Source organism: Calliphora vicina, chromosome 1, assembly GCF_958450345.1.
Source record: "Calliphora vicina chromosome 1, idCalVici1.1, whole genome shotgun sequence".
NCBI lineage: Eukaryota > Metazoa > Arthropoda > Insecta > Diptera > Calliphoridae > Calliphora > Calliphora vicina.
In genome coordinates this window covers 29,598,649-29,670,737 of record NC_088780.1, presented here as the reverse complement: position 1 = coordinate 29,670,737, position 72,089 = coordinate 29,598,649, and the positions used below count along the sequence as shown (strand labels likewise).

General features: G+C 28.2%; 1 protein-coding gene across 1 annotated transcript; it reads right to left on the bottom strand.

Annotated features, from left to right (window-relative positions):
• Positions 1 to 29,388: 29,388 nt before the first annotated feature.
• LOC135962855 (protein couch potato-like) lies at positions 29,389 to 66,682 on the bottom strand. Its single transcript, XM_065514775.1, has 3 exons — positions 66,549 to 66,682; positions 29,491 to 30,613; positions 29,389 to 29,442 (listed from the first exon to the last, which is right to left on the bottom strand). Exons 1-3 carry the CDS (start codon positions 66,680 to 66,682, stop codon positions 29,389 to 29,391), a joined length of 1,311 nt encoding a protein of 436 aa, XP_065370847.1.
• Between the last annotated feature and the right edge of the window lie 5,407 nt (positions 66,683 to 72,089).

The following is a 72,089-nucleotide window of genomic DNA, read 5'->3' as shown; positions in this document are numbered from 1 at the left end:
TCTTTGGTGACTCTCACTGAAATTTTCCGACAAATATTTTCGTGGAATATTTGAATCCTTAAATGTCCTTTTTGAAAGGACTTTTTTTTTGATTTTCTCGAAAAAATGGTCAAATTGACCCCTAAAGAGAGGAGCTAGAGCGTTAAGATCTTCCACAAAAATTATCCTCATAAAATTCCACCATAGAACTCTGACAATAAGAATTCTGCCAGACATTAACTTATAACATTTTTTCATTTAGTATCATGCTCCCTTCGACCAAAAAATCAAAATTTTTAACCACTGTAAAAAAAAAAATCAGATCAGCTGGACTATAAGTTTATTCTACAAAAATGATCTACTCAACATAAACTTTCAGAATTATAAAATCGCTGTTCTGTTACAAAAATGCTGTTGGACAGTGTTATTAATATGAACACGTTTTGAAGTTTGTTGGAAAACCAAAGTTTTTAAAAAAAGACATTTATGATTTTCCAATAATCTGCCCACTAATCAGAGCAGTTAATAAGTATGTTAAAACTAGACCGACAAATTTTCAACAATAAAACCAGTGAAGCATTTTAAATGAACACCAATTTGTCTGACAGTTTTATTAGCCAGACTATTATTTACTTATACATATATACATTGTAATTTATTTATATTTTTCCAAAACTACAGCCATTAGCAAGCAATTGATTTCTATCTTCATACAATCACACATACATATTTTGTATATAGTTTTGAATGGTAAAGTATTTTTTTTTTCTCCCAACAAAAATAAATTTATTTTTAAAAATAAAAACGACACGAAACAAAACAAAACAAAACAATGTGTCAATTATATCGTGACACCAAGCATGAAGGTTGTTTCAAAGTTATTATTAGAGAGACATTAAACAAAAAGCAACAACAACAACAAAAAAATAGTTAATTTAATAAATAATGAGTTTTATATTGTTTTGTTTAACACACCCTGTATAATTGCTGTTTCACTAAATTCAAATTAAATAGTACGAGTTGTTAAATTCATTCACTAAAGAATACGAAAAAAACGATACGAAATGACGCAGTTAATGACGCTGGAGCTTTGAAAATTAATAATGGAATTTTTATTAGGTTTGAAATATAGTTTAGATAAAATTAATCTAAAAGAGCTTTCCGACTTTCTTAAATCAGCTTTTTGGTAAGCTATGATTTAAAGCAGCTAAGATCTCCTTACTCTAAAATATTTAATAACCTGTGGCATTTTAAACAATGACATTTTTTTTTTGTTAAAGTGCGTGTCTATTATTTTTTTTATTCTGTATAAATAAAATATTAAATTGTCGGATGTCTATTGTTATTTGGGAAAAAACATGCTATAATATATAATAATATTAATAATTTTTTTAATTTCTCTAGCCACATGCTTATTATTTATTTAACCCAGTTTTTGCTCATTTTAATAATTGTTTATTTAATTGATTTATTAAGTCTACTACTCACTTGTCTGACCTTTACATTAAAATTAAACAAATTGCCAAAACATACCTGTAAAGATAGAAAAAAAGATAAATTGCATTAATATTTTAATATTTAAGAATAATTCAAAATTTAGAAAAAAGAAAATTTAAAAATCAAGTTTGAGGATTATATTCGGCTGTGACGAATCTTGTATACCCAACATCAATATGTGACAATAAAATATATTTCTGATAAAGGTGTTATGACGGTTAATTATGGACCGATCCTCACAAAATTTGTTAGAAAGATGATGTTTATTTAAAGCTTGTTTATGTCCAATTTCATCGTGATACTAATTACACTGTCCAACAAATTGAGACTTTTTTATTGGAACAGAATAGCGACCCTATAATTCTGAAAGGGCATATTGAGTAGATAAACTTATAGTCCAGCTGGTCTGAATTTTTTTTACAGTGGGTCAAAGTTTTAAGTTTTTGATCTTAGGGAGCAGTATACTAACTGAAAAAAATGTTGTAAGTTAATGTCTCAGAGAATTCTTATTCTCAGAGTTATATTACGGAATTTTATGGGGATCATTTTTGTAGAAGATCTTAACCCTCTAGCTCCTCTCCTTAGGGGTCAATTTGACCCTTTTTTCGAGAAAATGAAAAAAAGTCCTTTCAAAAAGGACATTTAAGGATTCAAATATTCGACAAAAATTTTTGCCGGAAAATTTCAGTGGGGGTCAACAAAGATACCTAAGTTGTAGATAAAGCGCTTTACGCTTAATTAGCAAAATTGCACGCCATCTAGGGTCTCACATTTTTTAAAAAAATCGCCAAAAATCTATTTATAATCCGAATGAGCTGATATTTAAAATTTAAATAGCCCTAGAGGAGGTCTACAAAAATATATATACATACATATGTAGATTATCACTTGAAAGTCAAGAGTTATTTAGGTTAATTTATTTACTTTTTTAAATTTTGTTTGATCTTTTTTTAGTTTTTTAGATATTTCGGCCCTACGATGGTTCGAAATTGTCTTTTTAAAATATCACCTATATTCGCGATAAAATTTCGAATGCTATAAAAACAACCTACTAACAGTCATGTCGTCCCTAGAAAAAGTTACAAGTATCCAAAGTTGGTACGTTTTTAAGAAGTGTATGGAAAAATATTCACCCTAACTATTAACGAAATTTTAAAGTTAATTTTTGTTAAAGTCGACTTTATTTTAAAACAGAATTTTTCAGCCTAACCACAAAAGTCTTAAAGTCGATTTTAAGTCTAAAGTTGACTATTATTTTAAATTTCGTACCATAAAACAAATTTCAAATATAATTTAAAATGTTGTTTTATTATTTAAAAAAAAGCTTTTTGTTTTGAACTTTAAATCGACTTCAAGGCTTTTGTAGTTAGGCTGATTACTTTTAAGAAATATTGTAGCGCAAGTATCTATTCAAGTTTTCAAGATTCATAGAATGAGTTTTTCTTTTTTTAATTTGGATAACGTTTACTAATTCACATCTGCTCTTTGATGAAACTTTAGAGAACTATACTGTGATGACTGGAGATTATCTTCTAGTCAAATTTAACAATTTTAGATACTTGTGGTCAAAATAAGCACATTTTTTTAAAACGCTTAAAAGATTCTGAGTTTGACTACAATAAATTTTTAATATTATAGCTTTACACCTTAAGAAATATATATTAAAGATTTCACAAATAACGGCATACAACAGAGAAATACATATAGAGCGGAAAATAGACAAAACAAGTAAGAGATCTATATTCGGCTGTGCCGAATCTTATATACTCTTCACCAAATTATACTTTAAAATACATTTTTTTAAATATTTTTAGGTAAACTAAATTTAATTTTTTTTAATTGTTAACCAAAGGTTGACTACAGCAACACTAATAAAATGATAAATTTGTAATAATAAGAATACACATATATAATAAAAATATTTGAAATTTCGTCTAATTTACAAATAATATAAATATGAATTAGGCTTCCCATATTCTAATTCCTAATAAAAGTAAATTAAATAGATCATATTTACAAATAGACCTTGACAATGAAGATTGTTGATGACGACCTTGGCAGGGTAGAAAATGGATTCCAATTTGCCAATTGTCTAAAATGTTAGTATTCAGTGATATTCTTTGAATTATTACAAATAAATTATAATAAAAATGAACTTAAGCCTAATTAAAAATTTACTTCCAAATTGTAAATTTTTTTTTTTTAAAAAATGTATTTATTTTTTTTTAAAAAAAAAATTTATGACAAAAAAATTTTTTGATGAAAAAAAATTCGGGTTAAAAAATATTTTTCCCGATTTTGACCCATTGTAGGTCCAACTTACTATAGCCTTATCTACATCGTTGCAATGGACTTTGAAATATATATCATTAGATATCCATATTGTCTATATTAATGACTTAGTAATCCATATATAGATCAAAAATAGGTCAAAAATCGAGATTGTCCCGGTTTTTTGCTCATATCTCCGTTATTTATGGACCGATTTTGCTGATTTTAAATAGCAAACTTCTCGAAAGCATGTCTGACAGAATTATTGAAGAATTTTTTGGGGTCTTCAAAAAATTTATTTTAACAGACAGACGGACAGACTGACAGACGGACAGACAGACAGACGGACATGGCTTAGTCGACTCCGCTATCTACAAGGATCCAGAATATATATACTTTATAGGGTCGGAAATGAAAAATGTAGAAATTTCAAACGGAATGACAAACTTATATATACCCCTCCTACGAAGGTGAAGGGTATAAAAACTCAAACCAAAAAAATACGAGTGTTGTATTTTTTTTTACTAATAAATGTTCACCACTTAAGTTTTTGATATCTGAGTTAAGTCTTTGACAGGGGGTTTAAATTCTATATATATTTCTCTATTTCGACATAAGTTAATGCCTTCAATTCGGGGCTCAAAATAAAAGTTTTTGAAAATTTCTGTTTTCTTTTAAAAAAAATTATATTTTTATGAAATTTGTTTAATTTATTTAAAGAAATGTTAATTCAACACTTTTCGTAATGGCATTTCTCTTTATGTTGAGCATGAAATTCATATACATATTTCATTTATTGTTTGTTTGATTTGGGTTTTTAATTTTAATTTATTTTAAACCTATTTACCTCCATTTTAATGTTCCTTGTTCAGTACTTTTTCTAAACTTCACTTGCAAAAAGTAATACTTAAATAATTATAACTGTTAAACAATTTTATGATAATGTCTTTATTGTTTTATAATAAAAGAACAAGCCACGAAAAGCAACCTTTACTTTACTTTACTTATTTTAGTTTTATTTTATTTTTTTTGTAGTAGAAAAAGGTAACTGTGGTAGAGGTGGTAGAAGTAAAGGTGGTTAGTGGTAACAGTGGCATTGGTGGTAGTGTCAGTGCTGAGTTTGGTAATAATGGTGGTTGTTTAATAACCAGAAATCCTGCTTATTAAAAAATAAAATTGTCTTGAAAATATAAAGAATAAAGTGTGGAACAAAAAAAAAAAGTATGAAATGTTTGCTATGGAGTCAGACCTTTTTATTTAGGCGTAAATAGGCGGAAAAGAAAATTATGTTTACCAACAACAAACAAACAAACGAAACAACTTTTTATTCCCATTTACACATATACTCTCTTTTATTGTGTGTTCATCAAGAAAAGAGTCTTCAACCTACAGCTTTATAAAACTTTGTTTACTTCTTTCCTCCCTCCCTCACACTGCTGTATTTGTTGTTGCTGCTGCTGCTGTTTTTTATGCTCCTTGTTCTCTTTTCTTTGGCTATAGAATGAACGGGTTTTTGAGGTTTACAAAAATACAAAATAAACTAAAGGAAAAACATAAATATAAACATGGTTCATTGTTCACTTTGTTGGTGTGTTCATTTCCTCTCTGCTCTCCATTTTGTTTGCTTTATTTTCAGCCGTTATTCATTCATTGTTGGTAAAATTCTTATGTTTGAGAGTGAATGTGTTTGAAATATTTTGATTTAACAATTTGTTAGAGTATGTGTGAATGAGTATGAATACATTTAAAAAAAACAACAACTTGTGGTTTCCTTTTGTGTTGTTTAATTGTATGAGTGTGTGTGTATTTGAGTATTTAAAAATCAGATTCCTCTTGCCATTGTGTGATACACTGAACAAAATAGAAAAGTGTAAACAAAAAACCACAAAAACAGTTGGTTATAGAATAGACTTGAAAACCCAAAGACTAAAGTTTAAGATACTGCAGCCTAAATGTTGTAAACTTAAACATACGTACATACATTCATATCTATGTATGTAAATTTTGATGTAAGTGTGCACAATATTGTTCCGAATTAAGTTGAATATTTGTATGAGTATTAAGTCTTCCTTTCTTTTTTTTTCTTTCTTAAACATATTTGTTGTTGGTTATTAAGGGTTAGGCCTAAATAAACGTACCAGTAAAATAACAAAAAAAAAAAGTTGTACAGGAACCTAAGGTAAATGCTGTGTCTATGATGAACAAAGGAAACAGGATATAGCCATTGCAAAAGCAACATTATATATAAATGAGTTTATAAAATATTAACACACAACTTCATTATTTATGGAGATTTATTTTTCTTTATGCGATTTGGAAAATATTTTATAATAGAGCGAGAGAGAGAGAGCAAGCAGCCTTTTGTTTATGCCTACAATATGTTTAATCACCAGGATTTTAATTAGCAAACCAGGAAATGTTATTTATTATTGTGTTACTTAGGCATATTTTTAATTAAAATTTAATAAAACATCCAAAATATTTACAAGTTGTAGAACAATTGTTAGTTAAAGCTTATAAATTCATTAGATTTGGAAAAGTATTACAAAGGTTCTTAAACAAACTAAGAAGAAAAATCGAAGAATATCGAAAATAAATATAAAAATATAATAATTACACTGTGCTACAAAATAACACTTTTTGCCAGAACTTGAAAGCGACCTAGTGGGGGTTGTAAGCCTGGGTGAAGACATACCAAAACTGTTTTCAATGATTTTGAAACACCCTCAAAATGTTGAGTTATTTTGAAAAAACTCTTTTAGGGTAGGTCTTTTAGTACCTCTAAGTCACACATTTTTATATCGATTTCAAAATTTTAAACAATTATGGGCAAAGAATTGAGCTTTCACAAAATGTATGCATAAAATGCATATTCTAACACATTGTCTAAGTTTTTAAATTTTAATTTTTTAGTAATTTTTCAAATTCAACAATAGATATTTAATTTTTTTGTAAAGATTATTTTGTATAGACAAAAATGTGATATTAATTGTTAAAATCGGTTTATAGTTACAAAAGTTATTTGTAGCCGGTAGCTATTTACTAATGTCAGTTTTTCAAGTTTCTCCAACCTACATACACCTGCCTGTTCTTATTTATTTGCAAATAAAATATCTAAATGTGTACTGCATACTTTAGGGGGCTATTTTATTACAGTTGACTGGAGTCAAAAAAATGTTCCGAGTTTTACCCGGAATTTTTAGATTTTTTTTCTTTACAAACCATCTACTCAAAATTTCGAATCGAATAAAAAAAAGTACTAACATTAGTAAATGCTACCGAGCGAAGCCAGGACGGTCAACTAGTATAATATAAATCCTTATTCAGTACTGGTATCTTTACCTCTGGATTAATTCTATTTATCATAATTTAAATTTTTTTATAACTTTTAACATCTATATTTATTTTCTAAATTAAATTCTCTACTTTGCTAAAATCTCTCTTAGTTGTTGCTAAAAATACTAAAATACTTTTCAAAATAAATACATTTTTGTTGTTTATTAAAATGCTCAGCCTAAGTGTCACTCATTGCTAAAATAGCAAACAAAACCTTTAAAAGAGGACATGCATGTGCATGGTCTGTGTGGGAAATGAAAATAAAATGAAATGGCTTTTTTTTACCCAGAAAACTTATTTCCGTTACGTACTTAGTAATCTTTGCTTTATACTCTAAAATGAATGTGTGTGTGTGTGTTTTTGCAAGTGAGTGGGGGCAAATATAAAAATAACAGAAGAAAAATAAACTAATGACACTTTAGAGTGTATTTCCATGTGTCACTATGTAATGTTTTGTTAACAATGCATAAAATATGCACATGAAGTGAGTAAAACTGGCAGTTTTACTTATTTGTTGCTCTGTAGCACATGACCACCACCAGCACTTACTTGGCCCTTAGTAAATATTTTAAGGCAACCAGGTGGTAAAAAGGAAAGATATTTTAGTTTCTAAAGGGGAACAGCAGAGACCACACACACTTGCCAGTATTTTGAAAGCTTTTATTTGGAAAAAAAAAGTTTATAATTTTATAGTGTCACAGTTTGCAACCAAATGACAAAAGCGGGGAGTAAAATAAACAATACTTTTTCTAAGCACAATTAAACTTTCAACCTTACTTCAAACAAATGACCACTGGACACCTTCTTTTCTCTTTAAATTTTAACTTTATCATTGATTTTAAGGCTAAATGTTACAAGCAGGTAACTAGTAATAGTTTTAACACTTAGTATCTATGTGTGCTTTTATTGTTTACTGGGTTTGAGAGTTATAAACTAAGTTTTTATATGCTTGCCACTAAAATGCAAAAAAAGACCTCGATAAAGTTGCAACTTTTTGTTGCCATATCAAAAAACTAAATGTAGAAAAATATATAATAGAAATAAAATTTTTAAAAGAAAAAAAACTGTAACTTATCTTAGTTAATGCAACAAAACTACTAAAACAAATATTGTTTATGTCAAGCTGTTACTTACAGCATGTGGCATGTTACTTTATTGTTTGTGAAAATTAGATGGTTAGTTTTAATAATTTAGAAACAGTTTTTTTGTTTTAAATTTAGTTTTACAGTGTCGTATACAGAAAAAGTTTATAGAAAATAAAAAAAGAGAAAATATTGTTTAGAGTTTTGTTACAAAGATCCCTATCAATGACAGGTTTAATAGTAAACATTTATTTAAATAAAGGCTCTTACAAATATCAGAGAAATTCAACAGCATTTAAGTCAGTTAGAGACATTTTATAGAAATCATAGATTTTGCTGACCTTTTGTATAAGTTAACTATAATTAAACAAATTTCATTCATCTCATCATTGATACCCTTTCACATATAACAACATCGCAAAGAAATTTATGAAAAAATACAGGAAAATTTAAAAATTACTTATTTTTTTAACAAGAATATTCCGAAATTTATTATATTTGTTTAACGTGTGTGTAAAACACCTACATATATAAAAAACCTATATAAACCAATTTTTGGCAGAATGTTTATTATTATCCTAGACTGTTTTCTATTGAAAATCAATAAACTCGATTTAGTACAAATAAAGTTATGAAGCAAAATCTGTGACAACCTCTAAAAACGTTGGTGTATTAATTGAAGACTTTTCTAAATTGCACGATGAGGCGATGATAGTGTTTTATATTCCTGAATTTTCTCTATATTAGAAATATACACTTTTGCATATTCCTATAAACGCAAGAAAATATATGAAATGGACAGATGAGTGGAAAAATGAAATTTCCTCTGACGAAAAAAAAATTAATTTAGACGGTCCTGACTCATACTCATGCTAATGGCACGATTTGAGATCAAACTATGTTCGGATGTCAAAACGTAATTTCGGTGGTGGCAGTGTTATGGTTTCGGAAGCGTTTTTTGCAGTTGGCAAGTCGAAAATATGTTTTGTTCCGACAAAAATAAATAGTGCGATTTATAACGAACTGTTGGAAGATGCTCTTCTCTCATTTATGGATGAAAAAATGGATGAAGATTACATATTCCAACAAGATAATGCTGCAATCCATGTTTCTATCTATAGCAATCGAAATCTTGGTTTAATGAACATAGCATTCCTCTGTTGGACTGGCCGGCTTTTAGTCCGGACTTAAACCCAATGGAGATCTTGTGGGGATACATTGCCTGTAAAGTTTATGCAAATAATGCCTAGAATGAAAGCATAATGACTGTGACAGAGCTGAAACTAAGAATTAAACAAGTCTGGGAGGAAATTGATTCCAATCTGCTTAAAAAATTAGTGGAATCAATGCCAGACCGTATTTTTGAAACAATCCATAACAAAGGATCATCCACACATTATTAACAATGCTACAGTGTCCCATAAATTAAAGTGCGTTTATAGGAAAATACCCTTAAAAATGGCTGTTAATCTCGAAAATTAAGTAAAAAAAAAAATAAATAAAGTACAAATGAATTTTTTTTGTAAACAATATTTTAAGTGAAGTATTAACTAATATAATAAACAAATTTGTAGCCCCCTAAATATGTTCATGTTTAAATTTTACAATCTTTTTAAAAAAAAGTAGTGTGCATTTATAGGAATATGCACCAGTGTATTAAAACATAAAAACCTCGCGAACAAATTTAAGAAAAACTAGTAAGAAAGTAATAATTGTAATATTAGTAATACCCTACACTGAGTAAATTTTAATAATTTATTTTCGTGAATAATTTTCGGAAGTTGGTCTTATATGGGAGCTATGACTAATTATGGATCAGTCATGAAATTATATAAAGCTTATTTTTGTTGAATTTTCTGTAGATATCAACATCTTTAAAAGATTTATGCTTGTTAAAATGATTTTCGGAATTTCGATATGGGAGCTATGACTAATTATGTACCGATCATCATAAAATTTCGTGACATGACTTCCACTATATATGCGGACTTATTTGGAGAGAAATCTCTGTAGATACCTATATAAATTATAAAGTTATGGCCGATAAAGTCCTATTTTGGGAAGACATTTGTATGGGGGCTAGGTGAAAGAATTGACAGATTTCAGCCAGTTTCGCCGGAATATGCCCTTGGAATGAAGGAAATGTATGTACCAAATTTGAATAAAAAATTTTCAAAATTGTGATCTGTACTTTGCGCATAAGGTTTACATGGACAGCCATCAAGCCAGCCAGACGGACAGAAAGGCGGACATCGTTTAATCGACTCAGAAAGTGATTCGGTATACTTTAAGGAGGGTGCTGGACTAATATTTACCCTATAATATGGTGGTCTAAACACTGGAAAATTTAAAAATTACTATTATTGTTGAAGTCCTGGATTTATTTTAAAATGGTTAGAAAAACAGATTTAAAATGACACATTTGAACACTGGCTTGCAACATTTTAGTATATTATTATTTGTAGCAATAGCCACTAGTTCACTTTATAAAACAGCGTTTAAATTTATTTAATATCTTCTTTCAATAACGAGATACAAGCTTTTAAATTTTATAATTGCAAAATTCAAACAGCGACCGAAATGTATATATTTCTAAACATTGAATGAAATATTTGTATATTTAGGCACTATTGTTTACATTCGGATTGTGTACGTGTAAATTGATGAAAATCTTCGTAACTTGAGCAATATGAATGCCTATCAATGCTTTAAATCTACACACTCATTAAAAACGAGCTAGGCTACAGTAAAAATATTAGTTTTTTGAGATTGTTTCATATTTTGGTGCATAACTTTAATTCCATTAAAAGGATATTGCTGTTTTTTAATACCAAACTGTCTAAAGCAATCATGAATACTCTGGTGGAATTTTAAGAAATTCTGTTTGGTATCTTGGATGTCAGAGTGATTTACACACACTACAGGTGGCTTGTTATTCATGATTTTTCTTTATAATAAATAAAAGGTAAATTTTTAAAGGATTTTACAGTTTTTATGTTTTTTCATTTACTTATAAATTTGATCTCATTTTCAACTTAAATATTTTTAGATTTTGATGGGTCCATTTATGCCAGCTTATTTTAATGCAATTAGTTAATTTTTTTAAGTGATTTGTTTATTTTTTGCATTAAACCTTTACATATAAATGAACCCAATTTAACGAATTATTTTTTTAGATTTTATCTGCCACATTCAACTGCCTTTTGGGGATATAATAACCTAGTGTTGAAAACAACTAATTATGGACTTATATAGATTCAAATGTTATCTTTCCGCTGAAACAAATTTTTTTTCTCAAAATCGCGTTTTTAATGTTTGTATTACCTCCTGGCCCAATTTGAGTTTTCAAAATACAACAACAATAAAAACAACAAATACAACAAAATATTTTCTTAAAAATATTAAACTCGTGCACACATAATAACAACATGCTAAAAAATTAGAACAATAGTTTTTATTAAAAACAATTATTTTTTTTTTTAAGATTGTCTTACATTTTGGTTCATAAAATTGTTTGTATTCAACCATTTTAGCTGATTTTCAATACCAAAGTGACTAAAGTAATTAGGAATATTCTAGGAAAATTTAATGTAGCTCTGTCTTGTATTACGGAAGTGAGCGTGTTTTACACACACATAAAACGGATATAGCTATATTCTTGTATAATAGGTTACAAATTGGTCAAAATTGATAATAAAAAACAATTCATGAAGAACTGCCAAATTAAAGAAACTTTTTTAGAACTGGGCCTATAGAAATTTTTTTTATTTTTCTTTTTATATCTTGAGAAAAACTTGATATTTATTTTCAAAAATTTTATATTATTTAAGGGATTTTGAACTCGTTTCAAGCATACATTTATTTTATCGTTAAACATTTTTCTCCATCAATCGTAAAAGCATAGAATAATAAAATTGTTTTTTTAGTTTATATTCCTTTGCCACCGTTTTTCTGCATTTACATGCAATTTAAACGCACGTTCTCGCCATAGCAGCAGAAAAAGCGGAAATAAACTTTGTATTTTAATTTTTTTACTAGCACTATTCCTAGACAAACAAAGGAATAAATACTCCTAACCCTCTCATGTAAATAGTATAAATCTGTGGTCGGCATATAGAGAATAACATGTTAAGCTCTTTATTTATCTGTTATAAGCAGAACAGTTATTTATTGTGTACAGGTATTGTCTACAGCTAAATAAACGATTATGTTTGGCCCCTGGTGCCTATGAGAGCCGTCCACTGGTATAAATTCATATTCATGGTAATAAATAGTTTAAAACAAACCCTCACATTCTCCATTTCTACCCACACATAAATATTTATAATTTTTATATTTGTTTTTTTGTTTTTAAAACCATAGTTTTTCCTGGCAGTTTATTATTGATGAACAAAATTATTTATGCACATAAAAAGCAGGTTTTTTTCAACTTTTAATAATTATTTTTGTATAACAAAGTGCGTAGTTATGAGTTCAAAATAAAACGGGGCAGGACGAGGCAGTATAGGTGTAAATATTCATAACATTTTTAACTTTATGCAAGTGTTGATGTAAACATATAAATATTTTTTGTATAAAAAATACAATTTATTAAATTTAAGTCAATTTAATTTTATATTCGCCCCTACCTAAAAGGTTAAAATGTGTTTGTGTAGTTTTTTGTTTTATTTGTCATACAGACAAATAAATTATTATTGAAAATTAATGAATATTAAAGGGATTAAGAATCAAATTCCAAAAAAAAAAATCATAATAGCAGCAGAAAAAAAAACATAATTTCAGCTTGCTAATATTAATTAAAGCTGTGACTAATTAGTAATAATCCTTTTTATAATGATATTATGAAAATGTGACAAACAAAGCTGGTGAAATTAACAGAATTAAAAAAGAATATAATTAAAAACAAAAATTGTATAATTAACAGGAATTTTTTCCGAAAATAATAATAATAAATTAGAAGGCTAAATATCTATAGAGTCAACACGAATCTTAAATACCCTGCCCCTTATTCACACATTTGGCTTTTGTTATTTATATTTTTTCTAAAATAATAATCAAAGCATAAACAACATATTTTAAGTCATTGGTAGGCAAATAGAGGCATTTAATTTTGATAAAAAATAAAATATCTGCAACAACATCCAGCAACTGAATGAAATATTTGTATTTTTACACTCTAGTGCTTACATTCGGTTTGTGTACGTGTAAATTGACGAAAATCTTCGTAACCTGAACAATATGAATGCCTACCAATGCTTTAAATCTACACACTCATTAAAAACTAGCTAGGATACAGTAAAAATACCAGTTTTTCGAGATTGTTTCATATTTAGGTGCATAACTTTAATACCATTAAAACGATTTTGCTGATTTTCAATACCAAACTGCCTAAAGCAATCATGAATATTCTGGTGGAATTTTAAGAATTTCTGTTTGGTATCTTGGATGTCAGAGTGATTTACACACACTAATTGGTGCTTGTTTTTCTATAACTGTAAGAAGAAATCAACATAAACGAAAACAACAAAGAAATATTTTATTTTTATTAGCTGTTTTACAATAACGACCTAAACAACAGTAGAATTATCTGTTGTATCATATTAGAGTACATAATATTATTTCTTTTAAAATGATTTTGCTGATTTTCAATACCAAACTACCTAGGACTATCGTGAATATTCTGGTAGAATTTATTTAATTTCTCTTTGATATTTTGTAAGTGAGAGTGATTTACACACACTGAGTAATTGCGAGCTAAGCAATAGTAACAACATTTGATTATTTCGAGGTAGCTTCATATTTCGGTATATAAATTCTTTAATACTAGAAAGATCAATTTCGTTTTGGTATTTTTAACCTGAGAGTGATTTACACAAACTTGAGGATGTTTGTTATTGCTGCACTTTCTAAGAACTGTGAGAAAAAATCAACATTAAAACAACAACAAAAGACTTTATTTGTTTTAGTTATTTGACAATAACGAGCTAACCTACAGTAAAAACATAAGATTTTTCGAGGTTGTCTCATATTTTAGTTTATAACTTTTTTTATACAGACACGATTTTGCTGATTTTCAATACCAAACTACCTAGGACTATCGTGAATATTCTGGTAAAATTTAATTAATTTCTCTTTGATATTTTGTAAGTGAGAGTGATTTACACACACTGAGTAATTGCAAGCTAAGCAATATTAAAAACATTTGATTATTTCGAGGTAGCTTCATATTTCGGTATATACATTTCTTAATACTACAACGATTTAGCTATTTTCCAATACAAAACTACTTAGGACAATCGTGAATAATCTGGTATAGTTTTATCAATTTCGTTTTGGTATTTTAAACCTGAGAGTGATTTACACAAACATTAGGGTATTTGAAATTGCTGCTTTTTTTAACAGTAAGAAAAAGTGAGCGTTAACTCAAACAACAACAAAACACTTTAATTGTTTTAGTTATTTGACAACACCATGCTAAGCTGCAGTGAAAATATAAGTTTTTTCAAGGTGGTCTCATATTTCAGTTCATAATTTTCTTTATACTGAAACGATTTTGTTGATTTTCAATACCAAACTGCCTAGAACAATTATGAATATTTTGAGTAAATCTTGGTAGTTTCGCTAGAGTTTTTTGCACATGAGAGTGATTTACACTAACAGCCAACCCAGTAATTCATAAAACAAGAATATTTCCTAATGTTTTCAGGATTCTTACTGCTAGAGTGATGGTGTATTTTATTAAACTCAGAATTACACCCTGGCTAACTTAGCTAATGGCCTAAAAAGAAAATTGTTTATTACTTTCTGCTAAAGGGAGTTTATTATTTTTTTTTTTTTGGAAATAATTCAACTTGTTGTTAACGTTCAGATTGCATGTCTAAAAAACATTTGTATTAAAATACACCAACTTAATTTATTAAATAAAAAAAAACAACCAAAAAACGTAAAGCAAAAGAATTGGAGCATTAGCACAGGTATTTTTCATATTAAAAGAACAAAAACCCATACAATAATGAAATATTTTATAAAAATTATTATTAACACACAAAAAAAAAAACCCAGGAAAATGAAACCCTTTATGAGGCATTTCCAAAAAGTACACAAAAAAAAGAAAAGAAAACCGTCATGCAATTACAGCTTACAAAAGGTTTAACAAAATGTCCTTCTTTGTACTTTTTTTTGAAAAAAATTCTTTAATATTTATATCCTTTTGGCTAAAAGTAAGCGAATGTTTTTTTCAGTTTCTATAAATAATAAATTTTTGTGTTTTTTTTTCGCTTTTTTTTTTTGTTACTTCTTGTAAATTACTTTTGGTCACGAATTATTGTTTGTTTTTTTGTATGTTTAAGTTGTGGTGTTTTCTTGTACAATTGAACCAACAAATAAAAAATTTAGCAGGTTGAAAATATAAACAGTTATTTTAAGAGGTCATCCTCTGTGTTTAAACAACTTAAACATAAATAAAGAGCAAACTCACTCACCCATACTACTACATAAACAAAGAGCTTTCTCACACACACACCCACAATAAGGACTCTTATAGATCCCATATTTTATATCCTGTCTTCTTGGTATGTATTTATATTTACTTCTTTTCCCAAAAAAGAAAAGACTTTATCCTAAACTTTATTTATGTCACACATTGTGTATCTTCCGGTTGTTCTTTATAAAATTTGTTCTCAGTTTTGCTCTTAGTTTTGTGTAAATGTCATAAGGCTGACATAAATATAAACATTTGGCTGTTTTAGGTTCACAATATTTTACTACATTTGACATTTGGCGTACGTTTTGGATTTCTGCTATGTATCTATGTTGTTTATCACAACTACAATGTGTGAGTGTTTTATTAAATAAATCATATAAAAGTTGTTTCTGTTGTCATACAAACAAGAAGGTAAAACATTATTGATTGTGTAATAAAAATAAAATAAGGCAATAAAAATTGATTTGTTTTGAAGTTGGAAATAAATTTTGGGGGTAACAAAATTGCAGTTTTTTTAACTAATACTAATACAAATACAAATAAATTGTGATTTTTTAAAGTTATATTTTTATTTCGGAATAGAAAGCGGTTAGGAAATGAAAAGCAATTCCCTATATCCTAGAAATTTGGGTATTTAACCAAACCTTTGTTCTTAAGAAGGTGTCCAGCCTCTTGACTTACTTCTACTATAGACTGTTATGTCTATCTGGTTAGCCAAGTTCGGGCAATAAAATAAGAGGAGCTATACCGTTTCCTCCTCTCTTTCCACCACAAATCTTTGGTCTGCCAGGTCTGGACAGTGACAAAACAGGTGCTTTATCGTGTTCTACTCATTTCCATCATGATCCTAACAATTTGTGTCTTTAACCAAACCATTGTTTTTAAAAAAGTGATTAGCCTTCTGACTTACTTCTACGATAGATCGGTCATGTCTGGCCAGGCAAGTTCGAGAAGTAAAAAAAACCGTTTTCTCCTCTCTCTCCGCCTCCAATATCTGGTCAGCCAGGTTCGGAGAGTGACAGAACAGGTGTTTTATCGTTTTCTCCTCCTTTCCTTCATGATCCTACCAATTTGTGTCTTTAACCAAACCATTGTTTTTAAGAAGATGTTCTGCCTTCTTACTCGCTTCTACAAAAGATCTGTCATGATCTATATCAAGAAGACGTCTTTCAATATTTTCAAACTCTGATGAGCCAAGTTCGGACAGTAAAACAAAGGGAGCTTTAGGACAAAACAGGTGCTTTATCCTCATCTCCTCCTTTCCACCATGACAACACTTATAGAAGTCATTACGTGGGAGATTCCATCTCCTAAAATACACAATAAAATAAGAGGAGCTTTACCGCCTTCTCCTCTCTTTCCACCTCCAATCGCTGGTCAGCCAGGTCCGGACAGTAACAGAACAGGTGATTTATCGTCTTCTCCTCCTTTCCATCACAACCCTACCAATTTGTGTCTTTAACCAAACCATTGTTTTTAAGAAGGCTTTCTGCATTCTTACTTATTTCTATGTCACGAAGAAGTCTTCTAATATTTTCAAACTCTGGTCAGCCTAGTTCGAACTGTTAAATAAAAGGGGCTTTACCGTCTTCTCCTCTATTTCCATTGCCAATCTCTGGTCAGACAGGTCCGAACAGTGACAAAATAGATGCTTTATCGTCTTCTCCTCCTTTCCATTATGATCCTACCCATTTGTGTCTTTAACTAAACCATTGTTTTTAAGAAGGTGCCAGCCTTTTACCTACTTCTACGATAGATCTGTCATGTCTGTCTGGTCAGGCAAGTTCGTGCAGTAGAATAAGAGGAGCTTTACCGTCTTCTCTTCTCCATTCATCTCCAATCTTTGCTCAGCCAGATCCGGAAAATGACAAAACAAGTGCTTTGTCATCTCCTCCTTTCCATCATGATAACTCCTATAGATGTCATTATGTGAGAGATGCCATCCTAACACCGTACACCGAGCAGACAATGCCAATACTTCATTGTTCCGGTCTAAAAGACTCATTCTTTCCATTGAACCTCAAATAGGTTCAATTCTTGATCGACTCATTGAAGCCACTGATCGAGAGCCTAATAGATCGTATGGACACAAGCTTATGCTAGCATTGATATCAACATTCCTGTCCACAAGGTCAACAGAAATCCAGTTAAGCATGTCAAATAGTGTTTCAGATAATGTGGTTTTGTAATCATCAGAAGATCCATCAGGCTTGACGGTAGAAGGATCTGCCAGATACCATTTGCTCTTCTACGCAAGTAAATTGCTATATAGGATTTAGAAACCTGCGCCTGAGTGTTGCGATAAATGGGAATCTTCTATTTCCTGAAGAATCAAGATTAGTTTCGCAGGTAGCTCCGATTCCATTCTTTGCGACATAATGTTCAGATATTTTCCAGACACTGCCACGGAGACGTCACCAGCATACATTATAGTCTAATGACGTAGAGAGTCAAGCTCAATGAGTAGTAAATTTATTGCAAGATTAGAAGGGATAATAGAAGGGAGTCCTGCGGTTTGCCTCCCTACAGTAGAGGAAATTACCCTGTGGGACAGAAGACTCTCAACTAAGGCAATGATCAATGACAGTCCCCGTAGAACCGATATTATCGGATATTAGCCCTCTGTTGTCTAAAAGCCACGATAGTCCTTTCAATCTACAAAATTAAACGTCTATATTGAGCCATTTCAATTTTTTTCTTTTGAATCGATCCTAGTCGATATTTTTATATAAAAATTAATATTTTTCTCCAGAATTTTCAAATGGAAAGAGAATAGATTAATAGGTTTGGCTTCGTATGAGATGTCAAAGTTAATGGAAGAAGTAACATCATACAGCTCATTGAATAGTTGCGCCCCCTCAGTGAGGGAGAACAGCCTGGAAAATGGGTGTCAATTAAGACCCCTAGTATATCCTTTCAAAACTTAAATACAAATCTATTGTATGGTCAGAACATTCAAGGTGTATTTTATATTCTTTTTAAAACTATTTTAAAACACTTTTCATATCATAATTGATTAAACATAATTTGTAATCTCTTTTACTATGTAAAAATATAATTTAAGAAGAAATTATAAATGAATAATACTTTTATTATCAAAACCCTTGATTTAATTTTTTGCTTACTTGAAATTAAAATTCGACTGTGTTTATTAAATAACAATCATACGCTATGTTAAACCTTGATAATTAAATACAAGTACTTAATTCATATAAATCATACGCCCCATAGCTTTTCATTAAAATACCCAACAGTTACAGATGATTATTTGCCTCATTTTTCAAACTCAGCTAACACTCTTTCAATCTTCTTTATAAATAAAAAAAGACAAATAAAATAGTTGGGGTTGAAAAAAAAACAAGACACAAGACAGGAAATTATTTATAATTATGTTTAGCACATCATTCATTAAATCATTAGAATTGAAAAAAAAAATGTAAAGCAACACCTACTTACATTGCTCATATCTGTGATTTAGTTCTTTTTTTTTTGGATTAAATACAAACTGACCTAAAAACTATAGCAAAACAAAATGTATAAAAACCATAGCCAAGTATCATAGAAGTAAGAGTTGATAATTTAAAATTATTATGAGTGACTTTATGTTAAAGTTAATAATTCTTAATTATAAACACCGGAAAATTGTGTTTAAAAGGCATGTGCAATATTTTCTTAATCATAAGAAATGGCGTAAAAATGCGGTTTCGGTTTTTTTTTGCTCATTTGCAAATAAGCAAAATATTTTTTAATTTAAATACATTTTTAATAAAGAAATGAAAGCCAGCTATACAACATAAAACATTACTGGCCTTTGGGTATTTTCTTTCTTTCTTTCCCCATATAGAATCATTCTTACTGGAAATTCTGCTATGGCTGTTGTATGGTACGCATCACCTTGCCTGATGAGTCATCAGTTTTAATTTTGTAATATACGCTGGTGGTTAAATGTTTGTTTTCTTATATAAAACACATTAAGGCGCCACCTTTAACTGCCACAAATGTGTGCAGCACACACACCCAGAAAAAAAATATTGTTGTAAATATTCAAAGTTTTTTTTAACAAAATTATAGTCTCAGTAATTAGTTAAGATTCGCAGGATTGTCGTAATCATATATATGATTGTAGTAAATAAATATATGTTTATGACAATCATGTTCATGATGCATCTTTAGGTATGTAATAATATGTTGTTCTTAGATTATGATATCCATAAGCTGACAGCAACATAATATGGTAAATGCTTCATCATTAAAATGGTTGTCACAAACATATACTTATTTACTGTAATATTACTGTGATTCCTATAATCCTGTGATTCGTAACTTGACCTTATTAGGGTTACCGCAGTCCTATACATAATTACAGTGACCATAATATTGTTCAAAATCATTTTGAAATGGTTACAGTAAACATGTACAACTATATTTTTTCTCTGTGTGCATATACATATATGTATACATAACCTATACATTCATGAGTTTGCCAACGTATTTATCTTTATTTTCCCGTTAAAGGTTTTCACCATGATGTGGTAGGTAACGATGTAAGTGTGAGATATGTCAGGTGTATATACATACATATGCAGTTGTAAATACACATTAATACATATATAAGAGTACATACATGTGTTAGTATTATTTTTTACTGCCTTGACCCTAATTTGTTTGTTTCATATAAATATGTATGTCTTTCTTTATACACATGTCTGTATACAGCTACCAACTCATTACACAGATTTAAATTTGTGTGTTTTGTTTTCTTCGTCCTGACTGATATTTTTTTAATGCCAGTATGTATTTGTATTGCATTTTAATGTCATTAAACATCAATATTTTCCGCATTTATTGCAGTTTTTTTTATTTTAATTTTTAATATTATTTTTTTTTTCGCATTTTAAGCATAATTAAGGATTATTATAGCATAACCTATATCTGGTGTTTTAAATCAACCACAATAAAATTTTACAGGAAAGAAATAAGCGTTTTAAATGTGACAAGCAGTCTAATTTTTGCTGTCATACTTAATTATTGATCTGTTTGGTTTAAAGCATTATTTAATTGTTGTATGTTGTGTTTCTTTCTTTTAATAAAAATATTAATTTTTATATAACGAGGATGGGTAAATAAGTCCTCGACTTTTTGAATTTCCCGGCTCTTAACACTGCTCCTGTCAACAGGCATCTGTCTGTAGACTTCTGTCAAAATTTGAACAAAGCTGAGTCATTTAGTTTGAGTTTGGCAGTAATTGATAGCAGACTACCTCTTGACTTGAAGAGAAATTGGAAAAAATAAAAATAAAGGCTAACCTTGATAAATATTTCGGGAACTCTCCTTCAATTTTAATAGAAAAAAAGTGGTTGAGGTGTAGATACCTTAATACGAAACAATTGTAAAATATCACGATATGGTGTTGGCTGATCGGAGATTGAAAGTGCGAGAAATTGTGAAAGCCATAGGCATCACACATGGCTCATATGTTTCAATTTTGAATGATTACTTGGGTATGATAAAGCTATCCGCAAGATGGCTGTGTGCTGTTTCCATGGCAATGGAATAGTCTCCGGTTTTAGCACCGAGTGACTATTTCTGGTTTCTAAACCTAGAAATTCCCTAATATATTTCAGCATTTTCTAATTGTATTACATTTGTATTACAGAATTCTCTATTTGTAATATTGGTGTATAACTTAAAAATGCGGAATTTTTTACAATCTTTAGCTTTTATTTTGAAACATTTGTAGAATAAAAATTTATTCAAAGTATTGACTATGATTATTTTCCATCTTTCTGGTAACATATGTCGAGCCAAAAGAACTACGCATCTTTTGTGGCCAAGAACGAATCAAGCCAATTTCGGATGCTCCGTTCCAAAGTGAAGCGTATCCCAGAAAGAGCGTTCTACATCGATCGAAACATACAGTAGTCGGACGGTCCAAGGTCTGGACTCTAAGTCGGGTGAGGCGAAACTTCACAACCACTTCTTTCTAGATACTTTTTAAGAGATATTTTAACCGAGGGTTGTCATGATGAAATATTACGGTTTCATGTTTAGCCGTATATTCTGGGTGTTTTTCGGGTTGTGCTCCCTACAAGCGAAGCAGTTGCATTCGGTACAGGTTCCATGTGATGGTCTGGTCAAATTTCAGGAGCTCATAATAGATAGGACCCTTTTGCTCCCACCAAATACAGAGTATTACTTTATCGCCATGGATGTTTGGCTTTGATGTCGATTCGGTTGGTTGGCCGGTTTTCACATACGATCTCTTACGATTCAGTTTATCGTATGGGATCCATTTTTCATTGCAAATAATGATTTATTGCTAAAATGATTTTCTTTTATAACGTTCAAACATTATATCTCGGCTTCAATTCGTATGGTACCCAATTTCCCTGCTTTTGAATGAATCCTATTGCTCCCAAACGTTTTTAAATTGCAGACTGAGTAGCCCTCAATGATTTTGCAAGCTTTTGTTGAGTTTGGCAACAATCTTCATGGAGTAATGTCTCCAATTCTGGTCATCAAACTTTTTTGGCTGGCCTAGGCCAGAAAAACCATCTTTCGCACGTTGAAAACGATGAAACTTATTCATCATAAGCTTTGGTGATCAATCGGTTTGCTTTAGCGGTACTTTTGTTCAAATTAAAGAAGTAAAGCAAAACTGTCCGCATATGATGCTTTGTTGGTACTAAATTCGACATTTTCGAAACAAAAAAAAAAAACTTTAAAGGAGAACAAGTAAGAACCCTACCCCGAGCAGGTGATAATAGTTTTCTTTTAAAATTTTTATGGGAGCTGTGACTAATTGTGAACCGATCCTTACAAAATTTGCTGACATGACTTTTGTATATATATAACATATATTTGTATTGAATTTTATTGGAATGCCAACATTTCTTAGAGATTTATGCTAGTTAAAGTGATTTTCAGAAGTGTTTATTATATGGGAGCTATGACTCATTATGGACCGATCGTCACAAAACTTGGTGGTGTGAGTTCGGCTATTATATAAAACTTATTTGTGTTGAATTTGACTTGGATATCTATATAACTTAGATAGTTATGAGAGCTTAACTATTTCCAGATAGGGCAATCGTATGGGGGATAGAAGAAATAATGGTTCAATTCTAACCAAGTTCAATAGGCTTTGTCCTTAGGGCAATATAAAAGCTTGTACTAAATTCTGTCGAATTATCTTTAAAATTGCTGAAGTTTGATTACAGGATTTACACGGATGGACAGACGGAAGGACGGGTATCGCTTAGTCGACTTAGAAAGCAGATTGATATAATTTAAGATGAATGTTGGGATAACATTTTTGTTCGGTACAAATATCAGCAGTAGGGTATAATAAATAATGTTATTATAACCGAAAAACGCATTCAAAATTCTAATTTTTTTCAATCGTATATCGAATATTTGTTTTCCTAATCGCTTGCACAAGCACTAGAAGCTCATTTAGAGTATAATAGAAGTATTAATGAGTCATGGGTAAGCATATCTTCCCTGCTTTCAAATGAATAAAATATTTCGATGATTATTCTATTTAAATTTAAAGTTAGGTAGGATAAATTATTGACCGATTTTACTGAACTTGAACTTTTCGCAAACTAAACAAAAATACAAAGAAAACCCCTGACTGTAGTAAAAACTTCCTTACTCTGTTACATGGGCAAAATTGTTACAAAATAATTGTAAAATCATATGATATTGAAAACAAATTCTAAGAAATTATTCTTTATAAAACAAGCTATTGATATGTTTTTCCCTGTTTTCTACTACTTTTTTCATGCATAAAATATTTGTGTACATTTTACGCATTTATGATTATTCTTAAAGAATTTATCTTGTTTTTATTTCTATATCACAAAAACAACTAAAAAAAAATAAACATTTTTATTTGCAAACCATAATATAATGTTTTATGCATACTTGACATAAAAATCTTAACGCATACATGTCATAACTTAAACTCAGAGATACAGGCATTCATAGTTATAAAAGTGGTTACTTTAAGAAAAAAAATAAAAATAAAAAATAAAAACCAACATGTATTTATAGAAAAGATGAAAAATTATATTTATATATATAATTTTCCAAACAATCTTATAAAATCTTCAAATAGAAATCATGTACATTTTAGTCTTTGAATTTTAAAATCCTTTAAAAAAATCTTATTTCCCACACTCGCATAAACTCTTACTTACATCTAATATGGTTTTATACTCGTTTGTTAATAGAAATACTTGAAGATTTTCTTAGGAAAATTGTATAAATAGAGAGTAAAGCAAATATGTAATATTATGAAAAATATATTATAAAAGGATTACAAGATATTAGAAATATCATAAAGATGTGATGACATCTACTTAATAATGTTGTTTTTTAACAGAAATACATACATATATTACACACTTGAAATGTAATCTTGCACTGTGAATGAGAGTGGATGATGTATGTAATGTAATAATTTCTTATAAAATAAATTTAAGATTTATTAGAATGAAAATAAAGCAGAACACCATTTACAACAGAAATTTAAATATGAAAAATTTTCTTGAAAAAAAACTGTTCTTTCGGTACGACTTCATGAACTAGTTCGTATTTTTGAAACTCTTAAGGTCATTAATACAATTACTATTTCAAATTCTACATTATTGGGGTAAGATCATAACACAGTGCAACACGAAAAATATAACCATATACGGACACCACTACGTGATAAAAGACAAACATAAGGACCCTTTTCTCCATTTTCCCAAAGGCATGCACTTCTTTTATGGCCCCCATAGATTTGGGGCCTCGGTGTAATTTTTGCAAAAAAGTTATCATTTTCTCAGGCTCTTATCTTGAAAACAGTTCGGAATTTTGATTTACTCTCTGAGGCAAAGGTATAGCCCTTGTCATCTTCAAGCTCAAAATAGCAAAAAAATATAAAAAATTCGAAATAATTTTTTTAAAGCTGCCTAAAAGTATGCTTTGGTTTATAATAATTTATGGCCCAAAACACTTGATTACTTTAGTTTTTTCCTACTACTTAAACTGTGTTAAGAATCATTCCTAGGAAGTTCATTTGTTCTAGAAAGTTGTTTATTGAGATCTTAGGTACATTTTTGTAGTTGATTGGTTTCTTGAATTTTGAACGCTTTGCCAGCTATGGACACGAATAGGGGACAAAAATGTAAAAATAATCAAATTTTTTAAAGTTTGATTTTGATCTTGAAGATGAAGATTTTTGATTTTATATGTTCACAATTTTTGTGCTTTATGACAAGGGCTACAAGTTTGCCTTAGAAAGTAAATCAAAATTCCAAACTGCTGCCAAGATATGAGCCTGAGAAAATTATCACTTTTTTGCAAAAATGACACCAAGGCCCCAAATCATTGGGGTCCCATAAAAAAAAGTGTCTTTGGGAAAAACTGGGTGTTTTTTCTTTGTCTTTTATCACGTAGTGATGTCCGTATATGGTTATATTTCCATGACTCTAAAAATTACACACAGTGTAATAAAAAAGAAGTCAACTTTTGAAATTAAGTAACTATTAAACAAACCAATATCAAAAACTTAAGAACTCTAATTGAGTAGTAAAGAGAACCAATTCCTTATTTTATTCAAATCTACAACATTTTAGTTTTACATATCTTTACAATTTACCACATGCTTCAGTTGACATTTACCCCTTGAAGTGTCTCTTGGGTTATATTGTTGCATGCGTGTGTTTTGCAGTATCAGCATCGAATCTTCTATTTTATTGCCATAATTTGAGTATATTTTTATGTATTTTTTTTTAAACATTCATAATATTTTATTTCCATTTTTCATGTGTTTCTCTTGAATATGGTTGTCATTGTTAAAAACCATAATAACTGAAAGCTCACGTATTCTTCCATACATTATGGTATTTTTTTTTTTAATATTTCAACAACAATATTGCATCGATTGACATTTTAAATGTAAAAGTATTTTATGGTTTATTTAAAAAAAAAAAGTTTTTAACATCGTTAATAAATTTTTGCCATAAAATTGTCTTTAAAATAAGTTTTAACATTAACATCAAGATTTTGGGTTTATTTTAACTTTTACAACTTACTTATTTTGTTATAGAAAGCTTTATTTTTAAGTATTTGGTTTATTTTATTAGTGTAATAAACGGTTTAAAATGTGTTAAGAATAATTAATAATAATCATACGCCTTAGTTATCATAACAAGCTAAAAATTGTAAAAATACTTTGAGTATATTTAAATCTTGCAAAATACTGATTGCATTAACATTAATTAAGTATGAAGACATTATAAAGGGCGAGACAAAATTCATCCAAGATTTGAATTTGCCTCCACATGTACTGTAAGGTCTTAGAAGCGAAAAGGAAATATATGTTTTTTTTTAAAGGAAAAATAACGTAGACCTTAAGGACTATTTATATTTTAACTTTCAGCTCATTTGGATCATAAATGGATTTTTGGGAATTTTTTTTTTGAATTTGAGACTCATTGAGGGCCACTTACTGGTCTCCATTAGGGCTAGAAAGCTAAGCAAATGTAAACAGTTTCCTTATGATATAAAACTTATTTGAATACCAACATTTTTAATATATTTATGCTCGATAAAGTGATTTTCGGAAGTAGTCCTTATATGCGAGCTATGACTAATTATGGAACGATTGCCTGTCGTCAGACAAAACTTGATTTAAACTATAAATACCATAGAGAAATACACATAGAGCGGAAACTAGAAAAAAGCTCAAACAAATATACGAGTATTGTTTTTGTTTTCTTATAGTTTTTAGGCAACTGAGTTAGGTTTTTGACAGAAGGGTTTCCGTTCTATGAGTATTTATCTATGATTTTGTATTCTCTTGTCAGATCTATCAGTGCACATAACCCTTAATAACAATTCCGACAGATATAACTCCAGCAATATATTGCTTTCTGTAAAAATTCCTGGATGTATTCATTGGAAAAACTTTACAAAATGTCTTAAAACTTTTAATTTATTTATGCATTGATTGAAGTCATGTCTAAAACCTTGATTTTTTTCTTATAACTTAATACAAACTAAACTCTGACCCACTTGTCTATAAAACAAAACTTTATTTTAAAAAGAAAATATTGTAAATATAAATGACAAACACAAAAATACATTTAAAATCTCAACCCACTTCCTCTCACTAACAAAAACTCAAGTAAATTTTAACAAAAAAATACAATTTTATTGGTTTCCAATGTTTTTATCTTAAAACACAAACATTTACACAAGAGAGTCTATATTTAAAACACAGAGTGTGAATGAATTTAATTTCCCTTAGCCAATATTGCTAATTCCCTTAGCAATAATAAAATGACAACTGCAACAACAACAAGAAAAAGGTAAAAACAATAAAAACTAAAGCATAACTGTAACTGTTTGTTACAGGCCTAAAACTAAAGCAGACTTTTTGAGGGAGGCTACATTAACCTCAAATATTTAATATAAAAGTTTGTAAAAATTTTGCAAACAAATGTTGCAATGTAATTTAAAATTCCCACCAAACAGGAAAACTCTCTAATGTAACAAAATATTTTAAGATTTTGATCACTTCTTTACCTATTTTTTCCACATAACTGAAGGTCATTTTCTTCTTTTTTGTAGCCGTCTGCTTCAATTACGATTCTTTGATTTGTTTGAAATTATTTTTCTTTTCTTTACTACGAAATTTTCTTTTAAAGTCTTTTTTTTTTCCTTCTTCTGGTTGGTTTTTGTGCTTTATGGAGTGTATTTTAATTTTAATGTAGACATTATGGTTTAATTTCTTTTTCCAAGTTTAACGAACATTCTCGTTAGCAAGGACAGTTTTATAGTTCATGAACAGCATAGAAAAAAACAAAAAAAAAATTGAGGAGAAAAAAAGTTGGAAAGAGCTGCTACTGGTAGCTAAGAGTTTGGTACTTCAAGCTGCAGTTTTCTTATTTGTTTTTCTTGCCATTTCATAGAAGGACATTAAAATTTATTTGCATAAACGAGATTTATGGTTGAATGAACTTTAAATTAATGATAAAATTGAGGAACAAATTTTATTTTATTCGTGGGAGAAAATTGGATAAAGAAAGAATGATATTATAATATGAGATGTAAAATCAATTGTTCGATTAAAATCTATTTGATTTTAAATGAAAGGAGATTTTGATGATGAAAATATAAATAAAAAGAATTTGATGGATTTTGAAGTTTAAATTAAATAAATTTAATACAAGTGTTAGGGAGAAACTTTAGAAAAATTAAGGAATATTGAAATATTTTTTGCTTTAAAGTTGCTTATGGGTATTACTAACAGAATGATTTGAAGAATATTTGAACTGTAAGGCTTTCATAACTTTTCTTAAATTAACTATTTATAGTAAACTTCAGGAAAATTAACTATTGGCAACAAACTTTTGCAAAATTTGCTATTTATATTAAATTTTTGAAAATCTTGCTAATTATAGTAAACTTATGAACATTGCTATTTATAGCTGAGTTTTATATTCAAGCTATTTATAGTAAATTTTTAGCAAATTTTGCTATCAACAGTAAATTTTGTGGAAATGAAATTTATAGTTAATATTTAGACAATTTTTCTATTTATAGCTACTTTTTAGATCTTACTATTTATAGTACATTTTTGGAGGGCTTGCTATTTATAGTAACTTTTTGAATCTTGCTATTTATAATAAATTTTTAAAGAGTTTGCTATTTATTTGTATTTATTGGGAAATCTTGCTATTTATAGTCAACTTTTGGCAGACTTGCAATTTATAGTCTACATTTGAAAATTAGCTATTTATAGTAAAAATAGTAAATCTTACCATTTATAGTAAATTTTTTGAAATCTTTCTAATTTTAGTAAGCTATATATAGTAGATTTTTGATATTCATTTTTGGAAAGTCTTACTATTTACAGTAAATTTTTGGAAATCCTATTATTTGTAGTCAACATTCACCAAATTTGTTATTTGTAGTAAACATTCAGATTTTAGCTATTTATAGTAAATTTTTGAAATGTTGCCATTTTTGGAAACCTTGTAATTATAGTAAACTTATGGTGATAGCCTACATATAACAGATTTTTGATATTCTGCTCTTTATAGTTAATTTCTGGACATCTGGCTATTAATAATTAACATTTAAAAAATATGCTATTTATAGTAAGTTTTTGGATCAGGCTATTTATAGTATATTTTTGGAAAGTTTGCTATTTTATGAAAGTCTTACTATTTATAGTAAATTTTTGGAAATCCTATTATTTGTAGCCAACATTCAGAAAATTTATTATTTGTAGTCAACTTTTGGAAATTAGCTATTTATAGTAAATTTTTGAAATTTTGCTATTTATAGTAAATTTTTGAAAATCTTGTAATTATAGTAAACTTATGGTCCCAGCTATATATAGCAGATTTTTGATATTCTGCTGTTTCTAGTAAAATTTTGGACATCTGGCTATTAATAGTTAACATTTAAAAAATTTGCTATTTATAGTAAGTTTTGGATCTAGCTATTTATAGTACATTTCTGGAGAGTTTGCTATTAATAGTAAATTTATGAAAGTCTTACTATTTATAGTAAATTTTTGGACATCTGGCTATTAATAGTTAACATTTAAAAAACTTGCTATTTATAGTAAGTTTGGATCTGGCTATTTATAGTACATTTTAGGAGAGTTTGCTATTAATAGTAAATTTATGAAAGTCTTACTATTTATAGTTAAATTTTTTGAAATCATGCTATTTATGGTATATTATTGGAATATTTGCTATTTATAGTAAACTTTTGGAAACGCAGCTATTTATAGTCAATTTTTGACAAAGTTAGGAAATTGTTTGAACTTACCTCTTCTTCATTACTTGCTGTATTAACGGAATCCATGCTTTGCGATAATCCTAGGGGTGCCAAAGACATTTGATTTTCCATTGTTGACGTGGTAGTCGCTGTTGTTGCTGTTGAGTTATTCGAGGAGTTGCTGTTGTTGCAACCGTTACTATTCACTGCTGTTAAGCTGTCGTTGGTTGTGACAGCTGCTAACGATGTAGCTGACGGTGTGGGTGTTGTAGTCTTCGACGAAGACGACGATGTATTGGAGTCGTTGGAATGTAGAGAAGCGTTAACGGTTACCGAGTTGGTGTTATTGATGGATGAGGTGGAGGACACCAAAGAGGCGCTGGGCGATGTAGTGGATGAGGGGGTAGTGGAACTTTGTTGGTTGCTTGTGGCAGTAGGTGTTGTCACCGCTAATAACTGTTGCTGTTGATGGTGTTGTTGTTGCTGTTGTTGTTTGTGATGATGCTGTTGTTGTTGTTGTTGCAAGTGTCTGATCTGTTGCTGTTGTTGTTGGTACTGTTGATGCTGTTGGTGTTGCTGGTAGATGTGTTGTTGCTGTTGCAATACCAAATGTTGCTGATGAGCAGCGTTTGCTGCCGCAGCTGCTACGGCTGCAGCGGCCTGTTGTTGTTGGTGGTGTTGCTGGTGTGTGGCTCCCTGACTGAACTGGTGATTGAGTAGAGCAGCAGCGGCTGCTGGATTTATGTGTTGAGCAGCAACAGCAGCTATATTACGTTGGTGTTGAGCAGCAGCGGCCGCAGCTGCTGCAGCAGCCACTTGTGTCTGGTGGTGGTTGTGTGAGTGGGCTGTAATGGCTGCTGTGGCAGCTAATTGGGCAGCAGCAGCTGTATTAAAGGCAAACTGTTGATGGCCGGCTTTCAAGGCGACTTGATGGGCAGCGGTGGCGCTAGCAGGTGCTGTGGCGTATTGTATTTGGGGTGTTAGTTGGGCTGCTGCTGGATTGGCGGCGTTTGCTGGTATAACCGATACAGCTGCGGCACACTGTCGTTTGGGTGACAACACCTGTGGGGCACTCGCTGGCGTTTGCGGCAGCGTTGGCCTGCGTTTAATCGCAATCGACGAAATGGTGATGGCTTTTTCGTACACGTTTGTCTGGGGGGGAGTGATTTTGGGGCTGTTGTAAATACACGTTTAAACAATTTTCAATTCTATCAATCTCCTGGTATTGTTTTTTCTCTTGTTTCTGTGCTATATTGCCGAATTATGGTTTTATGGCTGTTTTGCTTAAAATTTTCTACTTTCTACAACAAGCTGCCAAACATGGAGTGGTTTTGTGTTTGTTTTCTTTTTGGTCTTTGGTTTTAGAATTTATACAGAAATTCTGGGTTTTTAGTGTTAGTCACAATTTAAACTGCAAAGAGAAAAATAAATAAAAATTAATTAGTGTTTTCATATTTATAATTTTTTAGCATAATCTATGAAATCTTGTCAAAGTTTAAAATTAAAAACATATTAGACATAGTTTGTTACCGCGCTAAACATCAAAAGATTTGAAAACATGATTTCAAATACTATCCCAGCAAAATCTTGCTTTTCAAATAATCAAAATTCCTTATATATTACATTTTAGCTTCCAAAATGTTGTCTGGTAAGTGAGAAAATAAAACTGTAGTTTCAGCCGGATTTTAAGTAGCATCAATACAAGTTAAAACTTCACTACAAGGCTTTATCCAATATAATTAAAATTGTAATAGCTGTTTTTTGCTGGAATGTTTCATTTTCTAATTAATTTTAGTTTAAAGTTGTTCAATACTTTATTTTTAAAAGTGAAAGAAAGCTTAACAAAAGATGAATGATTTCATGTTTCTTTATTTTGTTTAACTAATCAGCACACATAAAATAAATGGCTCATTAGCAAAAAATATCGTTTAACAATTTAAAAAAACGATTTTTTTTGTTTGCTCATTTCTAGCATTCACTAAAAATATGATTGTAACAGTAGAAGTGTTATTTTCAACCAAAAAACATTAAAAACGTGCTGCGATGGAGCTATGGTTTGTAGGTGGTATATTTCGGTTAAACAACAGGTTTGTTCAAGTGAAAAGAGGCTAACTGATCTTGTGCATTAGTACACAAGCAATGAGTTTTAAAGAGGGAAAAATCCATATCTCACCTGAGTCTCATTCGTCTATTGACCGATTTTAATGATTTAAATAACGATTTATACTAGTCTAAATAACTAATGTTTTTGTTCTTATAAATGTTCATTAATCTAGAAAAGAATGTCACTCTTTATAAACCCTTTAGCATTTGCATTGAAGTTTTTTTTTTATAAAACTGTAAGTATTTATGACCACAATTATGTTTAACGTTTATTTACACTTATAATTGTTTACAAAATCTTAAAATAGATTAAAGAACTAAAATAAAAACCTGCAACCTTGACTGTATTTAAAATGTCTACAAAGTTTATTTTAAGATTATATATAATCATAAGTGTGTAAATCTTATACACAGTTTATGGCAATTTTTCTACTTAAAATAATAATTATGGCTATTTGGAATGATTATATACATACAATACAAATTTCTAGATATTATCTTTAAATATTTATTTATTTAATAATTTTATATTGGCAATATGTACAACTAAATAAGAGAAAACAACTAAAAACTGCTTAATCATGGTAAAATATTGAAGTTGTCTGTCTGCCTTAAATAGTTTGCAATGAATAAGCAGTTTTTAGTAAAAGATTTTTAAATAGCTAAATAATTGAAAATTTGCTATTTCTAGTAAGCTTTTTAAAGTTTTGTTATAGAAATCAATATTTCTGAAATTTGCTACTTATAAAAACTTTAAACACATTTGCTATTAATGGCCAATACATGGGAAATTTGCTATTTATATTTAGTAAACTTTTTGGAAATTTGCTATTTGTAGTAACCTCTTTAACAATCAGCTATTTATAGTAAATTTGCAGTTTGTAATAAAATTTTATTTTTATAGTCAACATTTTGGGAAACTTGCTATTTATAGCAAATTGTTCGGAAACTTGCTATTGTTTGGAAACTTGCTATTTATAGTAAAACTTTCGTAAACTTGGTGTTTACAATAAATTTTTCGGAAACTTGCTATTTATAGCAAATTTTTGGAAACTGGCTATTTATAGTAATTTATATTAAAACTTGCTTTTTATAGTAATTTTTTCGTAAACTTGCTATTTATAGAATATTTTTTAGAAACTTGCTATTTATAGTAAATTTTCCGGAAACTTGCTATTTATGGTAAATTTTTCGGAAACTGGCTATTTATAGTAATTTATTGAAAACTTGTAAATTTTTCGGAAATTTGCTATTCATAGTAAATATTTCGGAAACTTGCTATTAATAGTAAGCTTGCTATTTATAGTAAATTTTTCAGAAACTTGCTATTTATAGTACATTTTTCGGAAACTTGCTATTTATAGTAAATTTTTTGGAAACTTGCTATTCATAGTAAATTTTTCGGAAACTTGCTATTTATAGTAAATTTTTTGGAAACTTGCTATTTATAGTAAATTTTTTGGAAACTTGCTATTACAGTAATTTTGTTTTGCTATTCATAATAAATTTTTCTGAATCTTGCTATTTATAGTAAATTTTTTGGAAACTTGCTATTTATAGTAACTTTTTTGGAAACTTGCTATTTATAGTAAATTTTTCGTGAACTTGTTATTTATAGTAAAATTTTCAGAAACTTGCTATTCATGGTAAATTTTTCGGAAACTTGCTATTTATAGTAAATTTTTCAGAATCTTGCTATTTATAGTAAATTTTTCTGCATCTTGCTATTTATAGTAATTTTTTCGAAAACTAGATATTTAGTAAATTTTTCGTGAACTTGCATTTATATTAAATTTTTCGGAAACTTGCTATTTATAGTAATTTTTTTGGAAATTTGCTATTCATAGTAAATTTTTCAGAAACTGGCTACTTATAGTAAATTTTTCAGAATCTTGCTATTTATAGTCAATTTTTTGGAAACTTTCTATTTATAGTAATTTTTTCGAAAACTAGATATTTAGTCAATTTTTCGTGAACTTGCTATTTATAGTAAATTTTTCGGAAAGTTGATATTTATAGTAATTTTTTTGGAAATTTGCTATTCATAGCAAATTTTTCAGAAACTGGCATTTATAGTAAATTTTTCGAAATTGCTATTCATAGTAAATTTTTCGTAAACTTTCTATTTATTGTAAATTTTTCGGAAACTTTTGGAAAATTTTGCTATTTATTGCCAACTTTTGGGAAATTTGTTTGAAACTCTTTATCAAAATTTTTTTTTCAATTTCTTTCTCTGCAGCTGTAAATCAATTTTAAACAATCTTCATAAATCATCAAACAAATCTAATGAAAAGACAATAACTTTAAAATTGGTTAGTTTAATTTAGTTTAGTTCAAACATAAATATCATATCCAAACAAAACAAGAATTGCAAAATTTTGCTTTAATTAAAAATATATTTTTTATTTAAAATATTGAATAATATGTACAAATTTATTGTATCAAAAAAAATGTTTACCTATCTTTATAAATATATGTACATTTTGTATTGTATATTTTATAAGTTTTAATAATAAATACATACTATAGTTTATATCATCTAAGCAATTGCTTAAAAAGCATTTTACAATTTTATCAAAAAAATAAGCATAAGAGCTGTACGAATAGATTCTTGCATATTTAATATTTGATTTACTTGCAGTAGAGAAAAGAAAATAAATATATTTTTAAATATTTTTTTTTTTGGGGGGTAAACAAACCCTACATTGACTTTCCCCATAACCATAATAATCCCTAAAATACTGTTTAGTTTAGCAGAGTTGAGTGGAGTTTATCACAACAACTAAACTACTCTCTTAAGTATTTTGCATATATTGTCGATTTTAGCATACAATATGTAGGTAAATATAAGTTAACTGTTAGAAATATATAGAAATAAATACATACATATGTTTTAGTATGTATGAGCTATTTTTATTTTTTATTAGTATTTGTTAGAATTTTAATACATATATTTTATTTTAAATGTATACTAAGTATGAATGACTAGTTATTTTAGTTTGATTTAAGGATGTTTTTTGTTGTATTGCAAATATGTATGTATGTTTAATTCATTTTAAAATTTTTTTCTATATTTAAATAAGATTTATGTTCAAATCGATTTAAAAATGTCAGAAATATAGAAAGTCTCGCTTTTGAAACATTGTGAAATGAAAAACATTAAATTTATTGTTGTTGGATGCCATAATTCTTGGTAATTCTTTTTCGATCTTTGCTGGATTTTTCATTCCGATATTTCAGAAACTCAGAAATTTCCTCTGTGGTTTCTTGAAAGCTTTCGAAAATATCAACAGAATTTATGTTTCGGTAAGAAATATTTTGAAACTTTTTGCTTATATTTTATAACATTTAACTCATTTACACCTTGTTTGTTATAAAAAAAATATTTAAACCAAAAATAAATCATATTTAATGTTGGACTTTTGAAATTTCACTTTATTATATATTTAACTTTCCAAACATTTGTTATCTTTTATTTGTATTAAAACTATGATTAGTCTATTTAATAAACAGTAGAGAACAAAATATGTTAGAACATTGGCTATTCAAGTAAATTTTTCGAAAATGCTATTTATAGTAATTTATAGCAAATTTGCTATTTATAGCCACCCCTCTTGAAGTTTGTTGTTTATGCTCAACTTTTGTGATTTTTATGGTTAATTTTCGGACCCTATGCTATTTGTAGTAAACGTTTGGGAAATTTGCTATTTACAGTCAACTTTAGAGAATACTTGCTATTTTTTTATGTAATCTACTATTTATAGTTAAATTTTAGGAAATTTGCCATTTATTCATTGTTTTGGAATTTTTCTATTTTGAGTAAATTTTTAAAAATTTGCTAACTATACTCATCTAATGAAAAAATTGATTTTTATGGTAACCTTTTTTGAAGTATTCTATTTAAGGTATACTTTTGGGAAATAGCTATTTACAGTAAAGTTTTGAGAAATTTTCTATTTATAGTCTTCTATTAGAAAATGTGCTATATTATAATAAGTTTTGAGAAATTTTTTTTTTTTTAGGAAATTAGCTATTGATAGTCAACAATTGGAAAATTTTCTATTAATAGTAAATTTTTGGGATATTTACTATTTATAGTACTTTTGAGAAATTTGCTATTTATAGTCAACTTTTGGTTAACTGCTATTTATAGTCATCTGTTAGGAAATTTGCTATTTATACCCAATTTTTGGGAAAATTTCTATTTATAATCAACTATTGGAAAATGAGCTACTTTTGGGTAACTGCTATTTATAGTCATCTATTAGGAAATTTGCTATTTATAGCCAATTTTTGGGAAAATTTCTATTTATAATCAACTTTTGGAAAATGTGTTATTTATAGTCAAATTTTGGGTAACTGCTATTTATAGTCATATATTAGGAAATTTGCTATTTATATTAACTTTTTGGAAAATGTGCTATCTATAACCCATTTTTGATAAATTTGCTATTTATAATCAACTTTTGGAAAATGTGCTATTTGATAGCTCATCAACTATGATAGTTGATATTAACTGATATTTAATGTCATCTATTAGGAAATTTGCTATTTATAGTCAACTTTTGTGAAATTTGCTAATGAAAGTCAACTTTCGGCAAATTTGCTATTTGCTAAGTTTTGGGAAATTTTGTCTTTATATTCAATATTTGATCAATTTGATAATGTTAATCAATTTTGCTATTTATAGTCATCTATTAGAAAATGTGTTATTTATTATATTCACCTTTGGAAAAGCTAGATATTTTTAACCCATTTTGGAAATATTTGCTATTTACAATCTACGTTTGATAAATTTGCTATTTATAGTAAGGCTTTTTGAAGTTAGCTGGAAATTTGCTTTTGGAAAATTCCAGTTTTGAAAAATTTGCTACTTATAATTATAGGGTAACAGCTATTTATAGTCAGAGATTAGAAAATGACCTACTTATAGACAAGTTTTGTGAGATTTATAGTCAACTTTTAGGAAATATGCTATTTATAGTCATAGATTACAAAATGTGCTATTTATAGTCATGTTTTGGAAAATTTGCTATTTATAATCAACTTTTGGAAAATGTGCTATTTATAGTCAGCTTTTGGATAACTGCTATTTATATCATCGATTAGAAAATGTGCTATTTATAGTAAAGTTTTGGAAAATTTTCTATTTATATCAAACTTTTGAAAAATTAGCTATTTAAAATCTGCTTTTGGAAAATGTGCTATTGGAAAATGTGCTATTGGAAAATTTGCTATTTGTTAATTTTAAGGAAACTTAACATACATATATAGTAAAATAGTCACAATTTTTATATTTATCGTAAAGTTTATGTGTTTAGTATACACAAAATCCATAGTAATACAAATTTTTCGTTTAGTTTTCTTAACCACTGTCTTTCCAACCACAAACATTTTAGCACTCTTAAAAAGAATAAAACACAGCAACGTAAAAGCCCTGAGGCTTTAATATCATTAAGCTGTTTATATTGGGTTTAATTTTAAAGAGAGATGAGCAACAGCAGCCAGATAAAAAAAAATTATTAAATATAATGATTCTAATCATTAAAGAAATGAGAAAAAAATACATTTTTATTTTATATATATTTGTTGGCATTTTAAATTCAGCCCACATGCAAGACAAACATTTTAATTTACAAAGTAGTTTCTTACCAAAATAGGTGAAGATGACTATTAGCTTTTTCAAATACTGGTAATAATAACTGGCATGAAGTGTAGGAGTTTATTATAAACAAAAAAAACAAAAGTGTTAATTTTTTTTAATAATAATAAAGCTAATAAGAAGTCAACAAAGTGTTTTCATAATATCTGTATTATTCACTGCATTATTTCTTTTAGAGCTTTATATGAAAATTATGTTGCTGCTATAGCAAAACTTTTAATTGTTTACAAGTATTCATTTCAATTAAATTTTTAATTAGTGTACATTTAACAAGCTTCCACTGTATTTTTTAATTACTTTATTACTTCTATAACAATTTAAATTTTGTGCTAAAAACTCATCTCTTGTCCCTCTCTTTTTGTTCATTAATTCTAAAAATCTTTTCTATTACAGATTTAATCTATTTCAAGCAGTATTTGTGCTCTATTTATCTCTATTTACCTTCTTTTTTTTTTGTATAAATAATTTGGTTTTTATCATTGCTGTGTGTATATTTATTAATGTTTATTAAGCTTGTGTCTTTTATTTTAATTATTATAATTATTTCTATTATTGAGCTTAAGCCCTCAGATAAATTTCACAAATTCATTATGTCAATCTCAAGTATTGTTGTATAGCACTGAAATTCATTAATATTCATGATATTTTAAATGTGGATTTGTGTTTATTTTTTTCAATGTTGGCCTTACTAATAAAGAGATGAATGATTGGGTAAATTAATAAATGAATGAATGAGGTTTAATTGAAATGAGGGGCAGAATTAGTTATTCATAATGTTTGAAGGGGAACTTAGCAAATGTTGTGTTAGAAGCTTTGAAAGAAAAGATTAATAATATAATTCTTGTTCTAAATCCTCTTGGTATTAAACTAAACTTCACATTTTATACCCCTTGAATAAATTTATTCTTTGCTATTTTCATTCCACTACCTTGAGAATTGTAGTTAAAATTTTATATTAAAGTTTTATTTGTAACAAATTCTCTATATTTGCTATATATACTCGTATGTCAAACATTTTTCACAAACCACAAAATAATAGACATTTTGTCATTTAATACAAACTATAACATATTTATTGACCACAATGTATTTTTTCTAGAGAGTACTTTCAAAAGCAGATATAAGCTAAAATATATATAAGAAAAATAATTTTAAACAAATAAAAAAAAGTAAGCAAAAAGGCAAAGAGAAGGCCACAGTGGCTAGAAAGTACTTTAAGGTCAAAAAATTACCCGTTTAGGTTTTAGGAACATTAAAGAATTTAATATATATAGTTAAGTAGAGTGTTAATAAATATTTTTTTGTAATAAAGAATAATTTTAAGAATTCATATTATAAAATATTTAAAAATGGATAAAAATCTTGCCCAAAAAGTACTTATACTAAAATTTTGCAAAAAGGCTTAACAAATAATTAGCATTTGTAAATAGATAAGAAATTTTGGTAATTTTTTTAAAAAAATTACTTTTAGTACTTCCTATTTAAAAATCGGGTAAAAATCTTCGCCAAAAAGTACTTTTACCAAATTTTTACAAAAAAGGCTTAACAAATAAATAATATTTTTTTAAAACTTTTATACTAATTCATTTCTTTACATAAAAACAAATTTTGGTACACTTTTTAAAAAAGTACTTTTAGTACTTCCTATTTAAAAATCTTCCCCAAAACGTATATTTACTAATTGTTTTTAAAAAAATAATTAGCATTTTTAAATAAATAAAAAATACTGGTACTTTTTCAAAAAAAGTACTATTAGTACTATTTAAAAATTGGGTAAAAATCTTCCCCAAAAAGTACTTTTACAAAATATTTCCATAAAAGCCTTAAAATATAATTAGCATTTTGAAATAAATTTATTTCGTTAAAAAAAACTAATTTTAGTACTTTTTTTCAAAAAGGTACTTTTAGTAGGTACTTTCTTTCAAAAAATAAAATTTCAAAAAAATGCTTTACTTTAATTTGCCGACAAATCAGGACTCTGATTATATATCTAGAAGATTAAGTTAAGAAATGTTATATAAAAAAGTACTTTATTTACAACTATTTTAAAAATTTCCTTTACAATTTATATGATTTTATATTTCCCATAACAAACTTAATACTCCTCTTTATTGTATGTAGAGTTCCTAAAAATAACCAACTCTTAGTTTTCTAAAATAAAACTCATGGTCTGCTGTTAAAATGAAAAACTACTTGACAATAGTTTGACAGTTTAGTTTCAAAGTTTCCCTCTACTATATATATATATTCTTGTGAAGTTTTCATTTTCACATTTTGTGGCCAATAAAATGTATAAATCTAATTAAAAGAGAATTAAATGAAGAGGAAATGAAACTACTGCTACTACTAGAGTACAAAGCAATGAACGTAGAGATACAAGTGCAAAATAAGTTCAACTACTATTTGAAATATTGCGGGTAAATAAGGCAAAAAGAATGAAAAAACAAATGAACTTTATTTTACTAATAACTAAAGATGAGTTTGAAAAATAAAATACAAAAATTTAGAGGAAAAATAATTAAGTGAATTGAAAGGAAGTTTTTCTTTATTAATTGACATTTCAATAACGTTTAAAAAAAAGTAGTAGAAGAGCAGATACTATGTGTAATGAGAGTGAGTATTTTATACATTTTATACACAGCTACTTAAATCAATGCTTGAAATTTTTATAGTCAAAATGTTAAAAAGGGAAAAATTGAAAATCAAATATTTATCCAAATTCAAAATTTAAACTCTATAACACCTTTTCTATAGCCTGGGCCATTGATAAAAATCCGTTTAGAATTTGCAAATTTATTGCCTCTTCGAAAATTCCCCACTGTGCGTGGTTACCTTTATGTTGCTAATTTTAAACGAAACTAAAACGTGGTTACTTTTATACTAAAAATTGAAAACAAAACGTGGTTACTTATATATATTTAAAATTGGAAACAAAATATGGTTACTTTTATATTCCAATTTTGAAACCAAACTTGGTTTCTTTTATATTCCAATTTTGAAACCAAACTTGGTTTCTTTTATATTCAAAATTTGAAACCAAACTTGGTTACTTTTATATTAAAATTTTGAAACGAAATGTGGTTACTTTTATATATTCTAAATTTTAAACCAAACGTGGTTACTTTTATATTCTAAATTTGCATCAAAATGTGGTTACTTTTGTATTCCAATTTTGAAACGAAATGTGATTACTTTTATATTCTAAATTTTAAACCAAACGTGTTTACTTCTATATTCCAAATTTTAAACGAAACGTGGTTACTTTTATATTTAAAATTTGATACCAAACGTGGTTACATTTATATTCAAAATTTGAAACTAAACCTGGTTACTTTTATATTCCAAATATGAAACTTTTATATTCCAAATTGTAACCAAACTTGGTTACTTTTATATTCCAAATTTGAAACCAAAAGTGGTTACTTTTATATTCCAAATTTGTAACCAAAAGTGGTTACTTTTATATTCCAATATTGAAACTAAACTTGGTTACTTTTATATTCCAATTATGAAACGAAACGTGGTTACTTTTATATTCCAAATTTAAAACCAAACGTGGTTACTTTTATATTTTAAATTTGCGAGTCAATGTGGTTACTTTCATATTCCAAATTTGAAACCAAACGTGGTTACTTTTATATTCAAAATTTGAAAGCAAACGTGGTTACTTTTATATTCAAAATTTGAAACCAAACGTTGTTACTTTTATATTCAAAATTTGAAACCAAACGTGGTTACTTTTATATTCCAAATTTGAAACCAAACCTGGTTACTTTTATATTCCAATTATGAAACGAAACGTGGTTACTCTTATATTCCAAATATGAAACGAAACGTGGTTACTTTTATATTCCAATTATGAAACGAAACGTGGTTACTCTTATATTCCAAATATGAAACGAAACGTGGTTACTTTTATATTCCAATTATGAAACGAAACGTGGTTACTTTTATATTCCAATTATGAAACCAAACGTGGTTACTTTTATATTCCAATTATGAAACGAAACGTGGTTACTTTTATATTCCAAAAATTTGAAAACAAACCTGGTTACTTTTATATTTCAAATTTTAAACCAAACCTGGTTACTTTTATATTAAAAATTTTAAATACTAAAGTCGAGAAAAGAACTTTACTATTGCACATTAAGTACTAAAGTCGAGAAAAGTACTTTACTGTTATTTCGATTTTACATTTTTATTTTTAAAAGATTTAAAATTCTATAGTGACAACAATTTAAAGTACTTAGTTTTCAGAAAAGTAGCTTTAAGTAAAATTTCAGTATTATGTTTAAACATTTAACATTTTCATTTCAATTTTTGGTACTTTTTTCAAATGACGAGAGAAATTTCAAAAAGAAAATTTTTAAATTTCTTTTTTTTTTATTAGCTACACTCACAAAAAATATGTTGTGTAATCATTGTTTGAAAACAAAACCCTGCTTATAAAATACAATTGTCATTTGATTTATTAAAAAGGTAGAAAAAGTTTTTATTTTCATATTAATGGTCTACCTCAACTGTTGTTTAATAGTATTTGTTTCTAAACAGAAATTATAGAAAAGTCATGCTTCAATTATTAAGGTTTTCAATTTCCTATATGGAAAAAAATAACGTCAAACAAACAAAAAAATAAAAATTTTTAAATCAGTAATATAATTTACCTTATGACAACCGTTATTATATGACTTTTATTATTATTATGATTACGATTTGTATAGATACCGAGAAAAACTGATTTGAAAAACAAACCAAAAACTACGTAGATGAAGTTTTATATAATGACACATCTAAACCACAAATTGTAGACAGATTTTTATTTATTTTTTTGTTTTCCGATTTTTGTTATTTCTTTTTTGTTCAACCTCTTCCAATGAATATATTGCATTGTCACAATTGTTGACAGTTATTTGATATTATTTACGTTACAGAAAAAAAAAGTATAGAAAATAAGAGAGAGACGATGTTGAGACTGTTATTATTGAGAAGTGGCTAAATAAATATTCACAGAATTATAGGGAAATAATATTGACAAATCAAAGAAGCAAAAAAAAAAATATAAAAATATGAATAAAAGGGAATATTATGGTGAAATGTAAACGACAAATGATTATTCTTTAGAGATATTTATGTAGGTATTTTATAATAAACATACAATTATGTTGGATTTTTGTATTAATATTATTATGTCTAACTATGAAAATAACAAAGAAATGAATATTTGCAATTTTACATGGGTAAATAAAGGAATAAAGAATTTAAAGTGCTGGCACTATGGGTGTTAATTTGGTGTTTTAAAAGAAGGGGGATACTTTTAAGTTCCTAGTAAAAAATGATATTAATTTCAAAGCATTTACGAAAAAAAAAATATTTTTTTTTTTCACTTAGAAAAATTAGATTCTTGGAAGTTGTTTGGTAAGCGAATAAATAAAACTCACTCAATACAGCTTAAAAATTGGCATTTACCATAGAAAATCAAGTAAGAGAGCTATATTCGGCTGTGCGGAATCTTATATATCCTTCACCAAAGTATAGTTTTAGACAAAATTTAAAAAATATTTTTTTTTGGCGAAAAAAAAATTTTGAAAGAATAAATTAAAAAACTAAATTTTTAGGAAAAAACAAGTATGAATGAAATACATAAAATATTCTCGTAAAAAAAAATGTTTGGAGAAAAACTCAGTTTAAAAAATATTTTTTCCCGATTTTGACCCCTTGTAGGTTCGAATAACTTTGGTTTTATATACGTCGTTTGAAAGGTCTTTGAAATATCTATCATTAGATATCCATATTGTCTCTATTAATGATTTAGCAATCCAGATATAGATCAAAATAACAAAATCGAGGTAGTCATGGTATTTTGCTTATATCTCAGTCATTTATGGACCGATTTTCTTAAAATTAAATAGCAACCGAACCGGGACTATAGCAGATATATTGATCATACATGTAAGATATTTGGGGGCTTCAGAATGATGATTTCAACACACAGACGGAGGGATGGACATTTCTATATCGACTACTTTATATACAACCTCTCATTTTTCATATGAATTTCTTCATAATTTTCTATAGCTTAGTGCTAGACCTCAAACCCTGCACCTTATAACGAAAAAGTTTTGCTTAACATGCAAAAACTAAAACTACAACATAATCTTTGCCTGGTAATCTGTTCAATAGAAACTTGCCAGTTATGAGTTTCAATCAAATGTGTGTGTATTGACTAAACAAAGATACAAGTCATTTTTGTGGTTTTCCAGAAAATTCATAGAAAATATAAAATTGTAAACAAAACAAAATAAAAAAATCATAAAAAATATTATAAAAATGTCATATTTGCTAGAGTTAAAAGGGACAGACAAAAAAAGCCACACACACCACATATTTATAGACATAATGTACTTGTAAAAATAATAAAAACTCTGTGGTCTGTGTTAAATCTCTATAAACAACAAAACATAATAAAAATTCCTTAAACATTTTCAACTTTAATAACATTTTGAGTTTAAAATAACATATTTTTTTTGCTATTATTTTTTTCACTAAACATTATTATATCATTTTTATGCTTTTTACTAAAGGTTTTTTCTCTGTAAGTTCATTCATTCATAATTTTAGTTTGTTGGTTTAGTGATGCCTTCATTATTTTGTTGGTTTGTGAAAATTTAATGAGTCTATTGACTTTCATAAATCCAAAAAGTTGTTGTGTAGCAGCACAAAAATGACCATAACCTTAGGGTGTTTGTTTCTGTTTTTGGTTAAAACTCATACAAAAACAGGCAGCAAAACAACAAAAAAAAAGGTTATTCAAAACCAAGATTTGCCATTAAGTTTATGAGTTTTATGTTACAAAAAGAAGCTACATAAAAACTGGTGTTCTTTTTATTTTCCTTTCTACTCTTTTTAATCTTTTTGTTAATTTCTTTTAGATTTTGGCAACAGTAGTAACATTTAGAGTGCGGTATTATAGAAAAAAAGGGGTGTATGAAAGAAAATGTTTCACAAAAAAGTGTGTAATTTGTTAGCAGATTTTAATATTTTTTTAGTTTAGAGACATACAAAAATTAGTTCTTAAAACAAATGGAAATTAACAAAAAAAAAAGTACTTTTATAAAAACTATATTTAAAATCTTTTTATACCCTTCACCTTCGTGAGAAGGGTATATATAAGTTTGTCATTCCGTTTGTAATTTCTACATTTTTCATTTCCGACACTATAAAGTATATATATTCTGGATCCTTATAGATAGCGGAGTCGATTAAGCCATGTCCGTCTGTCTGTCTGTCTGTCTGTCTGTCTGTCTGTCTGTCTGTCTGTCTGTCTGTCTGTCTGTCTGTCTGTCTGTCTGTCTGTCTGTCTGTCTGTCTGTCTGTCTGTCTGTCTGTCTGTCTGTCTGTCTGTCTGTCTGTCTGTCTGTCTGTCTGTCTGTCTGTCTGTCTGTCTGTCTGTCTGTCTGTCTGTCTGTCTGTCTGTCTGTCTGTCTGTCTGTCTGTCTGTCTGTCTGTCTGTCTGTCTGTCTGTCTGTCTGTCTGTCTGTCTGTCTGTCTGTCTGTCTGTCTGTCTGTCTGTCTGTCTGTCTGTTGAAATCAGTTTTCTGAAGACCCCAGATATCTTCGGGATCCAAATCTTCAATAATTTTGTCAGACATGCTTTCGAGAATTTTGCTATTTAAAATCAGCAAAATCGGTCCACAAATGGCTGAGATATGAGGAAAAAACCAAGACAACCTCGATTTTTGACCTATTTTTTACCTATATCTGGATTACTAAGACATTAATATAGACAATATGGATATCTAATGATAGATATTTCAAAGACATTTGCAACGACGTATATAAGACCATAGAAAGTTGGACCTACAATGGGTCAAAATCGGGAAAAAAATTTTGAACCAGATTTTTTTTTTTTAAAAAAAAAAAAAATTAAAAAACAAAAAAAAAAATTTTAAAATTTAAAAAAAAAAATTTTTAAATTTAAAAAAAAAAAAATTTAAATTTAAAAAAAAAAATTTTTTAAATTTAAAAAAAAAAAAATAAAATAACAATCGAAAAATTTTTTTTTTTTCCAAAAAATTCAAAAAACAACTGGAAAAAAAATTAAATTTTGTTTACCTAAAAATATTTAAAATTTTGAAGTATAATTTGGTGAAGGGTATTTAAGATTCGGCACAGCCGAATCTTGTTGTTTTCTACTTGTTTAAGTTAATTTTTCTATCCAAATATCGCCTAGCCTAAACTCTAAAAGATAGAGATATGAAATTTGGTTCACTATGTAGATACACTAAGAAGGAATTTTTGTAAATTCTATGGTTTAAAGGGTAGAAACGGGTAAAATCAGCAACATTATATCTTCTAAACTAATACATATATAAACAAAACCTTAAATGTATTTTGATCTACTTAAAAAATTAGCAAATAGATCTTTAGTACTTTTTTTAAATTCGAACCATTTAGGGGAGAAAAATGGTACTATGTGTCGGTACTTTTTTTTGCAACTTATGTATCTTTTAAATCCATAAATATAGAAATAAAGTTTAAATCGTTTTCTTAACAAACACGAATTTGGTACTTTTTGGAAGTGGTAAAACTTTATTTAGTTTTGGTACTTTCTTCATAAAATATGTTTTTCTTTAAATTGATTATGCTGTCACTATGATATTAAAATATATATTAATAAAATTTGTATTATCTGAATTTGAACAAAAAAAGTACCAAAATGGAGTTAAAACGGAAGCAAATAATTAAGAAAATAAATAATAAAACTGAAAATATTAAGCAAATTTGATAAAATTTTAAACATTGGGTCCTCTAGTCCTACAAAAATTAACTAGCAGATTGTTATGTGGAACTCGTGAGCCAAATCAGAGAAAAAAGTTTGGTACTTTTTAAAACATATGTTCTTTTTGAAAAAAAAAAACAAAAATATTCGCCTAAATGGAGAAAAGATAAATTCGGCGAATATGGCCCCTTATTAAAATTCTCAATTTGGAACAAAACTTTCCAAAAGGGAGTAAAAGTGAGGAAATAGATTTTATTCGAAATTATTAAGCAAATTTTGATCAAATTTTAAATATTGGTTTCTACAGTCAGGGAAAAATTAACTATTAAAGACTGAGCCAAATCAGGGAAAAAATGTTGGTATTTTTTAAAATTTTTTATCTTTTTTTAAATTTATACAGACTTGAAACATTTGGCTCTTATCAGTGTAATCAAAAATATTCCAAACTTGACGTAACGAAAGAAGAAATTCCCTGCTTAAGGTACCTTTTAAAATTTTAATTTATATAACATATCAACAATGTTGATAGTAATTCGCTATTCGCCAAAATTATGGCCAACAAAATAGTTTTTCTCGAAAATCTCAAAATTTAAATCGCAGGTAAGGAAAAACTGTAGGAGGTATTGACATATTTTTTTCACATTTTTATTCCCTATTATATTCTGAATAAATCCCTGTGCGATGATCAAAAAATTCTGAAATTTGTTTAACAAAATTTTTAAAAATTTGAAAATGGAATTTTGAAACTGCCGTTAAATTTAAATTTTTTGGTCATACCTGTGAATAGGTAAACGTTATCCTACGAAGACAAAAACCCATATACAAGTAACTATGGATATATTTTAATTAAAAATAGCTTTTATTTTAATATTTCTCAAAATATGTTAATTTAGTGCCTACATTTCTTGTTCTAGTGGCCTGAGAAACATCAATGGTCTGGGGAATTTTTAATGACTTTAACATTTTTTAACCATTTTTTGTATTTGTATATTTCATTACATTATGTACACATTTCGATTATTTTATATTAAATTGCAAAAGTAATTATTTAATGGCAACATTTTTACAAAAATTGAAAAAATAGCATTTCTCCCCCTTGTAAATGTTCTCACGAATTTTTAACCGATCGAGCTCAAACTTTTGTCAATTTTTTTTTATCCTAACCTCACACAAAACTGCCCTTCATTTTTGAAACAGATAAGTTTTAAATTTTTCCATACATTGAAGGTCCACCTTAATCAACATAAAAGTTAGCTGATATGCTTCAGAGTGAAGATAGAATTAAGGAAAGGGTGCTTAAAGTTATAAAGGTACCACAAAGTGAGAACAAATAGTACTTTTTGAATTTTCATCCCAATTTTTTTTTACCAAATTTTTTTTGTTGAATATAACTTAAGAATGCTGGATTTTTTAAAATGTTTAGCTTTTATTTTGAAACATTTGGACAATATAAATTTATTCAAAGTATTGGCCATTGTTAGCTAAGACAGCCACAAATGAACTGCTCGTCTATTGAGGACAAGAACGAATCAAGCCAATTTCAGATACTCTGTTCTGAAATGAAGCGAATCCCACAAAGAGCGTTCTCCATCGACCGAAACAAATAGTAATACGACGGGCAAGGTCTGGACTATAAGGTCAGGCAAAACTTCCCAAGCACTAGTTACTAAATAGTTTTTCAACATTTATTGCGCCATAAGTCCGAGTCATGTCATGATGGCCAATGCTCTCTTCAAACGAATCAATTGCGTTTGGTTTCGTGTGAAGATCTACTCATAGTATATAGGATCGTTTTGGTCGCACCAAATACAGAACATTACCTTAGCGCCATGGATATTTGACTTTGGTGTCGATTTAATGGATCCATTTTTCATCGCAAGTAATGATTCTGTGCAAAAATTATTTTCTTTTATAGCCTTCAAGCAGCATTTCGGACATCCAAAATCGTTGAAGGTCTCTTGGCTTCAATTCATATGGTACTCAATATCCCTGCTTTTGGATGAATCCTGCTGCTCGAAAACGTGAGCAGTCATTGAGCTTCAGTGACACTTTTTTCAAGTTAAAGAGGTAAAGCCAAAATTCCCTCCCATCGATGCAAAAAAATGACATATAAATAATTAAAGACAAAAGCCACATTCAAAAATATTGGCAATTGTGGGCGTGGCATGCCGTTAAAATCAAATATTTTATGTTATATTTTATAAAAAAAAAAATAATGTGATTTTTGTAAATTTGATCAGAAGTAAATTATCATTACTCGCAAACTATTATCGATAATTGTTATGTTGGTAGGATAATAGTCTTTAAGAACTGGTATGACGTGTCACTATACCGTTTACCTGCTGTATTATTAAATTTGTTGGCAGGTACTATATTGCCCTCAAATTTAAATTTCAGTGGATTAGAAGTCCTTAGGATTAAAAGGGATTAAACAAATTTTACTACCAAGAGAAAGGCCAATGTGTCCTCTTTAATCCCATATATATTTGTTTACCTGTTTTGACCTGTTTGTTGAACACTTTTTTATTTGAAGGAAATAACTCTCAAATTTGTTTCTATTTTTATTTTACCTGTTCATATGACTGAAGCAAAGTATAGATATTGCGAAAACAATTTTTCATCGCGAGGACGAAGCTTATGGCTTAAATCGTTCTATTATTTCACCTAGCACCCATACAAATATATAATAATAAAATTGAGTTTAACCCTCTAACCGGCCAATTTTATTTTGAGGTAAAAAAAATATATCAGGTTATTATTTGAATAAAAAAAATACGTTGGAATAAAAAAAAAAAACAAAAGACAAGTGCACGTTCATATTTATCACAATAAGTAAATTGTTTGTCTTTTTACACATTATTACCGTTATAACGGGAGAAATAAGCAAATAAAGCACAATTAAATACATTTAACATACCCCGCCTAAAGGCAGCCTTGCCGGTTAGAGGGTTAAGAACGGTTCTGATAAGGTCACAGAACCATTTTAGATAGAATATTTTCAGACAATAAAGCTGATTTAATGTTAATATTTAGATTTGGTATTTCATAGATGAGAATTGGTACATTTTTAGTACCATTTAGATGAGAATTGGTACTTTGTTTAGTACCATTTAGATGAGAATTGGTACTTTGTTTAGTACCATTTAAAAATTTAGTGTTTACGAACTTTATAAAATACATTCTTATAATTTCTAAATCAAAGATATTCATTGACAAATTGAATTTATCTAAAATATATAGGTATCAGCATAAAAAAGTACCAAAATTCTGAAAAGTACCATTTTTATCAAACAATTTTATACTATTTTAAAAGCATAACTTAGAATTCTAGTGCTAAAATTCTGAAAACTACCATTTTTACAAAAACCTTAATTCTTTATATCTATATATATAAAAATGAAATGGTCCATGTATTTAATAGCATCATGTGAGAACGACTGGAGCGATTTGAATGATTTTTTTTTTATTCGATTCGAAATTTTCAGGAGATGGTTTGTAAAGAAAAAAAATTTTATTTCAGTCCAATCAACTGTAATAAAAAAGCTACCTAAAGTATGCAGTACAAATTTATATATTTTATTTGCAAATAAATAAGAACAGGCAGGTTATGTGCGTTGGAGAAACTTGAAGAACTAAAATTAGTAAATGCCACCGGGCAAAGCCGGGCCGGTCAACTAGTTTATTATAAAAGAAATAAGCCTTTTTTATAAGTGTGTTAAAAAGTGTGGTTATAAATTCTAAATAACAGAAACCTAAGTTTTTCTAAAGCTTTTATATTATATGAAAATTGCTTTGGAAATTTGTATAAAAATTCTCTCCATTTCTTGCTTAAAAACTTTCCTTTTTAACCAACTAATTTTCATATTTTGATTAGAATTATTTTGCAAAAATAAAACTCAATTAACAAACTTAAATGTTAAAACAATGGGAGGTGTTTTCTGTTTTGTGTTTCACATAAATTTTAGGTGATTTATGTTGAGGTATATTTCTGTTTTTTCCCCATTTATTTCTACCATTATAGGCCAACTTATCATAACAACAATGGCTTAAGACAAACGAAAAACTTAATTTAAACAATAGAAGAAAAATTAAGTCAACATAAATGGAATATATGTATTTTCCTTTCTTTTTCTAAAGCTTAACAATGCAATTTGTTCTTTAGGAATATTTGATTTTTGGTTTTGAAAACAATGTGGTGTTGATTTACTTTTAATTAAAACAAGAAATTTAATTAAATAAAAAAAATATGGAAAATCTAGCATCTTTTCAAGTTTCAAAAGAGCGGCCTAATTTTTGTTTTTACAACACTTTAGCAATACTGTACAGTACTTTATTTACAAAACTTCGTTGAGTTTGAGACAAATGGAGACCAACAAGATAGATTTGTTAATTTTTCTAAAGAAATTTCTTTCAAAATTTATTTTTTTTAAAAACTGCTTATAAATTCTGAATTTAGTTTTGTAATATTTATTTCCCATGAGTTATTTTGTTAAGCTATTTCTATTAAATATGTTATATCATTAAGTTATTTAACAAATAAATTCTCAAACAAGATGCTAGCTTTAGTATTTTACATTTTATGGATTAATAAATTAAGTAACTTTTCCAAATAAACTAAGTCGTTGTTGGCCAGTGCTAGCTAGTGTTTTTAATGTTGTCTCTTTATTTTTTCTACTTTTTCCCCCCCATAATAAAGGTCATTTTAATTAGATTTCTGTTTTATGATTAGCAGAATTCTTAATGTGTATGAGTTTGAAGTTAAAAGCAATAAAAAAATAAATATTTACACAAGACTAATTTCAAAAATAAAACCTTTTTATAAGAATCATGCATTTTTAAAGCCCTTTTTTTCCAAAAAAACAAGAAAATAAAAAGAGAGTGTTTGTACCAAAGAGAAAATGTACATAGAGCGGAAACTCTGCTGTTAAAGACCTAACTCAGTTGTCAAAAACCTAAGTGGTGATAAAAAACTATGTGAAAACAAAAACAACACTCGTATGTGTAACTTTTTTGAGTAATTTTTTTGTTTGAATTTTTTTTAGTTTTTTCTCTATGGTTTATGCATATAAGTCTAACAAATGGACAAAAGAATTTTAATTGATGTTTCTTAATATTTTCCTCATTATTTTATTATTATTTTTTATTTGTTACAGCTCTACGTCTTTGGGGAAAATTGTTTTTAAATTTTATTTCTTTTTTTTCAAGTCTTTATTGTTGTTTATGGGAATTTTTCCCAAAAAAAAGAAAGAAAAATCATTTTCTTGTTGCCATTGAGATTAATTAAAGTTAATTTTTAATAAGCCTTTTTTTGTATGACTTACTCGACTTGCTATGGCTGGATTTTGTGTATATAAAGGTTTTAATTTCTGTTTGGCAAAAAATGCGGAGTAATGTTTTTTATTTTTACTTAAATAAATGTTATTATTAATTCACCATTACATTATAAAAAGAAAGTTGAGTTGAGAATTTAAATTTTATACAGAATTGTTTGCAGTTATGTTATTATGTACTTTAGACCATGGTTAAATTAATTATGCTGTTAACAGTGAAAATTTTCCCCAGTTTCATGTGTTAAAGCATCTTAAGGAAAATTGAGATTTTTAAATAGAAATTGGGAAATAATGAAATTTATTTTTTTGGAGTTTAAGAAAATACTCTTTTCCCGTACCTTTTTGATATATTAATTCAATTTTACTAAATTAAGTACTTTTCAGCGATTCATAATGTTAAAGCTTCCAAAAGTACTTTTTTATAATGATTTTGGTACTAATTTCTCATTTTAAATTTATATAATTTTCAATACAAAAGTAAAAAACTTAATCCAAATAATTTTACTGGAATCAGCGATTAAAATTACTAAAATTGAGAAAAGTACTTTTTTGCTATGAATTTGGTACCAAAATTTTTCGCCTCTGATTTAGTTATTTTTCAAAAATAAAACAAGAAATATGTTTTTTCAAAGGTTTTTTAATATTCCTGATTTGGGTATTGAAAAGTACCAAACTTTAGAAAAATAACTTTAAATTTTTTTATTTCCAAAGTACCAAAAAAAATTTAATTATACATACTTTAATTATACGTACTTTTAATGAAAAAAAAAATTTATATAAAATTTAGACTAGAAATATTTTAAATTTCCAAATGTAAAAAAGTACTTTTTTAGTTAAAATTAAGTATGATTCTAAAATCTTAATTTGTTTCTATAAATTTTCTATATTTTCAAAGATGTAAACAAAAAAAATATTTTTTTTTAAGTTACTGCGACAAGTACCAAAATTCAGAAAAGTACCAAGTAAAATCTTAATTTTTCTTTAATATTTTAAGAGCCTGAAAATAATATCACTGGTATCAGTGATATAAAGTACCAAGATTCCAAAAAGTACTTTTTTGTTAAGGTTTTATTCTAAAATAATAAGTTTTCATCTCAAACTTAAGTATTATCCAAGATAAAGATATTGAAAAATACGTATTTTACAAATTCATTGGTATTAGTGATTCAAAGTACAAAAATTCAGAAAAATACATTTTGTTACCCATTTAGTACCATTTCAAAAATACAAATTTTATATAAAATTTAAGTATTTTTCAAGATAAAGACTGGAAATATTTTAAATTTACAAATTTATTCTATTTAAAGTAATAAAATGCTTAAATCTGAGAACTATTTGAAAATTATAAGTCTTTATCTCATAATGTAGTTACTGTACAAGAATAAGGCAAGAAAAAAGTACTTTTTTAATACTATTTAAAAATATAAAGTTTTCATTCCTTAATAAAATATTTTTATTTTCAAAACGAAGCTAGAAAATGTAATTTTTTGGAAATTTACCATTACCAGCAATTTAAATTCAAAAAAGTACTTTTTGTTAAAATTTGAGTACTATTTGAAAATTATCAGATTTTATCTCAAATGTAGTTACTTTTCAAGATTAAGGCAAGAAAAATTAACTTTTTTACAAATTTGCTATTACCAACGGAAAGTACTATTTATTTATCCCGATATTCATAAAAAAATTAAAATTTAAACAATTGGGGTATTCAAACGGTCTCCTATTAGGTCGTATTGTCATAATGTGTTTAATATTTTTTTAGTTTAAACAATTTTTAGTTGGGTTTCAAACAAAAAATTTATAAACTAATAAGACTTTGTGCTATGTTTATTGGTTTGTCATAAAATAACACTTTTTTTGTTTGCAGCACAACAAGAATTTGTTTAAATTAAAAAAATATTTTACGACATTATGACAATACGACCTGATAGCAGACCGTTTGAATCCACCAAATGTTTTAAAGCAAAATTACCATACCAAATTTTAAAACGTTGTTTAAATTTAAAAATTGTTTATGAATAAGGCATTTAAAATATAAATTTTTCATCACTAAATTAAAAATTTATTTAAATGATTCAATACAAAGTTCTTATACAGAATTTGAAGTACTAAAAATCAAAAAAGTACTTTTTGTTAATAACTTCAAATTGTACTATTTGGAAATCATAAATTAAAATTTAAATCATTTTCAATATTAAAACCAAATAAAAGAACTTTTATACACAGTCTTATGGTACCAGAGAAAAGTACTTTTTGGTTAATAAAAATATAAATTATTCATTTCTAATTTTAAGAAAAAACTAGTATTTTTGGAAATCTTTCATTACTAACGACTTAAATACCAAAATTACTTTTTGTTCAAATCTTAATACTATTTAAAAATCATAATTTTTCATCTCAAATTTAGTTAACTTACAATATTAAAGCAACATCAATATAAATTTTTTAACAAACATTCTGGTACCAGTATAAAGTACTTTTTTATTTAAGTTTTTGTACAATTTACAAACATTAATTTTTGATATCTGCATTCTTAAATATTTTTTATGATTAAACCAGAAATCTTCTTTTAGAACATTTTTTAGTACCAGCTAAGGTACTAAATTGCAAAATAGTACTTTTTTCAAAAGTCTCAATACCATTTTAAAAATAAAATTCACAAAATTCGAATGCAATCAGAAAGTTTATTTCCCAATTCCTTAAAAAAAGTCTCCAAAACTTTTTCCCTTGATTAAAAAGTGTCTTATTTCTGATTTCAATAATTCCTTTTCTTTAGATTATCTATAATTGTTTTATATTTCTGTGTTTTTCCCTTCATAACCCTGTATCTGATTTTTTTTAATTTTTTTCTACTTATGTATTTCATTTTTCCAGAAATTTGTTCTGTCTCTTTTTTTCCATTTTTTGTTTGTTTGTTTTTAATTGACAACAGTCAGTTCATTCATACAATATTAATTAATGACATCATTCTATAGAATTTTCAATTGCAATATACATACTTGTTTATAAAAACAAAAAAAAAAACAGAACAGAATTGAAATACATTCAAATTATTGTACTTGTGTTATTAACTAAATGAAATTTTTGTGATTAAAAAAAAAGTAAGCAAAATATGTACAAGGGAGGTTCAGATTGATGATTCTATAGAAATGATCATATCATAGTGGAAAATATAAAATTTATAAAGAATTTCAAGTAACAACTTTTAAAATACTATAATAAAAATGTAAATATCAAACATTTAAGCTTTCAATTGATATATGTATATATCAATACCCGAACTGGTTTACTCCTTGCTTGTGTATTGGGATTGATCTAGAAGTTTATTGCTCCACAATTAGCTTAGCGAGAGAGAGAGAGGGTTATTGAAGCTGTTATATGAATAGATTAGTTTGATATAGAAAACACTGTAAGTTTTCAATTGATATAACTTTCATGTATTGAAATCATTTCAGAATATTATCGCAGATAGAGAGAGAATGAGTTAAATCAATTGTTTGATATAGCAAACAATGTATGCTTTCAATTGATATGTATTTTATAAAATACATTGATTTCGCTAAATCAAACTTTGCTTTGATATTATAAAACATCTGTTTTAAATTATTTACTGTACTCAATACCCTGTTAATGTTAACTAATATGAATTACTTTGTTCTCCTTTTTTTTGCATCCAACATTTCATTGATGTTTAAAATGACGATGATTATGACTATGCTGACTGTTTTGTTAATTTTTTAAATACAATTTTGATTAATTTACTTTATGTTTAACATAAAAAGTTTATAAATAATCATCATAATGATAAAAGTAATAATATGTAGTACTAATAATGACAAATTTTTAATGGAATCATCAATAATGTTTTTTTTATGCAAATTCATGTAACTACATATTTATAAAATTTTAATTAATAAATTGGGGTTTATATTATTTGTATAGTACTTTTTTTAGATTTGTTGAAGAATTTTCAAAAAATTAGTAAAAAATTACATAAGTAGTAGTTGAAATCAGATTTTAAGACAAAATGGTCCTTCGAATCTTAGTCCAAAGGACCATTTTTCAGCTATGAAGCGTAGTGGTAATAAAAGTTATTAATTGGGGTATTCAAACGGTCTCCTATTAAGTCGTATTGTCATAATGTCTTAAAATATTTTTTTAGTTCAAACAAATTTTTGTTGGGTTTCAAACAAAAAAGTTATAAACTAATAAGACTTTTTGAACTATGTTTACTGGTTTGTCATCAAATAACACTTTTTTTATTTGCAGCACAACAAGAATCTGTTTAAACTAAAAAAATATTTTAGGACATTACGACAATACGATCTAATAGCTGACCGTTTGAATCCCACAAATGTTTAAAAATTTAAATATTTAAGTTTTTATAATGATTACTATTTAAATAAACTGTTTCGCAAATGTTAGTACTAAGTTTTCCAAATTGTACAATCTCTTTGAGACAACAGCGTTTGACACTTGGATAAGTCCTATATTTTTATAAAAAAATTCGAATTACTTCATTTCCAGCTACTGTTATAGTAAATTTTCTTTATTTTAAAATGTCAGGTGCAATTCAGATTGTAGTTTTTTCTAAAATACTGTGAAAAACCAAATACACTTTCCAGACTAGACCATTTACAAACCCAGACTGGTAAATCTCCACAAGCTGTTATACCGTTTTCATAACTGTTCATTAAATTTTGTTTTTCTTAATCTTTTAATTTTTTAAATAACTTTTTTAGATTTCTTTTTCCAGCTTATTAATTATTAAACACAAAAATCATCACACTTACTTTGAAAGTTAAAGATTTTAATCAATATATTTTTTTTTAGACACAATCAACATACCTGTAAATACAGAGAAAAGCAAATTTAAGGATTAGTAATTTAAAACACATTTTCTTTTAAGAATAGTAAAACGAAACATTAAAATATTTAAAAGAAAAACTCACACAACTGTTTAAGTGGAAAACATTAAAGTAAATAAAACTTCCACAAAATATACGTCATACTTTATACAAGATCAACATTGTGATATTAGAAAGAGCACAAAATAGGCAGAGAGAATACTTTATGCACAATGAAAATTCACCTGTTTATCCTTTAAGAGAGAATATGTAATAAAATAACAGTGTAGCAGAGAGAGCGAGACCAATTACAGTTATACAGGTGTATTCGATATTTATATGCTCACACACGTGCACAGTAAGTAAAAAAAGAGAGGTGGTGAAGAGAGAGAGAGAGAGAGAGAGAGAGGAGGAAAAAAGGAGAATTTTATTACACTACAATTACAGTTATAAATTAGGGTGGTTTCAAGTGTATGGAAATGTATAAAGTTGAGGATATTCTGAGCCTTATGAAATAAACGTTAGATTGTTTAATAATATTTTTAACATTTTGTTATTCGTTTCTATGGTTACTTATCAACTAAAATAAATTATGAAGAAGAGAGTTGACCCCACTTGGAAATATCAGCAATGTTGCATTTGATTCTAGAAGAGATCAAAATGTGATTCAATATGAATCACATTTTGTCTAAATAGTTATAAGCGAACTTGAATTTAATTTTTGTTAAAACCCCCTAAACAAACAACTTATTTTTTTCTATTAATAAAAGAAATCTTCTGAAAAATCTTGTAAATATGAAGACAATAATAAAAAATAACAATAAAAACATAATACAAATTCATTGTAACTCCAGTACAAATGTTAGACAGTAAATCTGTCAGTCATTCAGTCAATATGTATTTAACAGCCCAATGAGGCCGGCCTTTCCTCTTTTATATTCTTATTAAGCAAAACAAAGTTTAAGAAAAGCGGCTAGAAGACAACAAAAACAGCAAAACAAATAAACAATAAAAAACCAAAAAAAAAAAACAGAAGAAAACAAGCAACCCACAATCATTTTCCACAAAAGTCAGTTTCAGCTAAAAAGAAATAAAAAACAATACCAAAAGCAACAGCAATTTAGACACACGTACACACTCTGCCTTTCCCCTTCCGACAAAATTCACCAACATTAGCAAGATGTTAAACCTTCTAAAACAAATGTAAGCAGAAACATCTAGAAAAGATGCCGAAGAGAGGATTGGTTTTTTGTCTGTTGTTTTTTTTTTGCACACCCACATACTGGCATACATTGTGAAATGACCTTGCAGTTTTATAGGTGGCTAATGACATGGATTATTATGCTGAACTTGATTATAAAGAGCAAAGTTTCCAAAAGTTGATTATAAATAGCAAATTTCCCAAAAAGTTGACTAGAAATAGCAAATTTCTCGAAAATTGATTATAAATAGCAAATTTACGGAAAGTTAGCTATAAGTAGTAAATTCCCGATAGTTGACTATAAATAGCAGTTGTTCCGAAAGTTATCTTTAAATAGATAATTTTCGGAAAGTTGACATGAATTAAAATTTTCCCCGAAAGCTTACTTGAAATATAAAATTTCGCTAAAGTTGACTGTAAATAGCAAATTTCCCGAAAATTGATTATAAATAGCAAATTTCCAGAAAGTTAACTATAAATAGCAAATTTCCCAAAAGTTTTCTATAAATAGCAAATTTCCCAGAAGTTGACTATAAATAGCTAATTTCCTGAAAGTTGACTGTAAATAGCAAATTTATCAAAATTGACTATAAATAGCAAATTTCCAGAAAGTTGACCATAAATAGCAAATTTCCCGAATGTTGCCTATAAATAGCAAATGTCAAGAAAGTTTTCTATAAATAGCAAATTTCTTGAAAGTTGACCATAATAGCAAATTTTCCGAAAAGTGAACACAACTAGCAAATTTCCTGAAAGTTGACTATAACTAGTAAAGTTCCAGAAAATTTAATATAAATAGCAAATTTTCCAAAAAGTTGACTAGAAATAGCAAAATTTCCAAAAGTTGACTATAAAAAAATTTCCCGAAAGTTGACTATAAATTGCTAAGTTCCCGAAAGTTGATTAAAAATAATAAATTTTACAAAAATTTGACTGTAAATAGCAAATTTTCATAAAGTTGCCTATAAATAGCAAATTTCCTGTAAACTGAGTATATAGAAAATTTCCCGAAAGTTGACTATAAATAGCAAAGTTCCCGGAAGTTGATTATAAATAATAAATTTTCCAAAAAGTTGACTAGAAATAAGAAATTTTCCAAAAAGATCGCTGTAAATAGCAAATTTCCCTAAAGTTGCCTATAAATAGCAAATTTTCTGAAAATTTATTATAAATAGCAAATTTCCAGAAAGTTTACCATAAATAGCAAATTTTCCGAAAAGTGATTACAAATAGTAAATTTCCTGAAAGTTGACTATAACTAGTAAAGTTTCAGAAAATTTAATAAAAATAGCAAATTTTCCAAAAAGTTGCCTATAAATAGCAAATTTCCTGTAAATTGATTATATTGCAAATTTCCCGAAAGTTGACTATAAATAGCAAAGTTCCCAGAAGTTGATTATAAATAATAAATTTTCTAAAAAGTTGACTAGAATTAGGAAATTTTCCAAAAAGATCACTGTAAATAGCAAATTTCTCTAAAGTTGCCTATAAATAGCAAATTTTCTGAAAATTGAGTATATAGCAAAGTTCCCAAAAGTTGATTATAAATAACAAATTTTCCAAAAAGTTGACTAGAAATAGCAAAATTTCCAAAAGTTGACTATAAAGAGCTAATTTTTCAAAAAGTTACCTATTAATAGCAAATTTCCTGAAAATTGATTATAAATAGCAAATTCCCCGAAAATGGCCTATAAATAGCAAATTTCCCTAAAGTTTACTATAAATAGCAAATTTTCCAAAGTTTACTATAAATAGCAAATTTTCCAAAGTTCCCGAAAGTTGATTATAAACAGCAAAGTTCTCTAAAGTTGACAGTAAACAGCTAATTTAGCAAAAGTTGACTATAAATAGCTAATTTTTCAAAAAGTTACCTATAAATAGCAAATTTCCTGAAAATTTATTATAAATAGCAAATTTCCTAAAAGTTGACTATAAATAGCTAATTTTCCAAAGTTCTCGAAAGTTGATTATAAATAGCAAATTTCCTGAAAATTGATTATTAATAGCAATTTTCTCGAAAGTTTACTATAAATAAAAAATTTCCCGAAAGTTTATTATAAATAGCAAATTTCCCAAAAAGTTGACTGTAAATAGCTTATTTTGCAAAGAGTTGCCTATAAATAGCAATTTTCCTGAAAATTTAGTATATAGCCAATTTCCCGAAAGTTGACTATAAATAGCAAAGTTCTAGATAATTGATTATAATAGCAAATTTACAGAAAGTTGACTATAAAGAAAATTTCCCCAAAATTTATTATAAATAGCAAATTTCCCGAAAGTTTTCAATAAATAGCTAAATTTCAGAAAGATGAAATAAATAGCAAATTTTCAGAAAGTTGACTACAAATAAAAAATAGCATTTAACTGAATAAATGTAAATGCCACCAAGCGACCACCATTCACCAGTATTTTCAATAGTAACCTGCAGTTTAGAGAAGGGTTAACTGGCAGCATTTGATATTAGTACTATGGACAGCAGGGGTTGTTAATCATAAGACGACAACAAAAATTTTAGTCACACATACACAATTAAACAAACCAGCAAAACAATTTCGCACTCACTCTGCAAAAAGAAGGAAAACATCATGCACTACAGCAGCCGAACAGTGGAACGAGGCATAATAAAGCAAAAGAAAACCTTTAATGGCCAATAAACGCAAGTGAATACTTCCAAAGCGGCTTTAAATTATGAGAATTTAATAATCAAAAAGTGATGCAGAATGTGCCAGTTAAATAATGTTTAAAAATTATCTAACTGATACATTGAAGATAATTATAAAATATTTTTCTAAGAATTTAAGTATTTTTAGTGGTTAATAGATTTCTAGTAATCTTAAACCACTGTGCATTTTCCAGCAACGTACTAAACAATAAAAATCCCTCTTACAATAAGAATTGAATGTTAAAAGTCATTGTATTTATGTGTGCTATTCTTCGTATAGAAATACATATAAGAAACAATAAAACGGAGAAATAGAAATAGAAAAAAAAATAAAGAAAAACTAAATTGTTAGAAGAGATTATCATTGTATTTGTATTTGATTATTGTGTGCAATTTTTATAGCATTTTATATTTGTAATTTTTTTTTCTAGCTATTTGTAATGTTTCTAGTTGTTGAGGGCTCAATATCATTGACATCTGTTCACATTAGTTTTAGTTGCCAAGGCGCCAGGCAAATAATCATTTTTGTTTTCCTTGCTTCAACAAAAGTAAAGAAGGAATACAAAAGGATAAACACCATGACTACGTAGTACGTACGTACAAAACTATAGACAGACATTTAACGCATTAGAACTTACAAAAAGACACACACTCAACATATTGCCAACACTTTATTTTCCAGCATTGTTAGAGTAAACAATACTTGGCAATTTAAAAAGGCATGCAAAGGAGTGTTGTAAAGTAGTAGTTTTTCTTTTTATTTTTTTTTTTAACAAATTCCAGATAAACTCCTGTTTGGCCTCTATGACAACTTATGCAGTCATATTCTCACTTACAATCAACTTTAACATCTCTCTGCAAACGTCATCGTTGTCATCATGACTAAATGTTATAGTGAACAATACTTAATTTATTACAACATATGACACCATGAATTTGTCGTATTGTTGGAACAAAACATTAAAAGAGGTTGGTAAGAGAGCTCGATAGTTATGTAGAGAGGGTGTTTTTTTATATCTAAACACCCTCGAAGGATTTAGTTTCATTGGTTCTACATTAAAAGTTGCATTATTCATAAAAGTTTTAGTTCATTTTATCATTTCTTTTGTAACATTTATCTCTGTGATAATTGTTTGTTTCCTTTTAGTTGCTTTTGTATTGGTTACTTGTAATATTATTGATATATTGGCTGCATTTTAGTTTTATGAATCTTATTGTTCAGTTTTCTTCTTTTGTTTTTATTAATATTTCTGTAAATGTGATTGAACACCTTTGAGTATTTGTCATTGTTGTTGCTTACGCTTTAAGCTTGACACATTCCTTTTTTCGTAGGCCAGAAGCCATATATTGATGTTATTTTTTTGCAGGAAATTTTACACCTGGTTTTATACCTTTACATATATTCTCAAGAAATTCCAAGACAGCTAAAAGGTTAATATAAATCAAATAAAGGATCAATTGTTTATATAGTAAGGGGTGTCCCACATTAATATCATACAATTTAGGCAGCAATATATTTCTATTATCAGGACCAGCCTCATTTTCGAAGATCCAATAATGCCTCCAGCCCAAAGTCCTTAACAAAAAACGACAGTTTGCTATTTATAGACAACTTTTGAAAAATTTGCTATTTATAGTCTACTTTAAGGGAAATTTGTCATTTATGGTTAAAATTTGGGAATTAGCTATTTATAGTAAACTTTTACAAAATTAGCAATTTTGAAATTTTTAGTGAACTTTTAGGGAATTTGCTATTTATAGTAAATTTTGCAGAAGTTTGCTATTAATAGTAATTTTTTGGGAAATTTGCTATTTATATTAAATTTGGAGAAATTTGTTATTTATAGTAAATTTTTGGGAAATTTGCTATTTAGTAAATTTTTGGGCAATTTGCTATTTTTAGTAAATTTTTGGGAAATTTGCTATTTATAGTAAATTTTTGGGAAATTTGCTATTTATAGTAAATTTTTAGGAAATTTGCTATTTATAAACAATTTTTGGAAAATTTGCTATTTATAGTAAATTTTGAGAAATTTGCTATTTATAGTAAATTTTGAGAAATTTGCTATTTATAGTAAATTTTGAGAAATTTGCTATTTATAGTAAATTTTGAGAAATTTGCTATTTATAGTAAATTTTGAGAAATTTGCTATTTATAGTAAATTTTGAGAAATTTGCTATATAAATTTTGAGAAATTTGCTATATAAATTTTGAGAAATTTGCTATATAAATTTTGAGAAATTTGCTATTTGCTATATAAATTTTGAGAAATTTGCTATTTATAGTAAATTTTGAGAAATTAGCTATTTATACTAAATTTTGAGAAATTTGCTATTTATACTAAATTTTGAGAAATTTTCTATTTATAGTAAATTTTGAGAAAGTGTTCTACTTTAAAGCAAGTATCCTCCTAATTATTTCTACGCTTTTAGAATGTATTTTCAAAGCTTTACAAAATTATGACATAGTCCTCATTCACATCATGTTTATGTTTATTTACATACAATTGTATGTCTTCACATATGTATGTATAAACACAAATAATGTTGACATCTTTATTTACACACATATAATGTAAAGTATATAAATGAAACACAATGAGTTTAAGTAAATAAGCTCATTGTAAGGAGTTCACAAAATATGACAAAACAAACAAATAAATAAATAAAATGAATGCAACCTGCATGTAATTCTAAACCTGACACGACCACAGTAACAACAACAAAATCATATTTTGACAGGCAAGTAAGGATGAGGTCTAAAAAGGGGTGATTTCTTAGAATATGAAATGAATCCTTTTTTTAAAAAAATACAAATGTTGATTAAAGCACAAACATTTATACACAGAAAGAATTGCAAAGTTTTGTTAAAGAAATTGTTAATTTAATTAAAAGTTTTGTTGAATTTTTTGGAGAAAATGAACAGATTCAAATTTTGTCAAGCCGAAAACATTTCTTAGTATAAATTTGTATCCTTGTGCATAATATAAATTTGTAAAATCTAGGATGAAAGAAAAACGTTTTTATTATGAAATTGTTAAGTATAATTAAATTGTTTAATTGATTTTGCTCTAAAATGGAATTATCAAGAAAAGCTCTTTTTCAAGGGAGTGAAGTTGGAAACAAAGTTTGGAAGGTTTTCGGCTAGAATACGGAATATCAATTTTAAAGAAGATTCAAGAAGATTTAAAAAAAAATTAAATTACAAAATTGTTCAATTTAATTAAAATGTTCGTAATGATTTCAAAAATTCCTTTAGTATCATTTCTTGCAAAAAATCTTAAATTGATTAACTGATATTTTACATTTAAATAATTTAAGGTTATTATACCCTTCAGCTTCGTGAGAAGGGTATATATAAGTTTGTCATTCCGTTTGTAATTTCTACATTTTTCGTTTCCGACCCTATAAAGTATATATATTCTGGATCCTTATAGATAGCGGAGTCGATTAAGCCATGTCCGTCTGTCTGTCTGTCTGTCTGTCTGTCTGTCTGTCTGTCTGTCTGTCTGTCTGTCTGTCTGTCTGTCTGTCTGTCTGTCTGTCTGTCTGTCTGTCTGTCTGTCTGTCTGTCTGTCTGTCTGTCTGTCTGTCTGTCTGTCTGTCTGTCTGTCTGTCTGTCTGTCTGTCTGTCTGTCTGTCTGTCTGTCTGTCTGTCTGTCTGTCTGTCTGTCTGTCTGTCTGTCTGTCTGTCTGTCTGTCTGTCTGTCTGTCTGTCTGTCTGTCTGTCTGTCTGTCTGTCTGTCTGTCTGTCTGTCTGTCTGTCTGTCTGTCTGTCTGTCTGTCTGTCTGTCTGTCTGTCTGTCTGTCTGTCTGTCTGTCTGTCTGTCTGTCTGTCTGTCTGTCTGTCTGTTGAAATCAATTTTCTGAAGGCCCCAGATATCTCCGGGTTTCAAATCTTCAACAATTCTGTCAGACATACTTTCGAGAATTTTGCTATTTAAAATCAGCAAAATCTGTCCATAAATAACGGAGATATGAGCAAAAATCCGAGACAACCTCTGAAAATTTCATCAAAAAACACAATGTATTGCATGCTTTGACAAAAAAGCAACAAAACGTATGGTTGGATGTGCAAGCATTGCGTATTTTGTTTTTTTTTTGAGTTTTGTTTCTTTTGGCGTTGTTGTTGTTTTTTATACAACTAAACGTTTGTTTGGTTGTGTGTTGGTTTTTTTGACAAAAAATCAACAAATCGTGTGTTTGAATGTGCATGCTTTGCGTATTTTGTTTTGTTTCTTTTGGCGTTGTTGTTGTTTTTTATACAATTAAACGTATGTTTGGATGTGTGTTGGTTTCATTGCCTTGCGTATTTTGTTTTTCTTTTGGTGTTTTGTTTCGTTTGGCGTTGTTGTTGTTTTTTGTGTTCTTGATAAATTTGGAATGCTGTACGCTGAAAGTGGGCAATGTACATACATATATAATAATTATAAAAAAGAATAATGCATCCACAACAAAGGTGAAGGGTATATAAGATTCGGCATAGCCGAATATAGCACTCTTACTTGTTTTTCTTTAAATTTGTATAAAGATTATTTTTGTTTTTATGTTAGTCTTGTTGCTTTTAAATATTTCCTAGTTTAAGTGATTTTTCTACAGTTTCTATATTAAATTTAATTTCCTTTTGCCAGACTTTATTTCATTTTCGAAATGTAGGAAAGAAGTGTTTTTTTTTTTTTTTTGTAAAATTTATATTGTATAAAAATAATTTCTTTTCACATAAAGGTATTTGGAAATTCATAGCATAGAATCCCTATATAATTTTCTTTCCATTTCTATTCTACACTAATACATTTTCATAACAAAAATAATGATTTTATTTACAGCACAAGGAAAAGGAAAAAAATTAACAAAAATAGAAAGCCAGGAAGATGTAAAAAAAACTGAATTTTCTAAATCAAAAACAAACAGAAAAAAAGCCTGCCTGGCAAATGCAAGAAAAGAAAAAAAACATAAGCAAACTGAAACGGAAATGAAATTAAAATTCTTCACAAAATCTAGGCAGCCATACATACTACACATGGACAGACTTGGCTAGAGTTGTACATATTTCTCTATTGCTCTATTCTCTAATAGGCACAACACAGCAGTATCCAGCGACTTAGCTTTAGCACCCAGAGTACCAGTTTGATACCACCAGCTTTAAGGTGTTTGCATACATTTGTACAATTTGGATTTCTCAAAAAGAACCAAGCTCAGCATGGTGTATCCATATACAAATGCCAACCAAAAGTTGGTGTGCATGTATTCCATTCTTATTTAGAGCAGAAAGCAATTGAAACATTACAACAACAAAATTCAGTCTGAAACAACAAGCTAACAAACGAAAAAAAAAATATAAGAAAAAAATACTAACCAAGTTGATTGTTTTATTTAAGCTTTATATTGCCATTGTATGTGTGTCATACACACAGACACACACACTCAGACACAATCACCAAAACATTTATAAATACATTCTCTTTACATTCCTTATTCCAAACAGGCATTTTCTTTACACATCCACACATACATAAATACATATGTATATTAGGGGGTCCCCGTTTGCATTGAGGAATATAATAAGGTGTCTATGCTCTCAATTACAATTAAAATTTAGTTTGATTGAGAAAACAATTTCTCAAAGCTTTTGAACTGGCATTAGTATTTGAGATCAAAGGATTCCAATTTTAATTTTAAGGTTTTTTTCACATTTATCTCAAAGGAAACATAAATTGTGTTTTTTAAGCCCAATATAACTTATGAAAGGGTTAACTGTTAAACAATCTGTCATACTGCGCTTACTTTTTGACATTTATGATCAGTATACTCTAGCAAATTATCAGAATAGATTGACGCTTTAACAACGCTACCAAAATTATCCAAATTTACTTTCAAAATCAGTCATCGATTTACGCAACTCATAGACGACTGTTTTATAGCAAAATTATGTTCAGCGATGAGCCTAGTTTTGGCCACGGCTTTGTTAATAAACAGACCTTACAAACTCCATTCCATCCAGAGAAATGTGCGGTTTATACGCTGCACAGTGGTATTGAAAAAGATAGAGGGAAATAAATCTGTAACATCTAAATCCTGAAACCGATTTAAATGAAATTTGAAACTATAAAATTTCATTAAAAAATATTCATCAATAAAAATTTAATTTCAATTTGAAAAATTTGTTTCTTAGCAAAAACTCAATAAAAAGCATTTTTTGTCATATTTTTCATGCCAAGAATTTTTTAATTTTCAAAAGTTATATCCCCTATCCATTGATATATAACATGTCTAACCTTATGGTTTTTAGGTGGCAAATTAATTAGGGAAAACTTAACAACTCGCAGAGAAATATTTGGGCCCGTTGGTATCAAAATTGAACATACCCGAGGTGTCCTACTTTGGGCGCCCTTGTCCCTGGCGGGCCCATGCCCACAACTTAAACTCAACAACACTTCTTCTTTACGTATGTCAAATTTCATTCAAACGGGACTTAGGGTTTAGAAGTTAAAGATTTATTCCCCTCTATTTTTTTTGTTTCTTTACCATTGTGCGCTGGCGGCATCATCGGATCTCATTTCTTTAAAACTGAAGCCGGAGCTCGTTACCGCACCATGATCAATGATTTTTTGTATGATCAAGTCGAGATGTGGTTTCAACAGGATGGCGCTACGTGCCATTCGAAGACTGCAACCATCGATTTATTGAAATAAAAATAATATGATTTCGAGAAATGAACTTGACAATTGTCAAGTTCCATGTGAATTCACTGGCTTATGCTGATAAACCAGCAACAACTGAAATCTTGAAGGCCAACATTGTTCGTGTTATTCGTGACATATGGCCAGCCATGCTTGAAAAAGTGGCGATTGGATTGGACGTCCAAAACCTCAGATCGTAAAGAAAATATTGGGAATAGGACATAAAAGTATTTTTTAAAATTTTTAGCTTTAATTTTAAAATATTTGTACAAAATAAATTTATTCAAAGTAGCTATGACCTTTTTCCATAGAACCTTTTGCCAAAAGAATTGATCATCTTTTGAGGCCAGGAACGAATCAAGCCAATATCGAATACTCTTTTCCAAAGTGAAGCGAATCCCAGAGAGCTACGACCTTTTCCCAAAAGAACTGCTCATCTTTTGAGGCAAAGAACGAGTCAAGCCAATATCGGATACTCTGTACCAAAGGGAATCGTATCAAAGAGAGAGAGCGCTCTACATCGATCGAAGCAAAAAGTAGTCGGAAGTTGCACATCATTCCATGATGTAATATTACGGTTTCATGTCTGGGCGTTTTTCGGCCAATGTTCGCTTCAAACGAATCAGTTGCTTTCGGTACAGATTCCCTGTGATGGTCTGGTCAGATTTATGCAGCTCATAATATATAGATATAGAACCATTTTGTTCTTACTAAATACAGAACATTGCCTTAGCTTCATGAATATTTGGCTTTGGTATCGATTCGGCTTCACATACGATCTCTTATGCTTCGGGTTATTGTAATAGATGCATACTTGAATTTCAATTAATGATTCGATGCAAAAATGATTTTATTTTATAGCGTTCAAGCATCATTTCGGACATGCAAAATCATGTTTCAAGGTCTCTCGGCTTCATTTCGAATGGTACCCAATTTCCCTGCTTTTGGATGACTTCTGCTGCTCGAAAACATTATTAAATTGCTGCCTGAGAAGCTCCCAATGATTTTACAAGCTCTTGTTGAGTTTTACAACAATCTTCATGGAGTAATGACTCCAATTCTTTTAGCTGGCATGAGCGATCTTTGTCTTTCGTGTTAAAATCACCACTTCTGAATCGTATAAACCGTTTGTCGTACGTTAAAATAGAAGGCAAACATTCATCATAAGCTTTGGCGAGCAATGGGTGTGCTTCAGCGGCACTTTTTTTCCAATTTTTGTTTGTTTTTTTTTAAATGAGATGTAACACTCAGGCAATTAATATGCCTATATATAATTGTGTTACTTTCTTTGGAAAGAGGATAGAGTGTAGAAGAACAGGTGGTGAATGGAGGAGAAAAGCTTTTAATAGACAACTCTGCAATTGCGCGTTATGTTTGTTATTATTGCAGGTTGCAGTGCCTCTGGTGGTGAGATGGCGCATTAGTCAAGCCAACAACCTTTATATAATTATTTTACTTCGGTGACGTTTTAGTGTTATACCACAGAAGGAATAACACTATAATGTTGAATAATGAAGTGAGAAATGTGAACAAAATCATAAAAACCTTTTTTTCCATTTTTATCCTTTGATACAGTTCACCAAATACCAATAATTTTGAGAAGCGTTATCGTTCAATGAATGAAACATTTATTTTAGTTGGGAACATCCACCCCCATTTTGTTGGAGCCATCCTAATGTATGTATCTTAGAGTATGTGTGTTAGAAACCATATATTTGTTGATACTGCTACTTGTTTCTTTAGACAAGTGTTTTTTTTTTATCCTTCGCTACCCCTGTAAGAGTGTCTGCAAATATGTCCTGTTTTATATGTGTTAATTGTAGTATGAGTGTGTTGTGAGTTTTTTTTTTTAAATATTATTTAGTTGTTATTTCGTGTATGGCATTTTATATGTAGAATTATTTGCTTAATTTTTAATATGATACATGAAGCAAGTGATCCTCTTCCTTCAGTATATATTTCTAAATCCAATAGGAATTGAATAGATATTGCAATTGGGTGGGACATAAGTAACATAACATCCAATGTCCATGGACTTTATAAAACAAACAAGTGTTTTGTGAAGCCGGCGTTCAATATTCACTAAAGTTTAAATGCAAAAACCGGCTATACCATACATTTTTTTAAGCTACACCAGAGTTAGATTCCATTGATTTGGGTATACAATGCATGATATGTTTTTCAAATATTGTAATATGTGTTTTATTTAAAAGTAAAATATTTTGGAAGTTATATAAAAAATATCTGTGATAAAGGCATTTTCTGTGAATTTTATTAAGAAAAGTTCTTTTTATTGACAAGAAAAGTTATGCGTTTGTGATAAGTGGCCTGCAGCTTTCAAATATTCTGTGATTTTGGAAAAAAAATTTTGCAGTTTTTGTACAGGTTTTCAATAAAAGAACTGTAAACGGAATTATAATATTACAAAAGGTACACATACAATTCAGATTATATTTGATTACTTAGAAGTAGTTTAGTAATCAATTGTTTATTATTGGATGAATAACTTAAAAATGGGAGATTTACTATAGATGGCGTATCTTTTGAACTCGAATTTTGTTTTTAATAACTTATATGTCATTTTGAAGGATTCATATCTGTCATTTATTCACACGTAGTTATTGAACATCATAGCATAAACAACAAAGATTTTTTTGCTTCGAAAATGTCGAATTTTTATACCAACAAAGCGCCATATGCAGGAAGTTTTGCTTTACTTCTTAAATTTGAAAAAAGTAATGCTGAAGCACATTGATTGCTCTCCTTAACCACAGATGGTTTGTGCAGTTCATAAGTGGTGATTTGGAAGACAAAGATCGCCCAGCCAGCCAAAAATGATTCAAGTATTGGAGGCATTACTCCATGAAGATTGTTGTCAAACTCAACAAGAGCTTGCAAAATCATTGGGAGCTACTCCAGCAGCAATTTCCAAACATTTGCGAGCAGCAGGATTCATCCAAAAACAGGAGAATCAGGTACCATATGAATTGAAGACGAGAAATCTTTAAAGACGACTTTGTATGACTGAAATACTGCTTGAACGCTATTTAGAAAATCATTGTTGCGCCGAATTATTACTTGAGATGAAAAATGGATTCATTACGATAACCCGAAGCGTGAGAGATCGTATGTGAAGCCCGGTCAACCAGCCGAATCGACACCAAAGCCAAATACTCATGGCGCTAAGGTAATTCTCTGTATTTGATGGGAGCAAAAGGATCTTATCTATTATGAGCAGCTATAATCTAGCCAGACCATCACAGGGAACCTGTACCGAACACAACTGATTCGTTGGAAGCGAGCATTGGCCGAAAAACGCCCCTAATATGTGGCCAGACATGAAACTGTAATATTTCGTTATGAAATATTAAATGATTTCATAGTAATATCAATTATGGATCCAAAAATTAAAGGAATTTCAATTTAAAAATTCAAAAAATAGTAGATTTCTTTTGTTTTTTGGGCGAAAAGGTGAAAAAAAAACTTTCTTAAAGGTCATATAACAATTTTATGTTTTTCTGTAAGGTATCTTTAGGGAGAACATTTTAATATAAAAACTATATCCTATTTTTCGAATATATCGTCCCTACACCCTTTGGATTTTGTCTTATTTTTTTCTCAAAAATTTAAAATTTGGGCCACATGTTCTAAAATCCCAATGCTGGAATCAGAAAACGGAAAGCAGCTTTGGAAACCTTGATGTGTTGCCTATTTATTCCCAAAATATTTTGCCAGCCCCGAAGGAAATGTGGACCCTATGGGTAAAATTATAAAAAATACCATTTTTGGGATTTTTCACTCCAATTTTGAGGAATTGTGGGATTCACATTGAACTTTTGACAAGTTTATTTTACACCTTATTATTTAGAATGACAAATTTAAAAACACGTTGAATATTCTATTGAGTTTTTAAAATAAATAAAAAAAAGAAATTTCGAGGCCTTGCCGAGAGCTTTCCAAAAATATGAAAAACTTTCAAGTCGGATAGGTAAGGTTTCCAGGCAGCCGCGAAGTGAATAAAAGAAGAGCAGCTCACGCGGGTCGAAAGCTATAGGTCCCTTTGTGTTACCTGAAAGTATAAAGAAGGGGAAGATTGAAAAAGTTAAGAGGATGATGCCCGAAGAGTGAGAGGAGATTTTTAAAATCGCGTACCAATGAGTTGGCGGTTATTAGGTCACTCTAGAAAGATCCCCATGTCTGGTCTTTTTAAAAAAATACTACTCTTTATAATGGAAATAGGATGGGGAAACAAAAAAATGTTTGGGTTTAAACATTTTATATTTCGTAGGTACCCAACTTTGAGGCCCCATAGGGCAGTCCCTGGAGCATTTGTAGGGCCCATTTTAACAACTTAAACTCGAATACTCATTGGCTATGACCATGTCAAATTTTATACCTAACGGATCAGCCGTTTAGAAATCCTAGATTTATTTCCAAAATATGTTGATTCTGTCCCACTGTGCAGCGTAATCATATACAAAACAAAGAACTTTCTGAAGAGTTCACCAGTTTTGTAATCATAAGTTTGCCAACAATGTTGGTTGAGTCTTGCAAATGCATGACTTATGCCAGGTATTCTACACAATTGTACTTGCACACACGTATTTGTAGTCATTTATCTAAGTTAAAAAAAAATTACGAGAACATTCTCTTTCTTTTCATAAAAGTTTTTTTTTTTTCAAATAAAACATACATTCACTGATATTTGTGTTAAAATGGTTGAAGGAAATGTGGGCCAGCCAGGCTTATGGTACTATATGACTGATGATTTCCTCTGCTATGAATATTATTTATTTATAACTCACCCAAACCATTATTTCTTATTAAATCTTTAAAACAAGACACACATACTGAATACATAGAGTTTTTTGCCACTACTAATGAGGCAGTTTTTAGCAAAGTGAAAGTAGGCGTGTGAAAATGTATACTATAATCTTTACTTTGCTTTTTTCATAGTTCAGTTCAGTTTGGTTATTTTTTTGTTCATTGTTGCTATAGCTGCCAACAAGACATAATAAATACATGGATATTTATTTAAGGTACCCTGCTATGTATTTAATGTTGAATTTATATATAGTTTTTATGTAGTATATAAAGTATATGTTTCACTTTTATTTTACTAATGATTTGTAAATAGAGTAGGACAAACAGATAATAAAATTGTACAACCAACAAAGCACTCTCTGAAGCACCTCACTCTTTGCTATACAAAAAAAAAACTGTTAGGGTTCTGTTCCATTTTGTTTCCGGTTAAATAAATATTTGATTAAGACATAAGAGTTCTATGTTTTTTGTATTTTTATTTTTTTTTTTGTTGAAAACTAAAATTCATAGTATAATAATAATAAGACTGTAGGAAATAAAATATTTATTTATTTTAAATGAC

Bases quoted from the DNA above. Each gene is read 5' to 3' on its own strand.
- LOC135962855 (XM_065514775.1), bottom strand. From the start codon at position 66,682: ATGGCACGTAGCGCCATCCTGTTGAAACCACATCTCGACTTGATCATA. The intron at 30,614-66,548 runs GTAAAGAAACAA...TATTTACAACAG, and splicing joins GATGCCGCCAGCGCACAATG to CCCCAAAATCACTCCCCCCC. The intron at 29,443-29,490 runs GTAAGTTCAAAC...GACTATAAATAG, and splicing joins CAGCAAGTAATGAAGAAGAG to CTGCGTTTCCAAAAGTTTAC.